The sequence below is a fragment of the Coffea eugenioides genome, chromosome 2, assembly GCF_003713205.1.
Source record: "Coffea eugenioides isolate CCC68of chromosome 2, Ceug_1.0, whole genome shotgun sequence".
In the NCBI taxonomy this organism is placed as follows: Eukaryota; Viridiplantae; Streptophyta; class Magnoliopsida; order Gentianales; family Rubiaceae; genus Coffea; species Coffea eugenioides.
Window position 1 is genome coordinate 58,268,512 of NC_040036.1, and position 60,948 is coordinate 58,329,459.

At 37.7% G+C, this 60,948-nt stretch overlaps 2 protein-coding genes, 1 long non-coding RNA gene, 1 other non-coding gene and 1 pseudogene across 4 annotated transcripts; 3 read left to right on the plus strand and 2 right to left on the minus strand.

The window, feature by feature from the left end:
* Window positions 1-42,620: 42,620 nt before the first annotated feature.
* On the minus strand, window positions 42,621-52,059 carry LOC113763018. Its single transcript, XR_003467294.1, has 4 exons — window positions 51,597-52,059; window positions 50,233-50,367; window positions 43,705-43,774; window positions 42,621-42,941 (listed from the first exon to the last, which is right to left on the minus strand). It is a non-coding gene; the product is annotated as an uncharacterized LOC113763018 (long non-coding RNA).
* A 23-nt stretch (window positions 52,060-52,082) lies between these two features.
* LOC113763017 (60S ribosomal protein L17-2-like) lies at window positions 52,083-55,430 on the plus strand. The gene is made up of 7 exons (XM_027306695.1): window positions 52,083-52,156; window positions 52,310-52,346; window positions 52,501-52,541; window positions 54,475-54,705; window positions 54,785-54,887; window positions 54,970-55,037; window positions 55,127-55,430. Exons 1-7 carry the CDS (start codon window positions 52,154-52,156, stop codon window positions 55,166-55,168), a joined length of 525 nt encoding a protein of 174 aa, XP_027162496.1. The 5' UTR covers window positions 52,083-52,153; the 3' UTR covers window positions 55,169-55,430.
* On the plus strand, window positions 53,341-53,466 carry LOC113764284 (annotated as a pseudogene).
* LOC113764297 lies at window positions 53,803-53,954 on the plus strand. The gene has a single exon (XR_003467574.1). It is a non-coding gene; the product is annotated as a small nucleolar RNA snoR135 (small nucleolar RNA).
* An 899-nt stretch (window positions 55,431-56,329) lies between the features above and the next one.
* LOC113759958 (receptor-like protein EIX2) lies at window positions 56,330-59,296 on the minus strand. The gene has a single exon (XM_027302538.1). It carries the CDS (start codon window positions 59,294-59,296, stop codon window positions 56,330-56,332), a length of 2,967 nt encoding a protein of 988 aa, XP_027158339.1.
* Between the last annotated feature and the right edge of the window lie 1,652 nt (window positions 59,297-60,948).

Here is a 60,948-nt window from a genome sequence, read left to right on the forward strand (position 1 = left end):
CTTGGAGTTCGAAGTAGGGGACCGTGTTTTCCTCAAGGTCACACCGTTACGAAGCATCACGGCGGGTAGAGAAAAGAAACTCCTATCGAGATTTGTCGGACCTTTCAAGATTCTCCAGAGAGTGGGTAAAGTAGCGTATCGACTTGAACTAGCATCAAGTCTATCCAGAATTCACGACGTCTTCCACGTCTCGATGCTTAAGAATTATTGTCCTGACCCGTCTCACATCTTACAACCGGAGGAAATCGAAATAGATGAATCCCTCACCTACGAAGAAAAACCTATACAGTTGCTTGACCGAAAAGTTAAGGAGCTGAGAAACAAACAGATTCCGTTGGTGAAGATCTTATGGAGAAACCATGGGGTAGAGGAAGCCACCTGGGAGGTGGAAGAAGAAATGCAAAAGAAATACCCTGAACTGTTCGTGAATCAAGGTGGAAAAATTTCGAGGGCGAAATTCTTTTAAAGGGGAGAGAGTGTGAGAACCCGTAATTTTCTTAATTTCTAGGTTTTATTTTATTCTAATTGCACGCTTTGCACATTTTCTTTATTCGAAAAATTTTACACATAATTTTTATGGGCAACTAGGGTTTTTCAATTATCTTTCTAGTATAAGTTATTCATGAGGTTTTAAGAGTATATACCGGATGTGGGACCCACTAGTGCGATAAATCCGGTAAAAATTTGGCCAACTAGGTTAAGTTTTGTATACAGGAATTTATTTACTAGGTTTTATGAGATAATTAGAGGTTACTTAGTTGGATTAGTGTTGGATTAGCATGGGAGAGAAAAGGATAAGCTTTAAGCCAAAAGGTGACAAGTGTCACCATTCAATTCACCCTTGGACTTTGACCTTTTACCCTACCTTTACTTTACCTTTCCTCCATACTAAAAATTCACCACAAAATCATTACCATACTCATCCTCTTGGCCGAGACTTCTTGGAGAGAAAAGAAAAAAAAAACCTTGAACTAGTTGATCCAATTTCTTGCACAAATCTTGTGATTCAACCGAAGAATCTCGACTTCACTCCGTAGAAATCCTTTGTTAGGTGGTAGTGACTAAATTGGTGGAGTGGTTTGGAAAGAGGAGGTGCTAAGTTGCTTGTTTTCTTGAGGTTACAAGGTGAGTTGTTAAGAACTTTTCCCTTTAGCTTTGATAATGTTAAATTGGTGGCTTCAGTGGCTTAATATGATGACATATGGTGTGATTATGGTTTGGTTATGGTTGGAAGTGAAGTTATGATGGATTTTGATTTATTATTGTTATTTTTCTATTTTGTATGATAATCATGGTTTGGTCATGGATTGAGGGCTTATTATAGTGTAATCTGGAGCGAATATATGTTGGATGCGATTGGTTGCGGAAATTTTTCGTTAGCGCAGAAAATGACAGTTTAGGGTTGTCAATTTCCCCTGTTCTGCCCGGTACTGTTAACCTAGTTAGAGGCCGAATTGGCCTTAGCAAAAAACCTAAAATTTTTAGAGAATGATGTTTTATAGTTTCCTGCAAAATTTCAGCTCAATCCGAGCAACGTATCTCATGAAAAGACAAAAATACCCCTGAGACTGCCTTAGGTAGATTTCAGCAGACAATTTTGACAATTCCTTATGTTGGCTGCGTTGTTTCACCCTGATCCGTATAAAACCAATTTTTGGCCAAAACATGAAACTTTTAGCCTTATGTTTCAGCTTTCCAACGCAATTGAAAACATTTTAAACGGAATTGTGTAGCTTAAGTTATTGCCGTTTGAAGTTGGTACTGTTGACTGTCCTGGCAGGACCATTTCGGGTCTGTAATCTGGATTTTTCACCTAGATTTACAACAAACTAGACTGAGTAGTTTTCACCAAAGTTGTAGCCCTCTGTCTTAGCTTTAAAACTGTGTAAATTGTACCTCAATCCGATAAGCGTAGCTTCAATTGTGTCCGATATGCTAAGTGTCATCCAAACTATTTTTTTGCTTTTGTTACTTAAACTTTGCTCCCGGGCCTTTGGCTTTGCATTAGTAGTATATGGATAGGTTTATGACTCGTGTTCAAGTCTCATTGTGTTTACTTTAATGTTTTAGGGCGTGCCGGTGACCTAAGACGCTCATTGGACGGAAATTTGTGAAGTTCCTTTTGTTTGATTGGTGAGTGTACTACTCACATGATTGATACTCCTTGGCTTTGTTATACTTGAGGTTTATGATTGGAATGTTTGTGTTTACTGCTGATAATGGTTGAGACGAGGGTGTACTTTACCACTCTCGTACTCTATGGCTTAATTGGTTGTTTACTGTATCACTTGAATTGTCTTGATTATATTTGAATGGGTGTCGTTCGGACATGTATCCAACGACTTATACTGTTGATTTTGAGTTCAACCCCATTGGTGGTCAATTGAATCGAGCCAGCAAGGGCTTGGTCGAGAAAAATTGACAAGCCATGGGGACTGTTTATTTGGAATCCTTGAGTATGAGACTCTTGATTCCGGTATACTCGAGTATTACCATTTATTGAACTGTTTAGAGTTCAGACCCGGTAGGGGTATGTGAGGTGGAAGGAAATTGGAGTAAAGTGGGGTCTACGGTATTGGTTACTTTTATACATTGACGGAGCGTCAATGAGGTGAGATCAAGTATGCCAAAAGTGGAAAAGGGCTCTTGAGAGCTGATCGTATCCTTTTACAAATCTTCTTGGAATGTGATGGTTGTTGTGCTCACTTGATGAACTTGTTTGAATAGTGTATCATTGTGATTTTGTACTCCTTGAATGCCTGAGTGATGGTACCTCATTGGGCGAAAGCTCACTCCATTAAATTTTGTTTTCCTTACAGGGAACAACTTTTGAAGACTATGATGTTTTGATGTACGAGTTGAGCTAGTTTTAATATATTCTTATGTAAAGCTCCTCGATGGTTGGAAACTCTGAATGTACTTGGATTCAAATATTTTCCCTTTATTTGTAAATTACAAACGTATGTGTATAAAACTATTTACCCCTGTTTATGTATCCTATTTGGTTTCGAAATGTTCATTCTATAGAGTTATGTAACGTTATTGGTAGTGATTGGATGCGGTCTGGTTGGTGACATGGCAGCCACTATTCATTGGCGGGTTCGTTTTGTTTTTCCATTCTGCGATTTTGATTCATGTAAGCACACTACTTTATCCTGGAAGGTCTTAGAATGTGATTAACTGCCTTGTTAGTCCTGGCGAGAGTTGGGCAGGCAGTCCGCTAACCCCTCTAGTACGCCTTAGGGGGTGGTAGGGCTGTCACACTACCGAGGTTGGCGGGATAAAACCCGGTTCTGCTGTTCCAAATAGAACATAATAGAACGGTCAGTGGGACACACCCAAGCCTGCCGACATTCCAAATCCAACATGATAGAACGGTCAGTGGGATACTCGCAAGCCTGTCAAAATTTCAACTTCTACTGAGATTCTAACTCGATAAAACGGTTGGTGGAATATTCCCAAGCCTATCGAGATTCCAACTTCAACTCAATAAAACGGTTAGTGGTATACTCCCAAACCTACTGAATTTTCAAATTCAACTCCGTAAAACAATCAGTGGGATACTCCCAAGCCTGTCAAAATTTCAACTCCAACTGAGATTCTAACTCGATAAAACGGTTAGTGGGATATTCCCATGCCTACCGAGATTCCAAACTTCAACTCAATAAAACGGTCAGTGGGATACTTCCAAGCCTGCCAAAATTTCAATTTGAACTCAATAAAATGGTCTGTGGGATACTCCCAAGCCTACCGATATTCCAACTTCAACAACCGAATCCAACATGACAAACGGTTAGTGGGATACTCCCAAGCCTGCCAAAATTTCAACTCGAACTCAATAAAACGGTCAGTGGGATACTCCCAAACTTGCCAAAATTCCAATTTCAACTTAATAAAACGGTTAGTGGGATACTCCCAAGCCTACCGAATTTTCAACTCCAACTAAGATTCCAACTCAATAAAATGTTTAGTGGGATTTTCCCAAGCCTACCGATATTCCAACTTCGACAACCGAATCCAACATGACAAACAGTTAGTGGGATACTCTCAAGCCTACCGATATTCCATTTTCAACAACCAAATCCAATCATGATAAACGGTTACTGGGATACTCCCAAGCCTACCAATATTTCAACTTCACCACTATAAAATAGTCAGTGGGATATTCCCAAGCCTGCCAAATTTCCAAATTCAACACGAAATTTCAAATTTGAGATGATTAAACGGTCCTAATGTCAAATTGGTCAAGGAAATAAATGTGATTAACAAAAAGGGGGATAGAAAGGCGCGCAGCGGACGCTGAGACTTTGCCAACAAGAAATTAAGCTTGATTTGATTTTTGACTTGATTTTCTTTTTTGATGATTTTTTTTGGAGAATCTTTTCAAAATAATTTGCCCCAGTTTTGACCAATTATTGTGCCAATGATCCTTCGATTTGCCTTACGGCATGGTTGCTCCTCCTTAGGGATTTGATTCACCTACTCTTCGGTCTGAATCCTTCAATTCTTGGGTGATACTCCACAATTATAAAAATTTGCCCCAGTTTTGTTGTTTGAAATACATATGAACCTGCAAAAGAAAAAGAAATAATGCCACCACCATTCGTCCTGACCAGCTTTCAAGGAATGTGTAAACATGAGTGCTTTGATGCTTTCCCCTCGATGCTGTAGAACCCAACCTTGATTTGTGAACTATATCCAGTTTTGTTAATTTTCAATGCTGATGAAGGATGACATTTGGTATCCAGAGAGTTTCAATAAATCAGAGAGATTGTCATTTGATGAACCCAAAGAGATAAATGAGATCATGAAACACCAGAAAAATATTTTATTTGCACAAAAATGATGAAAATCCAAGTAACATGAAACCAATGATTTACCTTTATTGATAAAAACTTTAGAAATGAATCTTTACACTCAAAAGTTTATTTTCGATGAATTAAAACAATTTGATTCTCGAACAAAATACCACGCTTGACCCTTTAGATATCATTCCTCTGGCGTTCAATGCTTGGCAATAGATTCACAATGTGAAGAGAAATTTCAATGAATTGAGTCTATAGCCATTTCATTCCAAGCTCACCTTTCATCATAAAACCCTATCTTAGTGTCCTTCCGGGTTTTCACTAAGGTTACCATGCCACCTTTTATTTTCTTTTCTTTCATTTTTCATTTTTTTATTCATCATTTTTCTTTTTATTCTTTTTTTTCTTTCTTTTCCTTTCTTCTTTTTTTCAAAGGTGCACTTTCGGGTTTTCGCCTGATGAACAAATTTCGCCGATAACCCTTATCAATTCAGAAATGTGTTTTGAGAAATAATGGCATCAGTACGACAATCCTTCCCTTGCAAAAAGGGTGAAGATGTATTGACATCATTTGCCATGTGATTTAGAAAATTTCCTTAAAAGAGGTGATGCCAAGAACGGAAGTCAGGACTTTCAGTTTTTGTAATGGGGTTAGGTGGGGTGCTAAGAAGAAGTTAAGGCTTGAAGGTAGATTTTCTGAAAGTGGTTTAAATGATCTGAGATCGCATTGTGGCGGCAACCCTATTTTAGGGTTAAATCACAATTTGCCCCAGTTTTTTTCAACTGAGATTCTCTTTTCTTTCATTTTCTTTCATTCTTTTATCATTTTTTATTCTCTTGAAACTTTTCTTTTCAACCCAAACTTGCCCCAGTGTGGGACTTGCGATTCTCAGGGGTTGCCAAATGAAAAAATTTATTCTGAAGACTCAAAAGGGATAACTAGGGGTAGAATGTTTCAATGGAAAAAGAAGAGGGCCTGACTTTCATCCCATTCTTTGCATTAACCCTAAAAGGAAATTTTCATTATTAGATAAAGAATTTCTTACACATATTTGAATTGATCGGTTGAGGGAACACTTGTTTGTCCATTTCTGTGAGAACAAGTGCTCTCCTAGGCAATACTTCCTTGACAATCAAAGGGTCCTTCCAATTTGTTATAAACTTGCCTTTGGCTTCCCCTTGTACTGGCAAAATCTGTTTCAACATTTTATCTCCTTTTTCGAATAGTCGTAGCTTGTCCTTCTCATTGTAACATTTTTTAACTTTTCATGCTAATTTCATTTCCTTGACGTTGACCCCAGTGCGGCTCGAGTTTTTGTTTATACCATTCGGGCCTCTTTGAACTATTTTTAGATGTCTCGTCATTACTCTTTTCATTTTGAAATTCAAATTCACATTCGTGAGATATTGCTACCATCAAACTTCAGAACAGTGATATCCAAAAGGTTAGAGGATTTTATTGTTATTATTATTTTTTTAATTTATTTTGGCCATCTGAAAAGAATGTGTAAGTAGCACAGTATATATAAAACTATACATTTTATTGCATTTCAAAATAAAGATCAAACTTAATGGCATGTTACTTGTTAAACAAGATGTGTTTTCAAAAGGCACTTGATTGAAAACTATTTACAAAAACATGGTTAAACAAAAACACATGTATGAATGATTTTCATGGATTTTAACCAAAGACAACCCCCCAAATTTATCAAAAATTCCCTTCAAGGGGGACGAATCTCACTAATTCCAATCCTTCCAGGATTCTTAACTTTCCCTACTGGGGATAAATGCCTCAAAAGTGGTGTCCTTGTGTTCGGGAAAGGGATTCATATTTGTACTTGTTCCTGACTCCCATTTTCCTTTAAAATTATGTCCCCAGCGTCAATCATGTCTTGGATCTTATGCCTTAGTACCCGACAATTTCTGGTAGAGTGGCCAGGATTTCCAGAATGATATGCACAAATGGCCTAAGGATCATAGCCAGCAGGCTTGCCCCTAGAGTAGGTTTGAGGAGGCATCATGCCAATTTTACTAGCAGCCTTGAGTTGTTCGTATAATTGATCGATGGGTCGACCCAAGTTGGTGAAAGTTCGATATGGGTTTGGTTTTCGGATTTTTCTATTTAGAGGACAAGTTCAGTTGTTTGGCTGAACAGGTCTTGGATTATAAGGAGGACGAGGTCAAGTTTGAAGATTGGGTTGAGAAATTTGAAAGGGTGGTGTGGGTACATTTGGATAGTTTGGTCGAGGTTGAGGATGGTTAATGGTAGTATGGTAGATAGGACGGGAGTTTGGGTAATATGGGTAGGGTGATGAATAAGTGGGGCAGTTTGAAAATCTAGGTCTGGTCAAGGGGCCCCTGATCCCACGCAAAAGCAGTTTCCCCTTCTTTTCCCTTAATTTGGGATTCCTTCCCACTGTTATTCTGGCCTTGCAAAGCTTCCAGTTGCATCTTTAATGTTGACACATTAACAATTTTTCCGGCCTTAACTTATCAAATTCTTCCAATTTGTTAACAATGGCCGCAATTGAGCATCCAGTCATGCGAAAAATCTCCTCAAAGTACAGTGGATCCTGGGCTTTAATAAATGTATGGACAATTTCCTCTTCTGTCATCGGAGGTTCCACCTTGGCCGCCAATCTTCGCCATCGTTTGGCATATGTCTTATGATTTTCAGATGGTTCCCTTTTAGTACTCTCAAGTGTGGTTCTCGTTGGCGCTAGCTCACGGTTGTATTCATATTGCCTTATGAATGTTGTGGACAAGTCCAACCAAGTTCTCATCTCCTCCGGCTTTAAATTGGAATACCAATCCAGGGCATCGCCTTCCAAGCTCTCGGGGAATAAACATATTGGCAAATTTTCATCATCTATTGGTTTTCCCAACTTATTTGCAAATAGTCTTAAATAAGTCTTGGGGTTACCAGTTCCATCATACTTACTAAATTTGGGTATTTTAAAACCCAAAGGCCATTGCATGTCTGGGAAAAGACATAACTCATCATAACCTAATCTTCCAGACTTGCTCAATCTTTGGTTTTTTCTCATGAATTCATCAAATTTATCCAATCTTTTCAACAGATTTTTGTCTATTGGGGTAAAGGATTCACCCATTTCCACCTTCCCTTGGGCAACATCCAACATGAAAGGCTCAGTGGTGGTATGATGAGGTATTTGAGAGTCTGGACAATTCTGAGGCATTTGAATAGTGAACGGGTTGGCTTGGATGTTATGGGGGTAATTATATGGAAAACTAGAAGCGGGGTAGATGAAAGTCTCTTCGGGTACGTTTGTCAAGGATGGTACAAAGGTGACTTGGGTATGGGGCAGAAGAGGTGTTTGGTGTTCTATTTCAGGTTGATTGATAGACATGGGGTTGTGTTGGATACCACCACTGCTAGCAACCAGTTGGTCAATCATGCACCTTTGGGTTGCCATTTCTTCGCTCAATTCACTGAATTTGTTTAATATCTCGCTCAACTGAATTCCAGATTTGCAGCGTCTATTGGGGGTACCGTGGCTGATCCATCAGATGATTTCAGAAATGCGCTCATGTTTACACGTGATACGAACGGCACCAACCTTGTGATGCAACCCGTACAGACAGGAAAGGATCTAGAAGGTAGGATTCACGTTGATGAACACAAACGCTGCGGAATCACCTAAACCCGTTGATCACATGGTCAACGAACCTCGGTATTGGTAGAAGACGCCACAATCTAGCGCGGTCCTAGATTGATAAGTCGAATTGAATACCTAAGAACGAGTCTAAGATATTCAATGGTGCTTCAATGAAGTTTTGAGAGAACTCTCAAGTGTACTTTTATTAATCATCAAAAACTGAATGTAAAACAATGATTGAAGGCTATTTGTAGCCGTGACTAAGACCTAACAATGCTTGGGAACATGTACGGAATTCGGCCAGCCCTTGGGCTTCCCTTTGGGCCGACACTAGCGACACAACATACGTACCGTAAGCTCCGGAGACGTTGCCCCCGAGCCCCCACCGGGGCGTGGCGCCCCCCGGACCCCCGACTCGCTGACCGGGAAAATCGCGAAAAGGGCCACAACTAGCGTTGGACTAGTGTGGTATCGAGAAATGGATCACAACTAGCGTTGGACTAGTGTGATAACATGCTACATATTAACTATTGCTAAATAAATCATGTAAAGCTTAATAAAAGCAAATAAACACATAAATCACATAAAACACATAGCATATAAATCCTAAGAAAGCGATAACACATAGCACATAGACATGCAAAAACACACAAAAAAAACAAATAAAGCGAATAAAGCCCTAACTATTACATTAGGGGGCCCTAATTACAATCTAAGGGGGGAGAGGAATAAAAAAAATAAATGAACTCCTAACTATTACATATCCTATCTAAATACAGATCTTGAACCCTAACTATTACAACTCGGCATTTAAATGCCTTTTAAATAATTAAAATGGAATAAATATTGAAAAATTGCGATAAATAAAACATATAAAGAAACGAAATAAAACATTCAAAAGGCATGTAACTAAACACATAAAGTCACATAAATGCACGTAGGGTCAAATAAAGGGAAAATAAGGGATAGAGTGTACCTCCCTTGAGTTGGGGCCCTAATGACACGAATTTACTTAATTTTCCTCCAAAAACAAAGAAAAAGTCAAGGCATCACAAATAATCACATAAATACGAAATTGAATTAGTAAAAGCATTAACTAAACACCCCATATTCACAAAATTAGGACTCAATTGAAAGGAAAAAGAAAGTTTGAGGGGTCAATTTGATTGATTTTTCCCATCTTTGGGTCATGGTAGAATTAGACAAAGAATAAGGGGTTAGAATGCAATTATTAGAAGATTTTCATGCAAATCCCATGCAAACCACGAAGGAAACAAATCTCTGCCACTTATTTTCTATACTTCAGAAATCTTTCTTTTCTTCCACAACCATACTCATGCAATTTCCTCTTTCCAACATAAGATTAACAAACTAGTTAGATGACAGAACTCATTTGTGGGCTATCGTGGAGGAAAAGAAAACAGCAAAAGAATGCAGTAGCTTTTTGTTCTGCTGCAATTTTTTGCAGCTTCAACTCACGTGGCATTTGTACCAAAACATCTACAGCTTAGACCAAAACAAACGAACTCACTATCAATCATTCAATTATCTTTTTCAAACATCAGATTAACTAGCAAATAAGGTAATGAAACCAAATCCACCTGGTGGTAGCAGAACATAAGAAAGCATGAAGTTCTTACGGCAAAAGCAGAAGACATTTCCTGAGCTACTTATTATAGGAGGAGAACCAGATTATAGGAGTGAAATGATAAGAAAAGGGAGAACTATCAGACATTACCCTCTCTAACACTGCAAGTATAGTCACACTCAGACATTGACCTCAAAGTGAGAGGAAGTGGGAGAGACTATGCATATTCAGAATGGAAAAAAAAACACATCTTGAGTTACTGATTTCAGCTAAAGTAACTAGCAAACACAAGTTGTTAACTTCGGCTGAATCACAGCCCACTGCTGCAACAAGGTTCTGCTATGATTTTGCAGCTCAACCCATGCAAACTTTCATTTCCATTTTCACGGCAACAGACACCAAAACATCAAACAAATTCTTCATTTTTAAATCAAGCTCATTAATCAAAAACTACTAAACTTCATCCTAGTATTGTTAGCAGCATGTAGATGCATCTACCCATTCCCAGCTAACATCTCTACCAAGCATCAAAACCTTGCTCTTAAGTCAAAGAAACAACAACATTCAACGTCCAAACATACCAAAATCAGTCCCAAAAATGCAATCTTTTCTCAAAAATTTTCTTCTCCAGTTCATGGGTTTTTAATATAATATCTTTCTGGGTTCATTCAGCATCCACAACCTAATAACAAAGTCTAAACGACAGATCCACACAAATCCCAAGCATTAACATGCTTAACATACAAATAAACAGCAAAAGACATCATCTTTGGGGCCGTAAAACACAAAACCAACGCAAGGTAAAAGCAAACAACAACCCACGGGATGATGGAGAATATATTTACAAACTTCGAACAACTAGAAACTAATCGAGACTCCTCTCACAGAAACCAGAAATGACATCTTAATATTAAGGCCTAAACACCAGGAAAAGGCAAGAGCTTTTACCGTAAGAAAGGAAAAAATTGGCAGCAGACCAAGTTGATGCCCAAAGCTATGCCTTTCCGATGCCGTTTCTTCCCTTCGCCACTGGTTTTTTCTTTCCGACGCCCTTTTGCTTTGTCTTCCCTTACTCTCTAGGTTTTCTTCTTCTCAAAAGCCTTCACCTTCCCTTAATCTCTCCTTCTTTATCTCTCCCGTTGCTTCCCTTTTTCTTGTTCTCGTTCTTTCCCCCAAGCCTGTAACTCTCTCTGTTTTTCTATAGTTCTTTCTTTTCTCTTGGCCCTCGAAGCTCTCTTTTCTCTACCGTCACTCCAGATTTTCTCTAAAACCTCCCTTCAGCCGTCACATTTGCTTCTCTTTTTTTTTTCTTGCCTTCCGCCATCAAAAAACCCTCTCCAAAACCTCTCTCATTTGCCTTTTAAACCCTCCAACCCTTGGCTGGACGATGCAGATGAACCCCCTTTTTCATTTGTTTTTAGAACCATTTGATGGTTCTTGATGCCCAAGACAATTGAGTCTTCTAGATTAAAGCCATATGGCTTGTACTGCAACAATCCAACGGAGCCAAAAATGAGAAAAATTGATGAGAAAGAGTTGGAAAAAGAACGCAGCTACCATTCTATTTCTGTACTGGCCGAAGCCAAAAGTTTAAGGAAATGGCGCACATACCATGCACACGCGCGTAGACCTCTTTTCTTTAATTTAACAAATAATGAAATAATTTTAACGACAAAAAATAAAAATAAAACAAGATTAATCAAATCAAATCAAATGCTAAAAAATTTTGTTGATTTTGATTGATGGTTTTTCCTAATTTTCACTTAATTTAGGTAAACCAACAATAACTTTCATAAATCGAATCTAAAAGAAATAAAGCATATTTTTGTGAACAATTTTCTTTTTTTGATAAATTTTTATGCTAAAAATGTTTTAAAATAAAAATTAAGAACTAATAAGCAAAAAAAATGAATAATAATTAACATTTAATCCACAAAAATGAAAATAACAATAAATAAAACTAAATTAAAAATTTGGTATCTAAAATGCTAAAAAAATGTCTAAAAACAAAATCATGAGATTAATAAATAAAAATAGATAATAATTATCAATAAAATAAAGATAAATTAAAATTTGGTGTCTACATGTATGATATATACGCTAAAGTTGTGTTAACTGTTTGATTTTTGACTTGTGTGTATTGTTGTAACTTGCCCATGCATTTATCTCTCTTTCATATTACTTTCGTGCTTCGACCTTAGATTGGTTAAATCGAATAGAGGGTACTTGTAGTGGACGAGGCCATGAGCGTGGATCTAGGCAACCTGTGAATGAAGTGGGTAACCATGAACCGGTACCTGAACAGAATCCTGGGCCGGGAGTTGACCCGGATGTTCAGGTAGCCACCGCTATTCAGCGTATGACCGATCTGTTGGCCCATGTAGTGGGGCGTCAGGGCCAAAACCCTATTTCTCAACCTGAAAATCTTGGAAACCATGTAGAGGGTGAGGATAGGGCCCTCGAACGATTTCAAAAGTTCTCTCCACCACAATTTATTGGAGGATCAGACCCAGATGTGGCCGAGAAGTGGTTAGAGAAGATGATTGACATTTTCGCTGCTCTGCATTATACTGAAGAGAGACAAGTAACATTTGTTGTCTTCCAGTTGGAAGGAGCAGCCCGTTCTTGGTGGAATGTGATCAGAATGAAGTGGGAGAGAGAGCAAACACTAAGGACTTGAGTCAATTTCATGAGAGAGTTCAATGCCAAGTATTTTCCTCCTCTAGTTCAAAAGCAAAAGGAGGATGAGTTCATTAGGCTTCGTCAGGGAGCTTAAACCATGGCAGAATACGAGAGCCACTTTACTAGGTTGTCTAAGTTTGCTCCCAAACTTATTGTGACTGAGCAGAGGAGGATACGGCGATTTATTCAGGGGTTGAACGTTGAGATTCAAAAGGATTTAGCTATAGCCCAGATCAATATATTTAGTGACGCTGTAGAGAAAGCCCTACGAGTTGAAAATGCGAGATTTCAAGTTAGAACCTTCTCAAGCGAAGAAAAGGGAATGGCCTAGAAGTAATTCGGGACAAGAGGATGAAAGTACCCGTCCCAAGTCTGGAAGGAGAAATGGAGGAGTAAAACTTCTCAGGGAGTCAAGGGGAGCCCAGGCCAGAGGTAGTCAGATTGGGCGAGAACAGAGTGGTGCCTCACGGGGAGGCTCGTCTTCTACATCCCGTGGTCCCTGCGAATTTTACAAGGGGCCAAATCATATGGAGAATAATTGTTGGAAGAAAGAGGGAAAATGCCTGCGCTGTGGGAGCGCTGATCATTGAATTGCTGACTGCCCAGTTCGATTGCGAGAAGGGAAAGGAACCCAGAAACCAACCAAGACTAACTTTGGACAGTCGAAAGAGGAAAGGATTGGATCGAAAGTACCGGCTCGGGTGTATTCCCTAGAGCAATATCGGGTCCCTGACTTGTTTGAGGATGTAGAAGGTACGATTCTCGTATTTCACTGTTTAACTAAGTTTTCGATAGATCCTAGTGGTAAGAAAATTTCAAGGATGGAATTTCTTTAAGGGGGAGAGAGTGTGAGAACCCGAAAATTTCTTTATTGCTAGTCATTATTTTAGTTTCTTGTACACAATTTCTATACCTTTCTTTATTATATTAATTTTTGAGAGATTTTTATAAGGGAATTAAGTTGTTAAGACATTTTTCCGGTACAAGTTAGTCTATGTGACGTTAGTAGTGTATATTGGATGTAGGACCCGCTAGTGTGATAAAATTTTGACGACTAGGTGACATTGTATTTAGGAATATTATTTTTACAAGGTGCTCGGGGATAATTAGAGATTAGTTAGGAAAATTAACCATTGGTAGCCACAAGGATGAGAATAAATCCTAGTGCGCCATTTGTCGCTAGACCAATAGATGGTGGATTTTGACGAAGACTTTCTTACTTCTACTAAATACAAAAATTTGGCTAAAATTCCCTTTTATTTTGACTCAATTACCTTATGATAGTTTTACTACTCACTTACTCCCTCAATAGTTGTAACGAATAATAGATTTAAGAGTTTTACCCTTAGTTTTATAGTTCAGGTAAATTAAGGTTTTCGCGTATTTTGGCAGTGTGATTAATTCTGGAGGTATGTGTACTAAATTTGGTGGTTAAGAGTTGTTCATCTCAATCCGTATCTTTTGATGATAACAAAACAAATGGATGACACTAATATTCCCTAAATAGATGTTTTCAAATTTGGAGCAAAACAAGCTAAGAAATGTTGAAGCATGTGTCGGACGCATAAAAAGTCTGCATTGGCCGTCCGACAACCTTCGAGTAATTTTGGAAGCATAAGGAACTCACTCTCGAACGTCTGAAGAAAATGAGCCAAGCTCTCTAAACTCACTGACTTTGTTCGGACGAACAATACCTGAGTACTGGACGTCCGACAAACGATGCGACACTTCGGATGCAAAGTATTGAAGCATCAGACGTCCTAAACATTTCAAAAAAACTTCTTAAACTCACTACCTGCGATTGGACGCGGAAAACCTGCCTATCGGACGTCCGACACTACCAACGGCTAGTTGACTCTTTAGCTGCCTTCTATCCGTTAACAGCATTAATTAGAGTACTTTTTGGTCTCTTATAAAAAGAAAAAGTCAACCACTTCAGAATCACTACATCAGATCTTGAGTGATTTAAGTGTGAGAATACTCCAAAAAGAAGATTTGTACTCTTAGTTGTGTAATTTTCAATAAGTTTTTCAATGGTGTTTCAATTTCTTCAATAGTGTAGCCTTGTGAGGGTTATCCGAATGATTGTAAAACTTTCTTGCTTGATCGAGTGAGACTTGGGGCAAGGAGAAAGTGATCCTTCTTTTGTACACAAGAAATTGGTTGTAAGTTGATCAATTTGTAGAAGCTTGCTATATAAAGTGGTATTCAAATTCAAGTCGAGTTTGAAACTTGGTTTGCTATTCTATCTCTTTACTTACTGTCTTGCAATATAAACTGCTTATTTCTTCTACTGACAATCACTTGTGCTTATTCATTAATTGTTCCTTTGTGAGGTCCTTTAGAAAAAGAGGGCATGTTCTAGAAAAAGTAACTCACATCTTGGCTAGTTTTTAAATAATCTAATTTAGCACCCCTCTTAGGTTGTCTTCGATCCTTACAATTGGTATCAGAGCTTGGTCTCCTATAGATTAGGCTCAATCGGCATTGGAGTAAAGATGACAACCAACAATGCCATGTTCTTTGAGGGACAATCAGTCACTAGACCTCCAATGTTTAATGGATCAAATTATGTGAGTTGGAAGGAGATGATGATTATTTTCTTACAATCTATTGATATTGGGCTGTGATTTATTGTCAATGAAGGTTCATATGATGCCTCTATTATTGATGAAGATACAAACAGGTCGAGACCAAAAACAAGAAGTGAGCTGACTGCTGAAGATAGAACTCATCTCACTCTAAATGCCAAGTCGATGAATGTACTATATAGTGCTTTAGATTCAAATAAATCTATTAGAGTCAAGGGCTGCAAATCTGCAAAAGAGATTTGGGATAAACTTAGAGAAATCCATGAAGAAAATGAGAATGTGAGAGAACAGAAGAAGTCCATTCTGGTCACTAAGTATGAATCTTTTAAGATGGAACCCCATGAAAACATTGACAAGATGTATTGCAGATTCAATGATTTTATTAAGGATTTAGAAGTCCTTGAGAAGGATTACTCTCTAGGTGAGAAAAATAGAAAAATTCTGAATGCCTTATCGAAGGATTGGGAGAGTAAAGTGACTGCCATTGAAGAAGCCAAAGATCTAAATACATTATCTATTGAATCTCTTATTAATTCACTGATTTCTTATGAGCTAAAACTCAAGTCCAAGGTGCAGGAAGAAGAAGACACAAAGATGAGAAAGAATATTACTCTGAAGGCCTCACAAGATGAAGATGATACAGCCTCCCTGGATGGAGATGACATGGAATGTGATAACAGTGATATTGCACTCATCACACGAGGCTTCAAAAGAATACTCAACAAGAGAAGATTTAGAAAAGGTGGACCTAGCAATTCCTTTCCGAATCAGTTCAACAACTTAAGAAACAAAAGAAAGCTAGAGTTCAACAAAAAGCAAACTGATAAGTGCTTTGAATGCGGCCAACCTGGACACTATGCAAATGAGTGTCCAATGAAGAAAAAGAAGGAGAGCATTGTTGAACGAAAATCAAAGTTCAACAATTTTTAGGTCACCTGGAATGACTGCAATTCAGAAGGTGAAGTCGAAGAAGAAGAGGAATCTGCCCAAGTGGCCTTCATGGCCATTGGTGATGAAGAGATAACCACATGTAACTCTCAAACTGATAGTGATAGTGAATTCGATGATGATGTTAATTCATTTCTGGAAAAAATGCACAACAGTTTGAAAGAATCCTATGTTAGAAACAAGGAACTAAAGCAGCAAATTAACTTTCTGATACAAGACAATGCAAGTCTTTTTCGACAAAACAAATGTCTGAGAAATGAAAATGACAGCCTGAAAGGAATTGAAAATGATTTGCTTGCTGAACTTGATAGAAAAACAAACCTCTGTAACATGCTCAGAAATGAACAAAGCAACTTGAAAAGAAGAATGGATGATCTTAGTCAGATGCTTCAACATAAGAAACAAAACTGCTTTCAAAGGAATGATGCAAAACCTCATTTTGGTACTCATCGGATAAGACTGAATCAAAATGCAAATGAGTTTGCTATCCATAGGAAAAGGCAAGTCAGATTTATTAAACTTGTTCATTCGAATAATCCTTTAACTGAATGTAGCTTCTGTTGTCAATTTGACCACATAAAAAGCAATTGCTATGTAAGGAAAAATATGAGAAATGGCATGAGATGCATGTGGATGGTTAGACATAATGCTAACTCTCAAGGACCCAAAAACTAAAGGGCACCAAAAATTATCTTGTGGATCTCTGTGTAGGTGAATCTGGTGAACACTGTTAAGGAATTAAAGTGGTTCATAGATAGTGGATGCTCAAGACATATGACTGGTGATACATCACAGTTTATCAAGCTCAAGCCTAAAGCAAGCGGAAAAGTGACTTTTGGAGATGACAACAAAGCCAAAACTGTTGGAATTGGTGATGTTGGTAAAAATAGTCAAACCTTTGTTCACAATGTCCTTTTAGTTGACAATTTGAGCTACAAATTGCTAAGTGTTAGTCAATTGTGTGATAGGAATCTATTTGTGTTATTTAAAAAGCATGAATGCCTTATTCTTGACTCAAAATTCAACGCTGTTTTCAAAGGAAAAAGAGTAAATGACATTTATGTAGTTATCCTTAAAAAAGTTGTTTCCTCTAGCCTTAGTTGTCTCAAAGCTGCAAATGAGGACCCCTGGCTGTGGCATAGAAGGCTCTGTCATTTCAATATGGATTTGCTAAAAGAAATTTCTAAAAAGAAACTTGTTAGAGGGCTTCCAAAAATCAAATTTGAAAAAGACCGAATCTGTAATGTTTGCCAATTTGGAAAACAAGTCAAGGTATCTTTTAAACCCAAGAAATGTGTTTCTTCTTCAAAGCCTCTAGAACTTTTACATCTTGATCTATTTAGTCCTACTCAAACCACAAGCCTAGGTGGCAAAAGATTTTGTCTTGTTGTTGTTGATGATTATTCTAAATACATTTGGGTGACGTTCCTTGCACACAAAGATGATGCTTTCAAAAACTTTGTTTCACTATTTGCAAAAGTTCAGAATCTGATTGGTTTGAAAATCATTAAAATAAGGAGTGACAATGGCTCAGAATTTCGTTTCTGTGGTTTTCCAGAATTTTGTGATAACAATGGTATTACACATGAATTTTATATTGCAAGAGTCCCCCAACAAAATGGGATTGTTGAAAGAAAAAATAAAACTCTCCAAGAGGTTGCTAGAACCATGCTTAGTGAATATAATTTACCAAAGTATTTTTAGCCTGAAGCTATAAACACAGCCTGTTATGCGATGAACAGAGTTCTTTTAAGACCAATTTTGAACAAAACTTCCTATGAGCTGATGTTTGATAAAAAGCCTGTTGTTGGATATTTTAAAGTCTTTGGTTGTAGATGCTTCATTCTAAATATCAAGGAACACATTGGAAAGTTTGATAAAAAAATCTGATGAGGGAATCTTCTTGGGATATTGTGAGAATAAGAGAGGTTTTAGAGTCTATAATCGTAGGACTCTGGTTATAGAGGAAGCTATACACATTACTTTTGATGAATCTAATGGTGACATTTCCATGAGTTGCGGTGAAGATGATGATGCAGGTGTTCAAGAAGAACTAAAAAAGCTAACAATCAGTGACCAAGGCACTGCTTCACCAGAAAATGATTCAAAGGAAGATGAAATTAAAGACAGTCCAACTAGAGAAAACAACGACGGAGATACTACCACTCCTGATGATCTTCCAAGAGCATGGAAATTTGTCCAAAACCATCCTAAGGAACTCATCATTGGTGATCCATCTGAAAAGGTCAGAACACGTTCCTCCTCTAGACAACTAATAGATAATTTTGCATTGGTCTCATATTTTGAGCCCAAACATATTGTTGATGCATTGAAAAATAAGAAATGGATTTTAGCTATGGAAGAGAAGTTAAATCAATTTGAAAGAAACAAGGTTTGGACATTAGTTGTTAAACCACAAGATCACCATATCATTGGCACCAAGTGGGTTTTTAGAAAGAAAATGAATGACAAAAGTGTGGTAGTAAGAAATAAGGCCAGACTGGTAGTTAAGGGATACACTCAAGAAGAAGAAATAGATTTTGATGAATCATTTGCACCCATAACTAGACTAGAATCAATTAGAATGTTTTTGGCCTTCGCATACTTCAAGAACTTTAAATTATTTGAAATGGATGTTAAAAGTGCTTTCTTAAATGGATTTATTGATCAAGAAATTTATGTTGATCAACCTCTTGATTTTGAAAATGAAATTTATCTAAATCATGTTTTTAAACTTTCAAAAGCCTTGTATGGATTGAAACAAGTTCCAAGAGCATGGTATGAACGTTTGAATGGTTTCTTGATTGAAAATGGTTTTAAAAGAGGCATTGTGGATACTACTCTTTTCACTAAACAAAGTTCACGTGACCTTTTAATTGTGCAAATATATGTGGATGATATCATATTTGATGCTACTAATGAGAGCTTGTGCAAGGATTTTTCCAATATCATGCAAAAAGAGTTTGAAATGAGCATGATAGGGGAATTAAATTTCTTCCTTGGACTCCAAGTGGTTCAACCTCAAGATGGAACATTCATCAATCAAACCAAATACACCAAGGATCTGCTAAAAAGATTTGGAATGGAGGATTCAAAGCAAGTTGGAACACCTATGTGCACATCTACCAATCTTGACAAGGATGAAGAAGGTACAAAAGTTGATGAAAAGAAGTATAGAGGTATGATTGGTAGTTTGCTTTACTTAATTGGTAGTAGACCTGATATTATGTTTGCTGTGTGCCTATGTGCTCGTTTTCAGTCTTATCCAAAGGAATCACATTTGAATGCGGTAAAAAGGATTCTTAGATATCTAAAAGGAACCTTGAATTTTGGCCTTTGGTATCTTAAGTGTCATGAACTTCCTCTGTGTGGATTCTCTGATGCTGACTTCGGTGGCTGTAGGGTAGATAGAAAAAGTACAACAGGTATATGTAACTTTCTTGGAAATTGCTTAGTGTCTTGGTTTAACGAAAAACAGAATGCTATTTCATTGTCTACAACTGAGGCTGAATATGTTGCTGCTGGTGCTTGTTGTGCTCAATTGTTGTGGATGAAAAACATATTGAATGATTTTGGTTTGGTGTATGATTGTGTGCCTATGTATTGTGATAACACTAGTGCCATCAATTTGACAAAAAATCCCATTCAACATTCTAGGACTAAGCACATAGACATAAAGCATCATTTCATTCGCGATCTTGTCTACAGGGGTACAATTTGTGTTCAATATGTTTGTTTTAAAGATCAAATTGCTGATATCCTCACAAAAGCCCTCTCACTGGATCAATTTGTGTATCTGAGAACAAAACTGGGCGTTTCAGAAAAAATATTCTAAGTTTTTTCTAGTCATTCTCTATCGGACGTCCAATGAGCTAGAACGGAAGTCCGACAGTGTTTTTCATTCCTTTTTCAGAAAAATTTTGGTTCGGACGACTGTGTTGGACGCTTCACTTCGTTTGGCCGTCTGACACTCAAAAACTGAGTCTTATAAAGAAACTCTCAGTGTCATTCAGTTCATTCTTACCATTCATCTCGGACGCAACTCTTCACATTCTCTCTCAATTCAAAATTCAAATTCGTCTCTCCTTAGAACAAGTACCAAGAAATTATTTTGACCGACACCTTCTCACACCTATTGCATGTTTATTACACTTCATATCTTCCCCTAACCGGCAACTACACTATAAATCCCAATTTCTACCCTAAACCCTAAATCACTATAACTCACTCTCTGTGGACAATTTGTGCATCCATTGTAGTTCATACTGAACTCTTTCACCGTTTAGTACTCATTTGCACTCCATCTAACAACACAAACACCACTACATTTCTATCATAGTGAGGATTAGAGGAGGATCCGTAAGTGCCGGACACTCTTTTAGACTGCGTGATGAAGAGGATGAAGATGTTCAAGTTATTGAACCCTCCATCAAATCACCCAAGAAGAAAATTGGAAATTGAGGTGGAAAAACGAAACAATCTGTAAGAAAAAAATAGAATGTGCAGACCAGAGAGCCATCTGCTGAACCATCTATTGAGCAGATGGAGGAACAGCAATCTGAGGAGCATCCAGTGAGCGACAACGAAGAGGAACCAGTGCAGCCCACCAATGCAGATGTAACTGTAACCAAATCACCTGGGAAGGGAAAAAGACTGCAAAAAGGAAGAGCATTGCTCAACCCAAGGAAAAGCAAACTGTTGATCCTTCTGGGGATCAGCAGAATGCAGAAAAAACTGTTGAGGAACAGCAAAATGAGGAACCATTTACCAGGAGATCCCCACGGACAAGGTCTGGTGTCCAAAGTGCTACACAATCTGCTCAGCGCAATGGAAAAAGAAAGCGGCCTGAGTAGCCTGAGATTGAAACTGCTACTGAACCCACTTCTCTACCCAAGTTCATCAATGATGAAGCCAGAGATAGGTTCGAATAGTGATCACAGAAGGGCTTCATCACCCAAAGAACCATTTTCCCCTACGAATTCCATAAGCTTGATCTTGAACCTGTTCTCATCCTGTTGGAATTCCGAAAATGGACCCATCTGTTAACCATTCCAAACACATACTATCCTAACATGCTCCATCAGTTTTTTGCTAATCTTAGGAAAGGCAGATCACATACTGACCTCATTTTTCGTGTCAACTCTGTTAACATTGAACTGAATCCTGACATTGTTAACTCTATTTTGAAAACCAAAATTGAAAGTGGTTTTAAAGGCAAAATTGTAAACTTCTTTTCATATGAGGAATTTTCCTCTGCATACCATCACTTTCATGTTACAAAATTAATGATCTACTTTCAATCTCACTTTAATACTCCTGCTGAGGCTAGATTGAAGGATCTGAGCCCTCAGAATCTAATTATTTTTACCATAATTTCAAACTTGTTGGTTCCCACTAATGGCCACCGAACTGATGCAAATAAAATGAAACTTTACTTGTTCTATTGTTTTCTGAAAAAAATGCGAATTGATTTTGGTTTTGTCATGTGTAAGTTTCTGTTCAAAATAAGTTCTGACAGCCGTAGGAAACTGTTCTATGGAAAATTTATGACTCCTATTTTCAATCATTTTGAAATTTCTTTTACTGGGAAATCCCCAAAGAGAATGCATCAACTGTGTTTTCAAAGGCTTACTTTGAGAGGAAAAATCTAAAATTTTTTGAGCGTCTCTGAGTCTAGGAGAAAAAATCTTCATGAAACCCCTGTCACCCCTAGGATTTCTCGTGACCAATCAATGTATGTGACACCCTTCACCATTCATCCCAGAAAATCAGTCTCTAAATTTCCTTCATCCAACCTTGAGGTCATCACTCTGCTTGAGGATCTCAAACAACATATCTTGCTTCTTGAAGATGGTTTGATGATGACCATGACTTCTGATCAACAAGCCACTTTTGTTGCCAAAAGGATTCTGCTCGTACCTCCCATTCCTCCTGAAAATGAAAATACACATCGAAAGGAGCCTAGAACTGAGCCAACCACTGAGGCTACCCCAGAGTATCGTGCCTCCAGTTCTCAACCACAGGACAAGGGAAAAACTCCGGCAATTGAAGAAGAAATAGAAGAAGAGGATGATGATGATGAGGATAAGGACACCGAGGAAGAAGACCCTGCTCAGTTTCGTCTGGTTAGAAGAAGGTCTGGATCCTCCAAGATCACATTTTAGGCACCCTTAGGCACATGCACCTGATGGTAGTTCATAATAGGTTCTTGGCATCCTTTGCGCTTCAAACTTTATGTGTTTTGTATTAAGACTTCTACTTTCTCTTTCACTGCTGGTCTGTAAGAATATTTGGATATTTTGTATGCTTTGAACTCGAGACTTGTTATTCCTATGCTTTTGGATGAATGTCTGACACTGTTTGTTAGACAATATTCTGGATATGAATTTGTTGGACAATATTATGGATGAATGTCTGTTGGTCTGTAATGAATTTTGGTATTCCTATGATTTGTTGAACTCATGATTTGTTGCATGAATGCTGAGCATGGTTGATTTAATATGGCCATGGTTGATTTAATGATGACAAAAAGGGGAAGAAATGGATTGGATATGAACTTTCTATGTGAGGGGAAGTCAACATTGGATATGAACTACTCTCTATGTAAGAGGGAGTTAACCTCTTCTGAGCTGAAGGGAGATGCAAAGAGGGAGACGTATTATGTAAAGGGGAGCTATACTTAAAATTTATTTTTCTCCATCCATTGTTTTGTCATCATCAAAAAGGGGAGATTGTTCATCTCAGTCTGTATCTTTTGATGATAACAAAACAAATGGATGACACTAATATTCCGTAAATAGATGTTTTCAGATTTGGAGCAAAACAGGCTAACAAATGTTGAAGCATGTGTCGGACGCATAAAATGTCTGCATTGACCGTCCGACAACCTTCGAGTAACTTCGGACGCATAAAGAACTCACTCTCGGACGTCCAAAGAAAATGAGCCAAACTCTCTAAACTCACTGACTTCGTTCGGACGAACAATACCTGAGTACTGGATGTCCGACAAACGGTGCGACACTTTGGACGCAAAGTATTGAAGCACCAGACGTCCTAAACATTTCAAGAAAACTTCTTGAACTCACTACCTGCAATCGGACACGAAAAACTTGCCTATCGGACGTCCGACACTACCAACGGCTAGTTGGCTCCTCAGCTGCCTTCTATCCGTTGACAGCATTAATTAGAGTAATTTTTGGTCTCTTATAAATAGAAAAAGTCAACCACTTCCGAATCACTTTTGCACATTGAGACTATATCAGATCTTGAGTGATTCAAGTGTGAGAATACTCCAAAAAGAAGATTTATACTTTTAGTTATGTAATTTTCAATAAGTTTTTCAAGGGTGTTTCAATTTCTTCAATAGTGTAGCCTTGTGAGAGTTATCTGAGTGATTGTAAAACTTCCTTGCTTAATCGAGTGAGACTTGGGGCAAGGAGGAAGTGATCCTTCCTTTGTCCACAAGAAATTGGTTGTAAGTTGATCAACTTGAATAAGCTTGGTATATAAATTGGTATTCAAATTCAAGTCGAGTTTGAAACTTGGTTTGCTATTCTATCTCTTTACTTACTGTCTTACAATATAAGCTGCTTATTTCTTCTACTCACAATCACTTGTGCTTATTCATTAATTGTTCCTTTGTGAGGTCCTTTAGAAAAAGAGGGCAAGTTCTAGAAAAAGTGACTCACATCTTGGTTAGTTTTTAAATAACCTAATTCACCCCCCTTCTTAGGTTGTCTTCAATCCTTACAAGAGTGAGTTTTAGATTAAAAAAATGTATGTGATTAGAAGTAATAATAATAAGTTAGTGAATTATAAGTGAAAACCCTAATACGCACGAGATAAGGAAAAACGGTGTGAACCAACGTATACCGTTTTGTTACCGAGTGAGTACATCACTTGAACACTACTTTATTACCTTAATATCCTTGCTTTTATTTCAGCTAATTAACCCTAAAATATCTCTTAAACCAGCCACAATGTTTGACCAAAGAAAAAGAAAAAAAAAGAAAAAATTGAGCTTTGATCCTACGACGACACTTGTCAGAAATCTACCCAACTTTGACCCAAGTTTCTTACCTTTACTAAAACTCAATATTTGACCAAAATTTCCTTCACTTTCTTGTCTTCTTGGCCAAAAATAGGGAGAGGAAAAAAGAGAGAAAATTTCATCTTGCATCTTCAATTTCTTCCTTAAATCTTGAGTTCCAACCGTTAAAATTGCAAATTACTCCATAAAAGTTACTCACTAAAAAGGTTTAGAGCTTTTGGTGGAGTGATTTTGGAAGAAGAAACCCTAAAGTACCATCTTTCTTAAGGTTCCATGGTAACTTTTCTAGAAATCCCTCTTTGCTCTTAATAATTGTAAATTGGTGGATTAGAGTTGTTAAATATGTAGTTTTGTAAGAAATTTCATGGGTCGAAGTAGTGTTATGATAAATTTCAATTTTTATGGTGAATTTTCAGCCCTCATGTGATGATTAATGATTGGCCATGGTTTGATAGTTTTGTTATGTGATAAATTAGTATATTATATGCTAGATGGACTTGCCTAAAGAAAATTTCCAGCTTTAAGATTGAAACTGCCCTGTTCTGACCTGTTTAATTCATCCATGTTAGAGGCCGAATCAGGCTTAGGTCAAAACAAGAAAGTTGTAGGAAATGGTGTTAACTAGCTGCCTGCAAAATTCAGCTCAATCAGAGCACGGTAGCATGTGAAATGACAAAAATGCCCTTGACTACCAAATGTACTGTTTTGTGGACAGTGTTCTATTTTATCTGAGATTGCATATTTTGACCTTGAAAATGAACGAGTTGGATGTTGATATCTTCATAGGAAATATATTTCTCTATCTTAGCTTCGAAACGGTGTAAAGTGTACCACAATCTAATAAGCGTAGCTTCGGTTGTGACCGAAATGCCAAGAGATGTCAAACATATTATGTTGTTATTAGTCTTGAACATTAGTTCCGGACACATTGCTAGCACTATTTTGTAATTGAATGACATTGAGCCTAGTGAAAGGCTATTGTGGTAAGATTATTTGTGTGTGATTTTGGGGCTGAATTGAGAAAAATAATGAAGTCATAAATGGCTGGAAAATAGGTAAATACAAAGGGCGTGCTGCCCAAATTTTCACTCAAGGGCTAGTTGGATGTACTCGTGACTTGAGCGAAAGGTTTTAGGATTGTTCATAGTTTTAAGACCAACTGCTACCTTTTTACTCCAACGCCACATAGTTAACTTGACTAGGCACACGACTTGTAGTCGAGATTCATTTGTGCATTCAATTTCCTGGGTTTGTGGATAGGGGAACCATAATTGTTTTACCTTGGTTGTTGTTAGGACGTGACGGTGATCAAAGCCATCCTTTGGGAGAAAACTTTTGAAGTTATCTTTGCTTGAATTGGTGAGTGTACCACTCCCCTGATTTGTTGCTTAACTGGTTTATTTGTACTTGAAATCTGTGACATGAATGACTATGAACTCTGTTTATTCTGAATGAGACGAGGGTGTACTTTATCACACTCGTTCTCTTGCCTGTGTGATCGTTTACTATGCGAATTTGAATCTGTTATCTGTGGCTGTTCTGACGTCGTTTGAAGGCTTGTATCCAACGACCCTTCTATGACCTTTGAGCTTAAATGCTGTGGTTAGTTACTCGAGTCGAGCTGGCAAGGGCCTGGTTGATTAGATAATGAGTCACGGTAGTCTGTTTTTTGGAAATCTTTGGGTATTGGAGACTCTGGATTTCCGGTATACTCGAGTATTACCACCTCTATTCTATGTATGGTGTTGGGCCCGGTAAGGGCTATGTTTGGTGGACGGAATTTGATGTCAAGTGGAATCTACGGTCATGTTTGTTTCCTCGAACATTGACGGAGCGTCAACGAGTTGGGATCAAGTACTGTAATGGGAATTTGGCTCTTGAGAGCCACCTGTGTCCTTTCTATCTGAGGTGTTTATTCATTTCCTTATATGATGTGTATCTGTGCCTTAAAAGTGAAATGCCATGATTCTTGACTACTTGTACTTGTGGTATCTCATTGAGTGTAAGCTCACCCCGTTCCCGGTATCTTTGTTTTCCTTACAGTGTTCAATATTTTGACAGCTATGATTTTTGAAGAAAGAGTCGAGCTAGTGTAGACATTCTTTTGATCATACTCCTTTGTAATCGAAACCCTAATTATATTTTATGTACATATGATTATTATGGCTTGTATTTCAAGTTAACTTGTTGAAGACTTTGATGCATATATGTATATAAGTGTGTAATCAAGTGTTTCAAGCGTATTCATTTGAGATTGTACGTTTCTATGGTTATGTGAACTTTCTTGTATCGATTAGGAAAATCAAACGAGTGTGAAGCTTGAACGAGGAAGAAAAATTTGGTCGGATTTTGACGTGGTTGCGGTCCTTCACGCTTTCCGATGATTCATTTTCCCAAAGTTCTTTGAACCGTTTGGTAAGGTTTATGAATGATTTGATCCGTAGTCTTGGTGAGAGTTGGGCAGGCGGTCCGCCGACCCTTTGGTTTGCCTTAGGGGAAGGTGGAGCCATCACACTGAGTGTGTTACTTTAGTCGAGCAAGTGGTGGATGGCAAGATACTGGACGGGGAAAGTAAGGAAGAAATTGTGACGCCCTCACTTCTCCCAAGGGTGAACCCAAGGGTATCGGCTGGACGCCTGCCCAACTCTCGCCAGGATTCGGTACAATCCATAATTCAAAACTACGAATACTTCAAATAACTTCAATATATATATTTAAAGCATTCCAAAACACTTCATACTTACAATTAGTCAGCTCTCAAGTTTAATACAACCCAAAAGAATATTTACTACAGCCATCTGCTGTAATACAACTTAAAGTTTTTTCAAAAAAAATAATAATCTAGCACTATTCACGAGCACTTTTGGTCTCGAACCCTGTTAAGGAAAACAAAAATGTGGAATGAGTTACACAACCCAGTGAGGTTCCAAGACACTCTAGCAGTTCTAATAAATCAAGTAATTTGAGCATACCCAATGTATGATTTAAGGTTGCACATTGGCACATTAACATGAGATAATTATCATTGTACGAGTAATTTAAGCATATCACATGTGACGCCCCACATCTCCCTAAGGCGGACCAAAGGGTATCCGCGGACGCCTGCCCAGCTCACGCCAGGACTCAAGCAATTCCATTCAATTTCAAACCGAACTAAACACTTCGAAGAGAGCAACATAAATACAATAATACGGAAGCGTTCAAGCTTAACAAGTCACTTAACGCGTAACCAGTACATCGGGTAATCATAAAATGACTTAAATTCAAAATACGCGTCAGGGCCCAAACTTTCAAGATTACAATTTCCAAACATACAACCCAAACCAGGGCCTAGTAAAAATATATCACAGGAGTCTTAACAAAAGTACAACGGATGGTTTCTCCATATTTCTCCAAGATTCGGTCCTGTTAAGGAAAACAAAACTATAGGGTGAGCTAAACGCTCGTAGGCCAAGAACACACATGCAAGCACTTAGTCAAATAACAATCCCAAATTTAATAAATAAAGCCATGTCTTTTCAATACTCAATCAATCAAACATGAAAGGTAATCAGAAACAATTCAAGGATATAGTAGCTCTCAGGAGCTAAGTTCCACTCGATCTGCCGTTGTCATTCGTATACCTTCCCGAATTGACCCTCCTGTCAACCGGGTCGGTATTTCCATTTCCGTAGATCACCACTTACTTCCCTCCGTCCACCGTACACCTCAAGGGCCCACAAGTCATTTATAAGGCGATACTCCACGAGTATGCCGAGCAAGACCTCTCATTAGGTCAAGCTCATTTATATCTCATGGCACGCCTAAGTCCTCGACCAAGCCCATTGCTGGCTCGAGTCTAAGGTCGGCCTATGAGTTTGGGCGTCCCCCATTCATTTGAAGGTCGAGGAGGTTCACTCCAACGACACAAGCATTCATGACATAACATTGCATTTCATTCATTCATTCAATACATTCCATTCATTCATTCGAAATTAGAACGAGTGCGATAAAGTACGCACCCGCCCTTATCTTTAAAACTTTCAACAAATATCACAATTAAACAAGTATCAAAATTCACACACTTGACACTCACCGAGCAATTCAATAAGAATTATTTTCTGGGAGTTCAAGTGTCCACTGTGAGATCCTCTTGAAGGTCTCCTTGTGCGCCTGGCAATTAATAGGGGGTAATCACACAATTAACCCACTTATCAAGAAAGATTGTACACTAGTACAATCTAGGGATTATTTCGCAAAAAGGAACCTCAATTACACGTAAATCGAGGTTCAACTTACCTTTTATTATGTACAACATTATTTGAGTTTTTATCATGAAAATCGGGAACAAAACGTTTAAGAAAATTAAAAGAATAAAGAGTTCTTGAAAAACTCTATTTCTTTGAAATTGGAAAATTTTCAGTTTTATCATGAACCTTTGAAAAATCGGAACTCGCTCAGTACAAGTCGAGAATTGGAAAACTTTATACCGTTGGAAACCTCTTAGAAAGTACCATAAGTTCCTAGAAGACACTTTTCCATGAATCGAAGTGAAAAGTGGTCAAAAATGAGCTTGAAGACGCAGGGTTGGTTTTCATGGCAGAATTAAGTTGGATCTCGGCCAACTTTGGAAATTCGGCACGATTCACACGTTGCAAACCGGCCTCTGAAATTCGCAGCTCAATTAGTGTTACAAGTGAGGTGTATAACAAAACAAGCGGATCAAGAATCGGAGTTTCGAGTACCGAGATACAGTAGCCCGAAGTTGGGGAAATTCAAGACTGGAGAAGAATTTCCAGATTTGAACCTCCAACTCTAGCAATTTAATTGGGTATCGAAACGAACTTGGATTGGTACCAAAATTGGCAGTATTTTACTCCCATATGAGAGGTACCGTTCTATCAAATTTCAGGGAAAAATACTTTCGGAAAGATAGCTAATTAGTCAACCAAAGTTCAGGAAAAATTATAAGGCAATCTGCCTTTAGACATTCATTACCCATTTCAAAACGTTTAATCAAGCAAACTATCCAATCATGTTTCATTTGTGAAATAAAGGCCTAAGAAACATCCATAATATCTTTGGTAAGTGTTTAATATCAAAAACATCAACTAACAAGTTCACTCCAAGATTTGGTTCCAAACCAGTCCAAACATTAGGGTTTTCCAAAACAGAGCAGTCCACTTGTTTCAGTCACAAATCAGTCAATATAGCTCGAAATCGAGCATGGCTTACGCCGTTGGAAAATAAATTCATAGGACTAAAATATCACAGAAGAAATCATTTCCAAATTCGGCACCCAACTGGTTCAAATTCGGGCATCAAGTTGCTGCATGACCACTTCATTCCAGACGAACAGAGCAACAGGACAGCGAACTTAAAACATTTGGTTCGGCTTGCTCACAAAGAATCAGAAAGTGCATTTTATACCAAATTAAAGCTAGGAATGTCTAGTTTCAAACGCCACCAACGGCACATGATTTCGACATCCGAGGACAGAGTTATAGCCAAAATACTACTGCTGGTCGGAGTCATACGCGAATCAGTTTCCAGATTTGCTGGTTTCTAAAAAAAATTCATTTGCCCATTCAAACCTCGTTATTTTTCAATGAAATTTTCCACACCTCTAATACATCATATAGGCATCCAGTTCAAGCCATTAGTTCATTAAAAACTGGCCTTAAAATGGCCGAATAAAACAGGGGTAGAATCGGAAATTTTAGCTTCTTACACCCAATGAAGTTTCTACTAATTACCCACCACTAATGCATCATTATAATCACTAAACCAACAATATAATCACCATTAATTATCACATCAGCAACAACAACCCAAGTGTGGGAATTCCAAGAGCCCACAATCATATTTTTACACCATAATCAAGTAACTAAGTGCATGCATGAGCTTAATCTTGCCATATAATCTCCAAAAGATAAGAATCCATGGGTTGATCATTACCTACTCCTTTGGTTTGCAAGGTCAGAATTTTCGGCCCTCTTGAAGCTCCAAGAAACCGTGAAAGCTCCCCTCTTCCTTAGCTAGATATAGTCTCCAAGTGGTTTGCTAAGTGGTCTCCAAGTTTGGTGTGATTTGGATGAATTTTGGTGCATGGATTGAAGATGAAAAATGAAGAACAATGGAGAGCTCTTCTCCTTTCTTGTTGCACGGCCAATTGAAGTGAGGAGAGAGAAGGTGTTGGTTCAATTGTGGCTTCCTAAGTAAGATTCATTGTGTGGTGCAAAACCCATCTCAAAGTCAACTTGAAATAGTGCAATTAGGATGCGTTTGGACTCGATTTTTCTCGCGCGTTTGGTTCGCTAGTGCACTAAACCTCCAATGCATATATATTCATGTAAATATTATTCACTCTTAATTGTCCCGAAATAAGGGTCTAAAGTCCCTCAAATGAAGTCGCGCGTGTGAAAACGCGTACCGTCAATTTTACCGCTATAACGCGAAACTTTCGAAAATTCTTATAACGATTGCACTACTAACTATCACTTGAATATTTATTCATAAAATTACCTATTTTAGGACCATAGTACAAGTCTCCAATATTCCAAGCTTATTGTGCTACTACGCGGATAAAATCTCCAAGCACTATTCACTATTTTTACTAGACGCGCTCCAGGAAATTAATTTTCGAAACGAATCATTTTAAAATTATAACGAAGTTACATTACCATGTATTTAGGTCTAATAAGACTAGAAAATATTCCTTGGAAATAAAATCCAATTAAATAATTTATTAAGCCATAAATTGGGCATAAAATAATAGTTTTTGCGAGTCCTCACATCACAGGTATGGCTCAGGGTCGCACGTTGGCACATTAGCATGAAACAGTTATCATTATGTAAAATAAACACACATTGACGGATACGGTATTCTCGGGGAACCATTTCGGTCAACTGCACCTTATAATTTCAGAATCCCCTTAGTTTGTCTGACCATCACCTTATCCCTCCAGTAGTAGTACTCGAGTATATCAAAACGGTGTCCTGGGGTTCCAACCCACCCGATTGAACCCAGTCCTGGCTCGAGCAGGGCCCAGTTCAGCTTAGAGCTTACAACATGCACAAGTAATCAAGTAAATCGGTAAACGGTAAAAATTTATCAATCTTGTAGGTCGAGTGAGACGAAGTACACACGCGCCGTAAAACTGTGGAAAAGTTCATGTGAACACGTAATTTACGGTAATCACATAATCAATTAGTCAAGTAATCAAGTAAGCAGGTAATCAAGTAAATTGGTAAACAGTGAACGGTAAACTGTAAACGGTAGACGGTAAATAATCTCGGTTAACGGTAAGATTTATCATTTTAGTAGGTCGAGTGAGATAAAGTACACACTCACCTTAAAACAGTGGAAAAGTTCATAGGAGCAATTATTGGTAACACTTAACAGTTAAACACATAATGATCATGGAATAAACATGTCGTAAAACTATTCAAGTAACGTACTCCTATATGGAACACTCACCAATTCGAAACAAGTGAGTAAGTGCTCAAACAAGTATTTAGGCGTCCACTTCGAGTTCCTCTTGAAGGTCCCCTTGAGCGCCTGAGCAAATAACAATCAACTATTACACACTATTGCTTAAAACCCCTACTTATCGAGAAAGATTGCACCCGTGTACAATCTAAGAAAATATCACAAAAATGAGCTTCAATTATTCGTAAATCAAAATTCAAATGTGGGGTTTAAAACTCAAGTAAAAATCTGATTTTTATCTTTAAAATCATTGGATGGAAACAAGTAGATTTGAAACCATGTAAATAAATTTCCAGACGAACAATCAAAGTCGGACGTGAAGATGCCATGTCATAATCCGGCCAAGAACTGGCTGGATATCCGGCGGGATTCGAGACAGTGAAGAAATCCAATATTTTTTCAAATCTCACCATCAATCTGGCCAAGAACTGGCCGGATATATGGCCGGATTCTACGAAATTATTCTCGCGCAGATTCTTTTCAAAATTTATCAAGCTTAGGGTATTCTTTAGAAAATCATAACTCACTCTCTGAAAGTCCAAAATTGGAAAATTTCATACCATTGGAAACTACTTTCAAAGTAATAAAAGTTCCAAGAAAACACATTTCCATGATTCCAATTGGAAGACATTCAAATTTTGGGTCCAAGATGTTGTCTTGGAATACCAAGATAGATTTGGGTTGATTTTCAACAAAATTTGAAAATTCGGCAAAATTCACACAATGTAAACTAGCATATGAAATTTGGAACTCAATTAGAGTTACAATCAAAGTTTAAAACAGAATAAGCGGAACAAGATTCGGAGTTTTGAGCATCAAGATATAGTGGCTCAAAATTGCTGAAAAAGTGAGACAGTTAGGCTAATTTTCAGGTTTAAAGCATGAACTTTGGGACATAGTTGGGCATCGAAATGGACTCAGAATGGCACCAAATTTGGTAGTATTATACTACCATATAAGATCTATTCCTCTGTCAATTTTCATAGAAAATCCGCTTGGGAAATAGGTTAACAAAGTCACTAAAGTTCCAATTTTCCAAGGCAAAGCTGCCTTATACTTCCATTTCCCTTTTTTTCTAAAAAACATTTGGCCAACGAATCTTTTCAAACATGGTCCATTTATGAATAAAAATGTCTAAGAAATATCCAATATATATTTGGTAGGTGATTAACACCAAGAATTTCAAGATCACAAGTCCCAATTCAAAAAGAGTCATTCAACTAGCCAAAAAGAGGGTTTTTCATCACTAAGTCAGTTTCGAAATTCAGCCACAACTCACTCAATTCAACTTAGAATTGAGCGTGGTTGGTGGCTTTGAAAACTACATTCATAAGTCTACAATTTCTCAGAAGGAATTGTTTTAAAATTCTATCCACAACTATCTCATAATAGAGCATCAAGTCGCAGCTCAAACAGGGCTTCCAGTACAGACGAGAAACAGAACAGGCAACTTTACAAGGTTGGTAGGCTCACTCAGGTGGAACCAAGGCATGCATTTTATACCGTTGGAAAACTGGAAATGTCTGGTTTCTAGTGCCGGAAACGGCACTCAATTTTAACGTCGAAGCAAAAAATTATGCCCGAAACAAACACCCTACTAGAGCATTCTGGACACCCGTTTCCAGCTTTGGCAAATTTTCGAAATCTCAACATTCACTCATCCAAATCACGTAACTTTTTGAGAGAAATTTATACACAACCTATATTACACATTTACAGCAAAAACAAGTCAATTGGACCACAAAAAAGTGCACCAATGTGCACGGTAATGGCAGGGGCAGAAACGGAAAAATTTTCCTTTTCACTTCCTTTGAGCTATCTTTTACAACACCACATATTTTCACTAGATTAAACACTAATCCAACATAAATAACATCAAATCTCATCAATTCAGTTCATCAAGCCATTGTGGGATTTCATAGAGCCCACTCACAAGATTTCCAATAATATAAAACTACCCATGTGAATCTATGAGCTCATAAGTGCAATATAACTTCCATAAATCAAGAATTAAGAGGTTGATCGTTCTATACCTTCTTAGATGATTAAGGCAGAAAATTTTGGTCACTTTAAGCTCAAGAAAAACTGTGAGATGAAGCTTCTTTCCTAACTTAGGTTGATCACCAAGTGATTTGCAAGTTGTGTGTGAATTTTGGTGGGATTTGATGAAGAAATGAAGTAAGAAAAATGAAGAACTTTGGCTCCTTCTTCCTCCTATGGGTGGCCGGCCAACATGAGTGAAGAGAGAGAGTGTGTTTGATGAAAATGAAGCTTCCTTGAGAAGCTTAAATGTGTGGTTCAAATTGCCTCAAAAGTCAACTCTCTCAAGTTTGTTTCATTAGTACACTAAACCTCTAATGCACTTTCATTCATACTATTATTATTCACTCTTAATAGTCTAAAAACAAGTCTCCAAAGTCCCTCAACTAATCGCGCGCGCAAAAACGCGTACTTCCGTTTTATGCACGATAGAGTGAAATTTTCAATAAATTCTTATAACGATAGTATAACTAACTAACACTTGAATACTTAAACATTAAAATACCTATTTCAAGACAAATATACAAGTCTCCAATTTTCCAAACTTATTGTATTCTCGAATCGATTATTGTCTCCAAACGCGCATCCACTATTCACTCTAAACGAGCTTTCAGAAATAAATTTTCGAATCAAGGCACATTTAAAATACTTGTAGGTCATAGTTCCATGTAATTGAGTATAAAGAGGTTGGAATAAAATATTCAGAGAAAACGGGTGAGTAAATAATTAATTAAGTCAGTAAAATAAAATAAAATAAGAAAAATTCGGGTCCTCACAACCTTCCCTCCTTATGAAGGATTTCATCCTCGAAATTCATACCTTCTGTAATCTCAGATAATCCTAAAACTTGTTGTGTGATCGTTTCATATGTTCTTGCAGATGCCACTGGTCGGTTTCTTCTTCCACTGACTTGTCGAGGAATAGTTCCATTTCCTTGTTGAATAGTAGTTTCTCGTGGATACCTGTTTGGACAGTCGTGAACTTTATGGTTGGTGCTCCCATATCCCACACACTTTCGCCCCTTTAGCCAATAGTTTTCTTCGGTATGATTCGTCCTTCCACAATATCCACAAGTCAGATGAGGCGGTGTGACTTGACTTTCTTGCGAGGTTTCCTTTGATCGTATCTGTCCTACTGGAGCTCCTAGTGATATAGTTCCTTTTGGTTCCTTTATCATGAGTGGTGAAGAAGGTGATAGTCTTATTCCATCCACTTCTTTTCTAACTTTGGATGGTGGTCCAATTTCTCTTAGTGCACCATTAGATACATCTCTTTTCTTCGCTTGAAAGGCTCTCAGTTGAGATTTTTTATTCTCTACCCTTTGCGTTTTCTCGAGAGCATTACTAAATGTTTCAATCTATGCTACGACAAGGGCATCTTGGATTTCTAAATTTAATCTTTGGATAAACCGTCTTATTCTCTTCCGTTCCGTAGCCACCAATTCTAGAGCATATGTAGATAATTTCGTGAATCGTGTTTCGTACTCAACCACACTCAAAGTTCCTTGTTGAAGTTTTATAAAATCGTCTTCTCTCTTTTCTTGAACAAGTAGAGGGATAAATTTCTCATTAAACTCTCGGACAAAGTTCATCCAAGTCCTTGGAGTTTGATCTCTTTCCCACTTGTTTCTTATAACATTCCATCAGGCCCGGGCCGCTCCTTCAAGTTGAAATACAACAAAGATGACTTGTCTTTCCTCCATGTAATCCAAGGCATTGAATATATTCCTTATATTTTCCAACCAATTCTCAGCCACTTCTGGGTCAGGCCCTCCAGAAAATTTGGGCGGGAAGAATTTCTGAAACCGCTCCAAAGCTCAATCCTCCCTTATCTCTCGGTTTCCATGTGACAGCCCCACCTTCCCCTAAGGCGAACCAAAGGGGTTAGCGGACTGCCTGTCCAGCTCTCGCCAGGACTAACGAGTAGTTACACGCGATCTAAAACGTTTCGGGAAAGTAAAAGTGCGCTCGGACAAGCCACGAGTATCAAAATAAAAAAAATAAAAAAAAAAATGAAAACGATGAATAGTGCCTGGAACAGTGGAATCCTACCGGAATCTGGCCGGATTACCGGCCGGATACTGTCCAGAGGCTAACATCCCGGATTCAAAATTTCCCCAGGCAATCCGGCCGGCAATCCGGCCAGTTTCTGGCCAGATTCCTGGCCGGATTCAGACCTGTGCCTTTCCGTCAAAAAATTTTCTTTTGCCGTTAGAAAGCCGAACCTGTCCGCAACCCAACCAAACATCAAAAATACATAAACAACGCAACATTTAGCGTTTACAAGTCAAATGGCATATGAAAGTCACTCAAAAGTTAATACATGTACGATTGCCAAATGAAAAGTGAAAACGGCCTCAAAGGCACATTTAAGGTTCCATTCATAAGCTATACATGTCAAAGCTATAGTAATCTAGTTCATTCGGCAACCAATTCAAAAGTCATTCCAAAAGCAGACAGATTCCTGTAAGGAAAACAAAAGGAACGGGGTGAGCTAATTGCCCAGTGAGAATACAATTCAAACAACCAAGTTCATAGATGCATCCAGCTTAACAGTCCAATTTACCAAAAATAAGTAAAGCCACACATCAATAATGAGGATAAAAGGATACGGGTGGCTCTCAAGAGCCCTTTTCCTCGTTTGCATTTCTTGATCAAACACCATTGACTCTCCGTCAATTTTCAACAATAACCAACCGTAGACTCCACTTTACCTCCATTCTATTCCACCTAACATTCCCCAACCGGGCCCGTAATCCAAACACATGCATTATGGTATTACTCGAGTAAACCGGAATCGAGAGTCTATCATACTACAAGATTCCATAACATTGCCCCAAGGCACATTAATTGGCACGACCAAGCCCTCGCCGGCTCGATTCAATCAATTACCAATGGGGTTGAGCTCATTGATAGCATTTGTAGTCGTTGGAGACTCGTCCAAACGATACCAAGTCATGTATTTCATTTCATATAACATTCCAATAACTTTCCAATAACATGCGAAACAACAAGTGAAAGTGATAAAGTACACTCTCACTTCAATCAATTAACATTCAACATCTCAAGTTCAAGTATCAAAGTCATATAATAACACATAAGTGAGTAGTACACTCACCACGTTAGCAAATGCGGTTTCATGCACTTCCGTCAAAAGAACGTTGTGCACCACCGTCACGCCCTAAAAACATGCAAACAAATACAATGAGACTCGATAACGAGTCCTAAACCAAGGCCAAACATGACCCCAATAGGGTTCCATAAGCATATACAAACAATCAAGGAAACCAGAAATTTCGGAAATGTAACTAACTTGGCCCTGAAAAAAACAGTTTTTGTCCTCATTTTGCGGTAATAGCACAAATTGCGCTACGCTTATCGGATGAGGGTGCAAGATCCACCATCTCGAAGCTAAAATACAGGGCTACAACATCACAGAAGGTCACTCAACCCAGTTTTGAGTGCAAACAGGTCAAAAATGCAAGATACTTCATCAACAACATAAAACAGATTCACCAAAACGCATTCTAGCGGAAACATCATAACTCAGGCTCTACAAGTCCAAATCCAGAAATTCCAAAACCAGATGAAAGATAAGAAACAGGGATAAATTTCATCAGAAGGCCTCAACATACAATTGGGAAGCAATTCCAGCCAAAACAACCAATTACAGGCGCAGTTCTCACTTTCGGGTAAAACCAGAACAGCAATAGTAATTTCGACTTATCTCATTCTAAACTACTCCGATTGACCTGAAATTTTGTAGGCACCTCTAAAATGTCATTCCCTACAACTTTCATGTTTTGAGCTAAGGCCAATTCGGCCTATATCTAGGACCTAAAAATTCGGACAGAATGCTCCCTTAAAAACCCTAGGTTTTTCAATTTTCTACCAAAACAGAAATTGGTTGCAATTAATCACTTTTCCCACCGCCTTAAGTCATTGTAGACCATTTCCAATCATCATAGATAGCCACACAATCATGCTTATATTAAAACAGAAAAATCCCCAAAAATAATAAAACTTTATCATTTCAACCACAAATCAAGAAATAATCCATAAACTTGCATCTTATACAACCACTAAGCATGATTTAAGCATCAATTAAAGGAGGAGGGTGTTTCTTCACAACTTACCTTTAAAACAAGAGAGAGAGAGCTATGGACCACCTTAACTTTCCAAACAACTCCACAAATCCACTCACTATCTCTAATTGGAGAGGTTTTATGGGGTAATTTCAAGGTTGGATGGTTAGCTTTGATGATTTGGGACAAGATTGAAGTGTTTTCTTCCTTATGCTTGAAGTAAGAGAGAGAGAAAGAGAGCAAGAGAGGGCCGGCTTCTTCTTGAGGTTTTTTGAAGATTTTTGGTTATTTTTAAGCTATTTTAAATCAAAGGGTAAGAATAGAAATAGTGGTCTTACTTCAAGACCAATCCAATGGTGACACTTGTCACCTTTAATTAACTCTCTACCTAACTTGTCTCTCTCATATCAATCCAAATTACACCCTCCACTTATCTCTTAACACCCGGTAAATTAATTCCAGTATTCAAAACTTAATCTAGTTGGCCGAATTTTTTCGAACTTTTTGCACCAGTGGGTCCCACGTCCGGTATACGCTCTTAATTCCTCAAAATCCATTCGATACTAGAAAAATCATCTAAAAATTATATCTGCTCCTTAAAATTACCTAGAAAATTTTCTAATCACGAAAATGGAGAAAACAAGCCATGAAAAATTCTAAAACCTAGAAAATGAAATTTACGGGTTCTCACAGGAACATTGATTTCCTTGTCCAACCCCTTGGCCCTGTTGAGCTACTAAGAGCACTAGTATATCCGTCATGCGACTTAAAACTAATCCCATTTGGTCATCTCCTCTCCCAGCCCTTGGCTCGGCATTTTGATCAATATCAGACCCATTATCTACTCTTTGATTTCAGGATTGTCTAGGTTGACGTCCCTTCCGTTGTCCTCTAGTTTCCATATTCACAGCTAATCTATATGCATATGCATAAACCTCACACTAAGCCATAATTGAACTCCACACATACCAGTAACAATTTTAAAGAAAAATGAAATCACTTACACAATTAACATTATTACCATACCAATGAAACATAAACTCGAGCTCATTAAATCATAACACGAGTTACAGTCAAATAAAGTTCATACCAAGTCAAAGTCAGTAAACAAAAGTAAACAAGTGGTTATCAAAAGTACATTCATCTCCAAGCCACAAACTCTTAAGTTCTACTCTCATCGTCCCACTGCAAAAGGTCACAAGTAGTGCTTCACTAGATTAATTGGAACTAGATGATTTCCGTTCCCAAACACGTTCAACTTCAATCCCAACACCAGGATCTTCTGGGCTACGATCTTTTCCACCTGCCGCTCTTAATTATTGTGCCATCTTAGCCAAACGATTATTAGTTTCCTGTAATTATTCACGTGAACTATCGGTTCATTCATATTCCCCCACAAATGGAGATCTCAAGTCCTTAGAATTGCCCTCAACTCTCAGATACTCGGGTACAAGAATCCAAAACAAGATAATTCACAACTTGAGCCGGCCAGTCCCAAGAGTAAATCACCACATTCAAGATTCCTACCCAACATACATATCTAATTTTCTCCAAGTATCAAGATAAAGGTTTTATACCTATCACAACCATGATCCATAGTTTCACTCTAGAAGAGCACTTAACCCTTTTCTCATTCACATCATAGGGACCATAACACTACTAGGTCCAAACTTACCCCGCGCAGATAGCATGCGAAGCGGTTCTGATTTTCATCCCTACAAGCGGTCATTTAACTTTCAAACCAATCACACAGTCCGGCATCCTAAACTTTTAAGACTAGGATACACTACAAAGATCTGAAACCTAAACTCTAATACCAACTGTGACACCCCCACTTCTCCCAAGGGCGAACCCAAGGGTATCGGCAGGACGCCTGCCCAGCTCTCGCCAGGACTCGGTACAATCCATAATTCAAAACCAAGAATACTTCAAATAACTTCAATATATATACATATATATATATAAAGTACTCCAAAATACTTCATACTTACAATTAGTCAACTCTCAAGCTTAATACAACCTAAAAGAATATTTACTACAACCATCTGCTGTAATACAACTTAAAGTTTTCCCCAAAAGAAAACAATCTAGCACTATTTACGAGCACTTTTGGTCTCGAACCCTGTTAAGGAAAACAAAAAAATAGAATGAGCTACACTGCCCAGTAAGGTTCCAAAACGCTCTAGCAGTTCTAATAAATCAAGTAATTTGAGCATACCCAATGTATGATTTAAGGTTGCACATTGGCACATTAGCATGAGACAGTTATCATTGTACGAGTAATTTGAGCATATCACAGGTATGGCTCAGGGTCGCACGTTGGCACATTAGCATGAAACTATTATCATTATGTAAAATAAACACACATTGAAGGATACGGTGTTCCAGTGGAACCATTTCGGTCAACTGCACCTTATAACTTCAGAATCCCCTCGGTTTGTCCAGCCATCACCTTATCCCTCCAGTGGTAGTACTGGAGTATACCGAAATGGTGTCCCAGGGTTCCAACCTACCCGACCGAGCCCAGTCCTGACTCGAGTAGGTCAGTAACCAAGGGCAGGGCCGACCACTATTGTGAAAAAGGCTAACCAGAGCAATCCTCACATAGCCAGCCAAACACCCACACAAATTTGACCGTTACAGGCATAAGCCAAAGTCCATAGAACTGAACAGAAGATATATTAGTTGGAAAAGGGTAAATCAGTGACCTAGACTAAAATACCCCGCTTTAAAGAAAAATACCCCGCCTTTAAGGTTGTACTCCAAGCTGCATGAATGATTTACATGGCATGCCAAATTACTAAAAAGGCCACCCACTAGGAGGCGGACCAAAAAAAGCTGCCCAAAGCCCTTTTTGTTATACTAGGTATTCTGCCCTGATGCTATGCGTCAGGTAGGTAGGACTTGGTAATAGGAAAACAAGGGAAGGAAAAAACACTGGCCAGAGAAAAGCTAAGAAGAAGAATGAGGAACGGGAAAAACACACCTGGTAAAGAAGGCGAAGAAAAGAAAAAGTAACAGCTCCCAAAACTCTGAAGCGGTGCGCACTGGATTCAGCACAGAACCAAGAACAGAACCAAGAACAGAATGAGAGGAAATTGCTGACCACCAAAATGTTCCCATCCAAGAGGCCCACGCGGACAGAAGTGAATTTCCATCAAACCATTGCCATCCAATGCCAAAAGACCAAAACACCCCTCAAGTTCACAAAAATCACAGTATAACCGGCCCACCACACACAGCTTGCTCAGAAGATCAATTAGGTGAGAAAGTAAAGACATCACCCTGCAAAACCAGAGACTGCTGCGGACACTATCTATCGCCTACTCACCAATGCAGCCAAAGCAACTACAATTATACAAGAGATTGGGAAACCAAACACACGTCTGAAGTGAATTATACAAGAGGACCACATCGACAGAAAGCGAATTTCCAAGAAAGCTAATTAAACAGCGAATTACTTGAAAAGTAAAAGAAAACTTTTCAAGTCATTTCTGAAGCTACCAACGAAAACTAAAAAGAAGAAGAAAGCTAAAAGAGAAGAAAGGTTCCAGCAAAGCCAACTAAACAGTGAATCACTTCAAAAGCAAAAGAAAATTTTTCAAGTCATTCTGAAGCTGCCAAAGAAAACTAAGAAGAAGAAGATAGCTAAAAGAGAAGAAAGAAAACTACTGACCGCCCACCGCCCACTAACCAGCAGAAATTATTAACTTCCAAAAGACCAAGCAGAACTGGAGCCCGCATGGCAAGAGACCAAGCCTTGTCTGCATCAACGTGTGTTGCCAAGCTGCCCCAATATCATGCAACCAAGAATCATAAAATTCCAGAAAAACCAATGCCACCCATCAGCAAAAGACCAAAACGTCCCTCAAGCTCACACAAATCACGGCATAACCGGTCCACCAAACACTGTTCACAGCTATTCGTGCTTTATATATGTACTAGGAGGCATAACCACGCGTTGCGTGGTGGACTATTGATATAATACAAGTGCCCAATGAAATAAAATTCATGTATATACCATATTAGATTTTATTGTCATTTTAAAGTACATATATTGTACTTTGAAATTGTGTTGATAAAATTTGAAAGCAAATAGATTGTATTGAAGAACATAAATAGTAGCTCCACCAAAACTCATCCAAAACAAAATGTGTATGAACTTAGAATTTAAAAATGCTAATACTACATTTTTTTTGTTTCATGCAATTAAGGAGAATCTCAAGGATTTACAATAGTCAAAAATAAACAAACAAATCTCATATCAGCTTAAAATGATAAGATGACCACCACAAATATGGAAGTTAACAACTTGAAGGAGCAAAGAAACGATTATTGTATAAAATGTCATCAACTATAAGCACAAAAAAAAAGTAGTATTTTTCTAAATTTGAAACAAAAAAATCTAGGTAAGACAGAAAAGATTGACAGCAGCTAGACAATTTTTCAAGAGTAGCGAGATTGGGCTCGCCCATGATTTCTTGGCAAGTTTGTTCATCGTCTACCAAGATTGTTTATTCGACTTATTCGTTTCTTTGTCTTGTAGTTTTTCATTATTGCACAAAAAACTCTTTTGGGTTCAACCTAGAAAAGGTGGCCTCAAATAGAGAAACGTGGACTATATCTTGTTTAATATGTTGTATACCGTTGTCAGATAAACAATTGACTGTCGACAACTATAATCAAGAATTGTCAAAGAAATTATCCAAGGCATAATGCTTGATCATTTCTTTCAGCTCTATCATAATAAAGGTAATCTTCTACCCAATATGGTGACCTATTTGGCATAGCAATATTGATTACAACACCTATACTCAAGCCTGCACTATCACTTGATACACCATGTTCATCTTCTTCTTTTTTTCGGATACACCACGTTCATCATTGCAGTGAAAAAAGAAGAGATCATCACTGTGAAACCTTTTAAGTCATATGTCCCATCTCTTTTTCACACCGAACGTCAAAGCAGAGGATTTGATATCATCTTGGGGGGCACCTGGAGCGTGAACTAAACTTTCATCTTCATGGGAGCTATATTAGCTTTGCCATCTTCCTCTTCAATCTAAACACAATGCATTAGAAAGCTCAATTTAGTGAACAAAAGTTTTCACTATTAGAAACGTTGATCAATGATGCAGAAGGAAGCAGAAGACAACCCAAACATACATTCATGGGTCTTTCCTAATAGGTGTACCATGTATTTCATACATCAACAAAGCAACAGGGAGCTTAGTAAATGGAACTCATGAAGCTCCTTAAACAGTGGCTATTAGTGAAAACAGAAAAAAAAATAATGGCATGATATGGCATCTTGCAGTCTACAGGAGCTAATTTTTGTCACATACTCAAAATTATGCTGCAGATCTCATCAATTGAAATAGAACATCTATTTCAAGTTGAATTCATTTATTCTTTTTAAGCTTTTTCACATTTGTTCTTTGGACTGTCTGACAAGTATTATACACAAATATAATATAGAAGATATAGAATAGAAGATAAGTTCCAGTGACTATCTCATGTCTTACTGATTAATAGATCAACAAAATAGAATAGAAAAATATTTTATGAAATCCATGCTCACAGTCTCACCAGATAGGGAAAAAACACAAGTACAATTTGTTTTATGCGGTAATCTATCTCTAAGGTTTTGAGTAAGGCAACTAATTGGGCTCAAGTTGAACATTCACCTATCATTTTAAATAAGTAATTATACTTCGAGTCAACATTCAGGCAATTAAAATAAATATTGCATGTCAAGTTAATACATAACACTTAGTAGCCGAAGACAATGAAATTAATGCAAAAAAAAAAAAAAGAACACTTACCCAAAGAGATGTCCACCCTAGTTGCACATCTGAATCATAACCAGTTTTAAATTTGAAGTCCTTGCCAACTCTGTATTTATACATTGTGCTCCAATCATTTGAATCAAAATTATACCAGTACTTGTCTATATGGAAGATCAGAATAAAATAATATATCAATGTGAAAAATCGAAACACATATATCAATGGGAACGACAAAAGTTTTGCAGATTGGCTCCATCACCTAGTGGCTTCTTTCTCTAGTTAAAAGCACATCCCACCTTTTTAAGGTTTACTTATAAGGAATAAGAAACATTTATTTCTATGTCATAATCATCATAAAGTCATAAGAAACTTGGAAGCAATTCTTTATGGACTGTAAACTGATTATACATAGGGTGATAGCATTGTTGCAATAAGCATCACAGGCAAAAATAAAATATGCAAGAAAATAAACAAGAAATCAACCCCTGCTTGCTGGAATTTAGTCAAATTTAGAAAATGCAAAACATTATACCAAAATTTAATCCACTGTCAAGTATCACAATAGAATCATATTACAAAATTCGGTTTAACATAAAATCCATTTCCCAAACTAATGGAAAATAAACTTGCCATTCCTAGGGCAGCTTTCTAATTCTCTGCTATTCCAAAAGATTCAAGTCATCTTCTCAAGCTTAGACCACCAGCGTGCTGGCGGTTGTAGATTCACTACAAGCGAGAGTTTTGTGAGTTTCTGGTCAATTAAAAAAGAACAAGCAATAATGCCAAGTCACCAATTACATAATGAACAAGCATATTAATCACCGATGCAAAAATACCCTTGGTGATGCAAAAATACCCTTACTGCATTCTATAATTGTGAGAACCCTGAAAAATATATATAAGCCAGTGCATATTTCATTTGCATTTCTTTTATTCCTTAATAATTTCTAGCATTACTTTTACTTGTTCGCAACTAAGTACGTAAAAATAGGGTTATGTGAAAAATAATATAATTTTCCTAAGTTATGAAATTTCTTGGTTTTGCTAGACTAAATTAATATCTTTAGAGTTAGATTTAATTTTTCGCCTTAGCATAAAATGTTAGAATACTTAAATTCCCTTATGCGAAATTTATGACACTTGAGTCGATAAACTTACTATCTTAAAACAAACTATTTAAATTCCAATGATTAATTCCAATTAGTTGCTAATGTTAAATGTTAATAGGAATTTCCGCGTTAAGATGAAAACCAATGAATTTTAGATAAACATGATACTAATATACTAAACATACTTAAGGCGTGAAAATTTCGATAATTATAGTCTTATCCTTCTTTGTTTTCACAATAAGTGCGTAAAAATAATTTTTATGTGCAAACTGACACACTTGTATTAAATTATTATTTCACTTGACTTTATTATACTAAATCGATAAATTTTCGATAAAAATGGTTTAAGTATACTAGTGTATAATTAGGCGTTCAAATCACACTTGGAGATAATTTTTGGAATTAAGTGAAAATGGAGAATTTAAGTAGAGGTTAGGAAGCAAAGTGAAAAGACTAAAATGCCCTTACAACCCCAACGTTTCCATGCAAAACCAAACAATCCCTCTGACCGCATTTCAATCACCGCCCCAATCAGCCAATCACATTTTCACCAATTCTATACGCAAACCATTTCATACACGCCAACTCCTCCAAAACCGCAAGCCATTCCCTCTTCCTTCTCAATACCGCGATACCACCACACTCCACTACTTCATCTCTGATTCACAACAACACCTCATCTCTTCCTCTGCCTTAGACCGAGAGTAAATGAGAGGAGGTGAGAAACCAGCCATCCGAGAGCAAGAGTGCGAGAAAACAAGCTGCAGAAATTTTCTTTCTCTCGTTCTGATCGCGAGCTGAGGGCAGAAATCAGAGGACCACGAGTGAAAGCAATCGATCCTGTACCTTCCCTTCTCCCAGCCGTGGCCATTTGCAACCTCAACCAAGCTGCACTTCACCATCCCAGCCGCAACTCATCAAACCAGAATCAAACTTGCGCGTGAAGCCGAGAGGAAGGAAAGAAATTTCCAGATTTTCGTGTGGGAGTTAAGTTCATATCTGAGGTAATTTCTGGGCTAATTAAGTTAATTGCTAGTAGATGAAGCCATATCAGAGCTTGCATGTATGGATTGTGCAGTCAGTTGATGAAATCAAGCCATTAGAAAATTTCTGTTTTGATGAAATGTTGCTGCCGAGAAACTGAGGTGATAATGCAGCTCCATTTTTGTTTTTCTGTGGCAATCTGAACACCTAAGTGTCATTAGCTGAGTGAAAACTTGAAGATTAAGACCATGCATGTTGATTTGTGCAGTCGGTTGATGAAATCAGTCACTAGGAAAAATTTCTGTTTTGGCTAAATGGTTCTGCCGAGGAGCTGGCTTGGAATTGTAGCTTCATCTCTGATTCCCTGCGACAATCTGAGCGTAATTAAGTGTTTAACTAATCACAAACAGGAAAATTAAGTCATCTAGTAACATGCATGTGATGTTAGGCATCCGGATGAGGGTATTAAGAAAAGAAGAAAATTGATGTGTCAAAGGTTGAGACTGCCGAGAGCTTAGCTTGATTATTGCAGCCTGATTTGGTCTAATGTTGTTGTTTGAGCTTATAACCATAATTAGATAGTTAATAACAAGTTAATTAGGCTCTGCATGTAGTTAATTAATTAGTTTAAACCAGAAAAATAAAATCAAAATAAAACCTGCCACATGCATGTTCATCCGAGCCAAGCTGGAATAATTTTTGGAAATTTTGGTGTTGATGGCTGTGATTTGAACTCGATTTCTGAATTGGAAATGCTTATTTTCTAGCTAAGTAATTGCATGAGGAAGTTGAGAGTTTAAAAGCATGTTTTAACCAAGAAAATAAAATGAAAACAGAAAGTTTCTTCATGCATGTTCATCCGTGACTGGTTGGACAGATTTCTGGATTTTTGCTGGATGATTTTAGGGGCTGTGTGAATCCGGGTTTGAAGTGGAAATCTTTAATGGCTAGCTAAGTGTTTAAATGCTGAATTTGAGTACCTAACACCATGTTTAAACCAAGGGAAAATTTGGTCTAAAGTATATTAGTTGCTGGAATTTCTTTTGTGATAGCCAAAGGTTGAGTTGGAATCTCAGCTTGGTTTTTAAATTTTTCCTTGAAACATGATGGATGGAAATGCCTGGAATATGTTGTCTTGGAGTTCTATAAGAAATGTATGGATGGTTGAATAAAAACATTTTGGTGTTAAAAGAGAAAAAGGAGTTTTTCACAAGTGAAAAATGAAATTTCAGATTTTCGGATGTCCTTGACCAGTCTCAGTAAAATGGTTATGTCTTGGTGTAGGAAAATCCGTTTAAGGTGCCGTCAGTGGCATTTGAAACTAGAATCATAGGCCTTTGTTCTGTAGAAATTTCATATTTTTCCTCCATGTGTACTGCTGTCTGTGAATCCTCAAAGTAGACTGTTCTGTATTAATGTCCTGTTTCTTCGTTAAACTGAATTTTGACTTGGATCGAGCCTTTAGCTTATTTGTGGTTTGAATCCCTGATTGAATTGTGGTTGGAAGTGTTTGATGGTTGTCAAGGGCTAATGATTGATGAAGCCCTTGGCCATTTGAATGATTTTATAAATGTTAAAGGGTGATGACATTTGATTGCTGGAATTTCTTGGAGGCCTTACCTTCATTTTGTTTTAGTTAAGATGTAATATGAGCTTGCCAAAACCAAGTGCTAATGATTGACGAAGCCTTGGTCATTTATTTATTCTTGATTTGATATGAATCTATTGAAACCTAGGGCTAATGATTGACGGAGCCCTAGTGAGATTTCTATTTGAAATGTGAGTTGGTTATATTGACAAATCTGAAATATTATGTAAATTGGAATCGTAAGGAATCCATTTTGGTCCTGTGATCTTGAGAAAGTTTTAAACAAGCATTTTAAATGTAACTTCACTCTAGTATGGTGCGATAAAACTCAGTATCTAGTGTTTTGCTTAAAATTTTCCAAACCGACAATTTTCCTTTAGCTCAAAATAGCCCTGATAGTTATAAAAAATAATTTCTCTAGCTTTGAAGTTAAGAGGTTTGTCGACTTATTTCAAGAAAATAATACCAGTTACCCTTTTATAAGGAAAAATATCTCAGGAAAACTATAAGAAACATTTCTACTACTTTTGTCAAGCTTCAACTTAAGTAGATTCTTGAATTTACTATGGGAAGTAAACTAGTAATATATTAGATAAACCTCGATTTGTATAAGCTTAAAAACTGAATAGAAACTTATAGTTTCAAAATTTTGGTATTCTAGGATATTGCGAGGACGCGGAATTCGATTCCCAATTTGACATCTGAACTTCACTCTTGGTGAGTGTTCCTGCTTGTTCTATGCTTACTTGGTTAAAGTGCTTTCTTGACTCAATATGTGATAATTTGCAACACTAGTTTTTGATCCATCGAAGTGAGCAGTGTGTACTTTATCGCACTAGCCGTTCGAGTGGTGACTTGCATGAATCATTTTCTCGTGAATCCATGAATCTAAATGTAGTTGTGTCGTTGGGTGAATCCCTCGACTTCTGAATCCAACTACCATGAATCTAAATGTAGTTACGTCGTTGGGTGAATCCCTCGACGCATGAATCTAACTACAATAACGTCGTTGGGTGAATCCCTCGACCAATCATCTACAGGTATATCTCGAGTATACTGCGTCCTTAGTCGGTGTGCGGGCCCGGGACAGGGGTAAGAACGGTGACGGGTTAGGATTAAAATGAGTGGATCTACATGGACTATAAGTAGTGAGAGTTGACGGAGGGTCAACTACGATGAATGGTGATCAAGCGAGGAAAATGGCTCCTGAGAGCCCCTGTATCCTACCTTGTGCTGTTATACGCTTTCCTAACTGTTCAATTTGGTTAAGTTATTTCTCGCTGTTTGATTTACGTGACTGCATGCTTTGGGGCATCACTGAGCTTTAGCTCACCCCACGTTTATTTGTTTTCCTTGACAGGTTCTGGAAATTGAAAGATTTGAAACTTATCCATGTTTCGTTTTGGGATGTATTTGTATACTATGACTATTTGTGTGGGCTGTAGTGTGTTAAATTTGGATAATGTACTTTTATTTTGGATTGCCACTTGAAGCTGGAAAATGTGTAAAACTTAATTTGGATGCTTGGCTTGATTGTTGTATTTTGTTGTATGAATTTTTTTTCTTAGTTGGGACGGTATGATTCTATTCCGCAATTCGCAACGCGTGAAATGTTTAGGAGCCGTCGTTTGGCTATTTTAAATCACTGCTATCTCTGAAGTTAATGTGGTTTTAGTGACGGTCTTCTTCGGAGGAATTGTTTTGTAATAGATTAGGTTATTCTTCGAAAGGTTTTGGGTTAGAATGCTTGCGTGAGTCCTGGCGAGAGTTGGGCAGGCGGCCCGCCAACCCTTTGGTTCGCCTTAGGGGGAAGTGGGGTCGTCACAATAATCACCGAAAAATTTTGGAGGGTCTACTTTACAAATGCAGGTAGATCCATAGCTAATGAAAAAGGAACACTAACACATCAAAAATGTACAATGCCACCAACATGGCTAACAAAGAAAAATAACGAAACCAGGAAAACAATGGCCAAAAGAAATGCACATAAAAAGCAAAAACAGGAAAATAAACCAGCGACCACAAGCTTGAGCATTCAACAACTTTACAAATCAAAAAATCAAAAGGATACAGGAATTACAAGAGACACAGACCAAAAAAAGAATAAATTTCTTTACATATGAAGAGGGAAAAAACAGGTCTAACAAAAAAAAACCACCGCCACCAAAGAATGAAAATATAAAGTCATAATTTGTCTCATAAGACCTGATGTTCTCTGTGTTGACAAGAAGATAGAAGCAAAATTAGATAAATAAGATTAATGGAATACATAATTTTCCAATTTTTAAGGAAAATAGTAGAGGGACAAAACTTCTTTCTTCTTGTACGTGAATCAAAAAGACACTTACAGAACAAAAAGTTTCAAAGTAAAATAAAGAAAAGCAAAAATACAAAAAACAGAACATAAAAGATGTTTGCTCCAAGGAATGATACTTCAAACATCATTTGCACTTGGTAGGAAAAATCATTATTCTAATCTTTACAAATTGTAGACTGACATATGATTTAAATGCAAAACTTATTCTTTCCTCCTATAATAAATATATGGACCATATAAAACATAGAAAATTAAAGGAAACAAAAGAAATATACTAAGAATCCAAATAGAGACACCAGCGAAGCTAAGAGGAGAAAAAACAAACGACAAGGTTCAAACCATCATGCAAACTATAACAGCTCATAGCATGCCAATCGAAATCACAAAAGCAAGCTTTCATTTCCCAAAAATGTCATTGATGGCTTGACTAATTGTGGAGCAATATCTCTTTGTCACACTGTTCTAACTTCCTTACTTCATAAGGATCCATTGGAACTCACACAAAATAACGTAAAAAATCATGGACCAAACAATAGAATAATTGGAGAGTCTAAGAGGAAATAAACCTCAGTGTCCCCGTGTGGGCAATTTTCACACGACCAACCTAGAAAACATAAAGCAGTGTGGTCCACTCAAGTGTAGATCTGTTGACCTCAGATATGCGAATAGTCCCGATAGCAATAACTATTGTTGAGTGCCTGCTGCCAAATAAAAGGCCATAAACAAAACATCAACATAGACAGTAATGCAAAATTAGCCCAAAAGAAGCACAAGTATAAAACAAACAAGCTAATATCAGACCCCTTCAAGTCCTATTATACTAAAAGTAATCAATTTCCTGCCAAACCAGTGCACCTACAGGTATACACCTATCCATAACTGTGTACTCACAGGTAATACCTTATGCTCAGGTGAACAAACTCGACAGAAGACCACTTTAACATATCAATGGAAATTAGGCAACAAATATTTTTTTAAACAAAAAGCTACAAATGGCTTAGTTCAGTGCATCAAAGTAGCTATACAATGCGATTCCAATTTGAACATCAAATAAAAAACTTTAGACACTAAACAATAGTGCAACTCATGTCCTGATGCATCTACCTTTCTTGAAGTCATAAAGTGAATTACCTACATTAATATTCTCATACCAATGTAACAAACCAACCCTTAGTAGTGTACTTTATTGCCTTGAATAAGTAGCGAATCTGAGATTCTTCTCAAGTCTCAAGCCCATTTACACAAAGATCATTGTGGGCAAAAATCATATATAGACACACAAAGATCATCTCACTTAGATGGATATCTCTGAAAATTTCCCCCAACTCTACATTAAAACTGCCAGAGAAACCCGTAAAAAGTGAAAAAAAAGGGGCCTGGCAGCCATTTCCACCAGCCAAGAAATTTATTAGCAACCAACAACGTCAATAATAGCCAAAAAAAAAGTAAGAAACAGAAACACATGTGTATCACGGAAAGGAGCGTACAGAACAAAAAGGCTAATGGAAAAAATGAAATAAAATCAAGGGAAACCATTTGTACGGTTAAACTTTCTGAATAGCAATAACACAGAAAGGAGCGTACAGAACAAAAAGGCAAATGGAAAAACGAAATAAAAACCCAAGGGGAAACAACAATGAAATCCACAGAAAAAAAGATCATATCCAAGGAAACCATCTGTATGTTAAGGTCAGTGCTACAACTCCGCAGAGATCTTCATAATTAACGGCAGTATTACTCCCTTACAACTTATTTTTTAAAAAAAGGGAAATTGCTGACATTTATAAGCAAAGAACACTGACCAGCAAGAATAAGGGTGAGATACACCATTGAAATAGCATCAAAAGCAGGATAAGGATTAAAGCAAACACCGGCCAACAACAAATTGCAGCGAAAAGTAGGGAAAAAAACCATACGAAGCAAAACGCACCAGTAAAAGAAGCTCGGCGAGACCGGAAAATAGCACTAAGAAGATGTAACCAAGTTCGCAACCAAGCTGGCCAGAGAAGGCGGTGAGAGGAAGGAGCTCAAAAAGGGGAGCCGGTTCAAGGGCACAACCAATTTGAGAAAATCGAAATGAGAAAGCAGATGAGAAAACCCTAGGAAAAAGGGGCACAGCCAACCCGTCTTGGAACTCGGACGCCAGCGGAAGAGATAGCCATGATATATCACGCCAATTACCATTCTTGAGAAAGGTCTGCTGTTACCTCCGGACAATGCAGCTGGGAGAGTCGGGAAAGGAAAGAAACTGGTACGGCATCCATTCCAAAGCAGAAAACTCATGGGCAGCCCAATTACCCGAACCATTTCAATGGAGCATCTGGAGAAGCGCGAACTTACAAAACTTACGTGAGCGGCACATGACGATGACGAAACCTCTTGGCACGTTGTATGTTATGTTGATAAGATATGTAGGTTAGGATGTAGGAAAAACCCTAACAGGAGTATTCCCTTCCGTTTCTGCCACCCGCCGCTGAAGCTGAAAAGATGGTTCGCCCGCCCCTCTCCTCCTCTCAGCTTCGTCCTGCATTTTGGCCTTATAACAATTTGCGTAATTGTTGGTTTCGTCTTTGGTTTTGATTTTTCATGTCAAATATGCTCGAATTATAATAACTTTTCTGGTACTTTGGGGTGCTTTTCCAGGTGAAGTACTCAAGGGAGCCCGATAACCCTACCGAGTGTAATAGCTCTTTTCCTCCCTCCTTTTTTTGTTTGTTTTTTTGTTTTAAGCTAGATTTTGACTTGGTTTTTCATTTTTAGATTTGTTTTAAAAGATTTTATCATCGATTTTTAGGCTTTTGTGCTAATTTTGTTTAATTTTTTAAAAAATGCAGCCTGCAAAGCCAGGGGATCTGATCTCCGTGTTCATTTCAAGGTATCGATTGTTCTTCCTCTCGAATCACTTGAACAAATGGATGCTTTGATCTACTTATTTGAAGGCCATTTAGTTCTTTTCCTGCTCTATATGTATGTTTTTCTTGGCTATTTGTTGGTCCTGGAGGTTCTTCAGGGGTTTTTTATTGGACTTATCGGTAGTATAACCTGATCAAAAAAGCAGGGGCCTGTTGCCGTTTAATGTGAATGGGTTGTGATGGTATCAAACAGAAACTAGGCAACAGAGCTGCTTCCAATGGAATCGATTGATAAGACTAGTGTAGAACAAAAGATTAATAACAGGAAAAATCAATAACGAACTGATGAATAACCCAATGAAATGGTATTGATATTGATTAAACAAGAAGATTACAGACTTGGCGGGAAAAAGGGAAGAAAATGACAGAATGAAGGAAAGCAGAAGGAGAGAATGCTCAGGGAATGATCCCTTACAATGACTAACAAAATCCTACCCTTTCCTCTTCTGATCCTATCTATATATAGCTAGCTGACAACTAACTTCCTTGGCGTTTTCTAATCCAGCTCGGCCATGTGAATTGATAACCGAATCTGTTTGCAGAACCACTTGCTGATGAGCTCACGTTGGTTGAGCTTGTTTCCAGCAAAGGCGTGTTTCTAATCTCACGCCTTTGTTTCTGCTTCTTCTTCGTTCTTCACGCCTTCTCCGTTGGTACACGCCTTTCTCCTTCTAATAAAACGTGATATCAGATTTCCACGTCTTCAGCTTTCCTTTAGTTATCTTAATTAAAGGCGCGATACTTGGTTCACGCTTCCAGTTATTTTTAGCTAACTTCTGCTCCATGACATGGGTCTCTCGTAAACTTCAGGGAAATAAAACTTGGCATTGTTATTGGGTGAACCTCTTGAGCCTCATGATCCACGGTTCAGTAAACAATGACACATTTTGATTATATAGTCGTCTTTCTTTGATTATTAGAACAACCCAATGAAAACTTGTGTTTTCTACTGGCATTTGGTAGGATTCAGACTAGCTTGTCTGTCATGGATGTTTTAGTACTAATTTCTTAAATTGATGAACGGTTGTAACCTTGTTTACTGCTCTCAAAAAATTAATTTTGAAGTAAAGAAAAGCTGGCAGACTGGGAACGTTCTGTCCCTTGGTATGTGGGGAAGATAATTGTTTAGTAAATGACAAGTCCTCATACCTTTCAACCTAACAGACTTTTATGATTCATTTCGATGTGGGTTGGGTTTTTAGTATCCACATCTCGGTGTTATAGAAAGCAGGGATTGTGTGTATCGACGCTGTGCTAATTTGTCATTGCACTTTGCTCGAAAGAGTTCTCTGCAATATCAATTTTTTTTTGGGAATATGGGCAGTTGTATTTCATTATCTTGTTGAAAACCTTCAACAATCATCTTCCTGACATTATTATATGTCCATCTTGCTAATCAGTCTGACGTATGGCCACAAGAAGTAAGCTTCATGTTTTTATGAGCTTTTTCGATCCTTAGTGAACGTCAGTTGCCTTCAGAATTTCCTGGGAGAGTGGGATATTGTTGATTTAGTTTTTGATTGAATACTAGTGAGAATGATTAATAAGTTCTAGTGGGCATTTCAAACTTGCAACTAATTCTGTTGGGTCTTTCTTTGTTGTTGGATCCACTATTATGCCTTATGTTCCTTTTTCTACAACTTTATTTGTGCTTTGTCATTGGTTTTTTTGGAGCACATAGATGTGAATCTTAGTTCTTGTAGTATTAGAGTTGTTACCTAGGTAGAGTAGTAAGCGTTTTTTTTTTTCTGTTTTCTTTGTAACAGTACATAATTGATGATGTAAAATCTGCTATATCCCTAAATGGTGCTGCTTTGTTATTTGGTCTGAATCCTTAGCTAGTTCTTATCCAAGTATACAATCTGAAAGACCGTCTGTGCTCCTGTTCTTTAACAGAACACAAGGGAAACAGCGCATGCCATCAGGAAGCTGCCTTTAGCCAAGGCTAAGAGGTACTTGGAGGATGTTTTGGCCCATAAGCAGGCGATTCCATTTACACGATTCTGTGGAGGTGTTGGGCGTACTGCTCAGGCCAAGAATAGGCATTCAAATGGACAGGGTCGCTGGCCTGTTAAATCTGCTAGCTTCATTTTGGATTTGCTCAAGAATGCTGAAAGCAATGCAGAGGTTTGCCCATGCACCCAGAAGTAATAATCTAAATTTCTTTGTTTTGTACAACTTTGGCAGCGGTTATTTTATCCTGCAGGTGAAAGGTTTGGATGTGGATTCACTTTTCATTTCTCACATTCAAGTGAATCAAGCACAGAAACAAAGACGCCGCACATATCGTGCCCATGGAAGAATAAACCGTATGTCCGATAGACGACTTTTTTCAGTTTTCTGTTCTGTCCATTATGTCTATTAACCTCAATGTATGATCTTTCTGGCCAGCCTACATGTCTTCCCCTTGCCATATTGAGTTGATTTTGTCTGAGAAGGAAGAGTCTGTCAAAAAGGAGGTAATACATACGTAGTTATATTTTCTTGTTGTCTGTAATTTCCGGAGTGTTTCTCTTCGTGTCTAAATTTTTTTCCTTGTATTTTGCAGCCTGAATCACAGTTGGCCACCAGCAAATCTAGGAAGGCTTAAGCTATATGTAATGGTGCTTTCATTGGCAATGGCTTTAGTGGATTCTACAAATTTTGAGGCAGATTATTGTTACCTAATGCTATTGGAGGTTGCAAGACAAGTTTTGCTAGTGTTTAAATTCAAAAAAAGTTGATTCAAACACATAATTTTGACTTATAGAGACAGCCTTTTGTTCTTCATGATTGTCGTCTGGATTTTTCTGGGTTGGATGTTATGGTAGTAGTGTTGGATTATTTATCAAGCTGCACTTACTGGCCGTCTCTATTATGCTGTCACACCCTTAGGACATGGCAATTTGCTTAGGTGTTGGAAGAACTTTTGCAAGGAAGATTGTTTGAGTGATCAAATTGCTACAGCAAGTACTTGATAGATAGTGTATAATTAGTTATAGCCCAACTTGGCTGTTATAGGCTTGTAGCTTAAAATTTAATTGCCTGGTTATCACGTTTATCCTGATTCATAGAACAAAATATGAATTTAGCCAAAAGGGTCAGAGTTCCATTTAAACTGGTGGTTCGTTTATGATGCCATTCTAGAGGTAGAAGAGTAACGTTTGAGGGAAAAAATTGCCAAAATATGCTTTTAACATTTTGAATTTACTTTAATCTCAAATGACTAAATTATTGTTGAACAATTTAATATTTTAACGTGTAAAACATTGGCATCCTTCTTTCTTGAAAAAGAGAGAGAGAGAGAGAAAAAAAAGGGCCAACTCCGATTATTCATACATCTTCTGATAAAAAAATGAGAGGCATTTTTCATCTCCATTGAGTGAATATTTTTATGACTCCAATTAGACTGCATACATATTTTTAATTGTACGAAGAGACTGCATTGTCCCTTCTTGACCTCCGATTATTTTAACATATTGATGAGTTAATTAATATATCTTTTCTAGTTAAAAACTACATTTGTATTATAAGAAGAAAGATCTTCCAAAGCTAATGCTCTAGCTAAGTGTTGCGTTGCTTGGTCGTCCCTGTATTTTGTGATGGCTTTCTTATTTTCTGTGCAAGAAATTTTTGTCGTTTGGCTGCACGGCAAAAAGGAAGTGGAAATGCCTTATTTATACTTTATTATTTTACAATAAGATGAAGCATACATCCTGGATGAAGTTCCATGACATTACAACCATATAATTGATGATACATGTAAAATCATTCAATCAAACTTCCTTTTTAGCAATTCAATTTCTACCGATACTTTATTCAACAAGTTCTCCAGAAATCCGAAGAATGCATAGCGCCATGACTTTTTGAAACATAGGACACTGAAGAATCCCAAGAGTCCAACAGCAAAACCAGGTCCCAAACCAGCATAAAACCAATCAAAACAAGACTCCTTGCCATCTTCATGATCACCCGATTCTCCGACATTTGATTTACCATCAGATTCATCAGGGCAGCTTTTGTCTAGGGGTTCACCACAAAGTCCACTGTTTCCCATGTAAATGGTTGGGTCGTCTAATGTCTGCAGATGACGTCCGGATGGAATTCGACCGGTTAGCTTGTTGAACGACAAGTTCAGCCAGCCCAGAGAATCCAAGTTCGACAAACTTTGGGGAATTGGACCGGAAAGGTCATTTTTGGATAAATCTAGAGACTCAAGTTGGTTCAAGTCCCCAGTGTTTTCTGGGATTCTTCCACATAGATGGTTTCTAGATAAATCCAAACCCTGCAATCCAACAAGAGACATTAACTCGACAGGTATTTCCCCACTTAGTTTGTTTCCTGAGAGCCCCATGAATCTAACATATGCCACATTCCTTGAGGTGTAGTTCAACATTCCACCTTTGATGAAAACTGAAAGTTCTTCACTATTGTCAACTACACCATAGCTCATATTCAGGACAGAAACCCAGACATAAATACCTATAGAGTCCAATTCTGTCAATGTCATTGCTGTAAAGTTGTTAAAACAGCGCGGTATATGTCCAGTTAAGTTGTTGTTTTTCAAATTTAAAACCTGAAGGGATGATAATTTGCAGAGGCACATGGAAATGTCACCATGGAAATTATTAGATTCAAGCACAAGGATCTTCAGACTAGATAGTTCATCCCCAATCCATGCTGGTATAATGCCCTCCAGTCCATTTTTTCCAAGATCAAGATACTGCAAATTTTTTAGATGTCTGAGAGAGAATGGGACCATCCCTGTAAATTTGTTTCGGTCCAAGTGCAATGACCGGAGAACATTGAGATGTCCCAATGAAATTGGAATGTGCCCGTGGAGACTGTTGTTTGCTAGACGTAGCACTTCCAACGTTTTAAGCTTACCAATGCATGAAGGGATCCTTTCGGAGAGCTGGTTGTTAGAAAGATCCAGGACAAGAAGCATTTGTAAGCTGCACAAAGAATCAGGGATGCTGCCGATGAAGTGGTTATCACTGAGATCTAGTATTCGAAGAATATCCAATGTCATGTTAATGTCGGGCTGTGGAATAATCCCTTGCAGTGAGTTATTTTTAAGATAAAATTCAGAAATGTCTGTTGGTAACAATTGCAAAGGCCCCTCGAATTTGTTTGACTCCAAAGAAAACACTGCGCGATATTTATCACCACTATTTCCTTTGCACACGGGTGGTTTTCCTATCATGTGATTGTTGGAGAAATACAAATTTTTTATGCCATGACACACTCTCTCAAACCAATCTGGGATAGTATCTGAGATGCTTGCATCTGACATGTATAGATATTCGACTCTTTGCTGAGTTTGAAGCCAGAGAGGAAATTTGGGCCCTATCTTCATGGAACTCATATCTATAAAGTGAAGCTGGAATGGTGGGACCCACGAGAAACTCACATTCAGAGCAAGTAGAGTGGAGGATAAGCTTAATTCTTTCAGTTGTGCAAGTTTGGCAAAGTGAATGTCACGCAGCTCCCCGCTCAATGGATTATAAGATAGATCCAATGATTTCAACTCACTCAACCTCCAAAGAGAGGATGGAATGGTACCATTGAACCCATTCCCACTGAGATCGAGTTCGGTGAGTTCTCGAAGTTGCCCAATTGCACTTGGAATATTGCCTCCAAACTTGTTAACTCCCATGTGCAGTACGGAAAGAGAAGTTAGGTTGCCTAGGCGGAAGGGGAGCGGGCCTTGGATTTGGTTACCACTCAATTCCATGTGGACAAGATTGTTCAAAGTGAAAAGCGGATCGGGCAGTGAAGTATTGAATCGATTGCTGCTAAGATCGAGGTAGCTTAGTGAAGTCCAATGTTGAAGGCTATTAGGAACTATTGGACCAAAAAAACTGTTGAAACTGAGGTCGAGATGAATGAGTGAAGTTAAATTAAACAACCAGAGAGGGATTGTGGAGTTAAATCTATTGTAACTGAGGTCAAGTGAAGTAACAGATGTGAAATTAAGGTGTGCAATATGAGGAAAGGAATAAATTCTACAAAGTTGTAATGTTAGTGAGGATAAGAAACGAAGTTTGTTAAGTGCTTGTAACCAGTCCTGAGCCTCGCTTAGGTCTACCGAGGAGAGGTCCAAATGTTTCAAGGAAGAAAGACTAGTGGCCCACCAGAGACTCTTTGTCGACAACTGATAATCACTTATCCAACCACTAAAACCTTCGGATTTTTCACGAAGATCCAAATATTCCAAGGCTGAGAGATTTCCTAATTGGGGAGGAATTGTCCCACTGAAACCTGCACTAGAAAGGTTGAGATATCTCAAATATTTCAAGGATCCTATAAATGCTGGGATCCGAATTCCTGCAAAATAATTCAAACTTAAATCCAAGTAATGCAAATGCTGCAGGTTCACTAACGAAGGACTTATCTGGCCTCCCAAGCAAGATTTACGCATGATAGAGACATAATTTTGCACGTCCCCATATTGCAATCGATCAAAATCAATAACAGCGTTATTACGCAGATCAAGTTTCACCACATGTCGAGTGTTCCTGATGCAGTCAATTCCTTCCCATGAGCAACAATCTTCCCCGATCCAGGATGCTAAATGATTTGAGTTGTCAACTAGACCTTCCTTAAATTCGAGGAGAGCTTTTCGCTCACTGTCAAGACAGCTTACATTTGAATGTGCTATTGCGTTGAGACCGAGATCAATCCTACATGCGAAGAAAACAAACCATAACACAATGAATGGAGTATATTTGATCATATTGTTACCAGCTAACGGACTCGATTGTCAGAGATGAGATTTTTTTTTGGGCTTTCTTTACTAATTAATTCTTTTGCGCACAAGCTTGATGAGAAATTTTGAGTGCGTCGAGCAAAAATCACAAAGCCTCTACTTATAGGTCCAATGTCGCGTGAGAAACGTGGCCAAAAGTTGCATGATTGCTGTCGTTTTATTACTGCAGCGGGCTTGAACCTTTTTTCCCGCTTCCAGGAAATTGTTAAACGCAAGAATTTAATATTCCAAATTCACTAGGTGTGAATCCTGGAAGACAGAGTAAAATTACTTTTGACTAATTGTGCTGCAACTTTTTCCACGCTTCCAACGAGGTACTTTCTCTGGTTTTTTCCTCCGGCTTAAATTTGTCAAAAAGTTGTATGGCAAAAACTGAAAGACTTTTGAGTCTTGTTAGTTTGGAGAGATTTGCAGCCTAAATGAGAATTTTGTGTGAATGCTTTAGTATTTCAATCAGAAGTTTCGAATTATTTCCTGTGGTCTTTAGACACTAAAAATCATTTGAATCTTAGACCAGTTCATTCTCTAGTTTTACATGGCAAAATCAAGTGGAAAAAAAAATGATGAATAGATACATCTTAGCATCAAAGATCAAACTTAATAATACATGACAACTTTATTCCAGAATATGAAAAACATACAAGATAATTACAGTACTGAAAAATACTTAAGTTTAGGGCGATAAATAAAATTAAAAACAACTTGGCTTCGAGTTTAAATTTGGAGAATTGTCCTTCTTTTAACATGCGGGACGTCTTAGTTTTGGAGATGAACTGTAAATGTTCTTTCTTTGGTTAGTGTTTGGTTGGCGAACCATATGTCATGCACTGTTTATACACAAAAATTGAAGATTGGAGTTTCGCGTTTTGTGGCCCATTGACCACTAGTCTAAGAGTAATTTTATCTTGGTCCAGATTAATTATTTGATATGTTTAAATCTTTGGCCAATTTAAAAACTCTATAAATAAAATTATGGAATTCTAAACTCACTAATTGTAGTTGCTGATATTTCTTGTCAATCAACTCTTTGATTTCCTGTAATCTTGTCAACTTAGACTGGCCGTAATACGAGCAAGATACTGAACTTAAGATGTGTTGAATCTAGGCTTTGTTTTTAAGGATAACTTTTTATACACTTTCACTGTATTTTTTTTTTTGGTACTAACAAATTTAGATCAGTGCTACATAGTATGAATTCAAATTTAAAATTCAAATTATACACATATAATATACATTCAAATATATTAGTGTAAGAAAATCACTATATTATCAATGCATAAAAAGATAATCCTTATTTTAATATAACTCATAAGGCTCAATTGACAGGAGGCACGTAGGATTACTCATCCTATTGGGGTCCTCTTTTTTTTAAAAAAAAAAGTGCTATTTAATTGTTATTGCTATCCCATAAAGAAAGAAAGAGATTAAAGTTTTGTTTTATTTATAGATATAATTCTTGTTTTGACCTGATTGAATATTTGTAAATTACTTGGATGTGTACCCATATTTTTTTATATATTATATGATAGTAATATTAAATCATTTGTTCAGAAATGTTTATGCAAAGAGAAGTAGCACTATATTTTGTAAATGCCACTCCACAGGTTCCTTGTTCTTTG

What these genes read in the sequence shown, in the direction of transcription:
- LOC113763017 (XM_027306695.1), top strand. An exon ending in GCCCGATAACCCTACCGAGT is followed by an intron (nt 52,347 to 52,500) that starts GTAATAGCTCTT and finishes TAAAAAATGCAG; the next exon opens with CCTGCAAAGCCAGGGGATCT. An exon ending in ATCTCCGTGTTCATTTCAAG is followed by an intron (nt 52,542 to 54,474) that starts GTATCGATTGTT and finishes GTTCTTTAACAG; the next exon opens with AACACAAGGGAAACAGCGCA.
- LOC113759958 (XM_027302538.1), bottom strand. Translation starts at nt 59,296, where the DNA reads ATGATCAAATATACTCCATTCATTGTGTTATGGTTTGTTTTCTTCGCA.